The sequence below is a fragment of the Jatropha curcas genome, chromosome 11 (genome assembly GCF_041381405.1).
Source record: "Jatropha curcas cultivar XTBG-Jc1 chromosome 11, XTBG_Jcur_1.0, whole genome shotgun sequence".
Lineage (NCBI taxonomy): Eukaryota > Viridiplantae > Streptophyta > Magnoliopsida > Malpighiales > Euphorbiaceae > Jatropha > Jatropha curcas.
In genome coordinates this window covers 13,784,200-13,852,474 of record NC_143161.1, presented here as the reverse complement: position 1 = coordinate 13,852,474, position 68,275 = coordinate 13,784,200, and the positions used below count along the sequence as shown (strand labels likewise).

The 68,275-nt window shown below is 34.3% G+C and overlaps 2 protein-coding genes across 2 annotated transcripts; one reads left to right on the top strand and one right to left on the bottom strand.

Annotated features, from left to right (window-relative positions):
* Positions 1-10,358: 10,358 nt before the first annotated feature.
* On the top strand, positions 10,359-28,699 carry PKP3 (plastidial pyruvate kinase 3). The gene is made up of 12 exons (XM_012215161.4): positions 10,359-10,815; positions 11,371-11,646; positions 12,600-12,765; positions 22,505-22,639; positions 22,738-22,848; positions 22,949-23,037; positions 23,182-23,244; positions 25,479-25,654; positions 27,147-27,243; positions 27,480-27,628; positions 28,185-28,293; positions 28,383-28,699. The coding sequence occupies exons 1-12, from the start codon at positions 10,591-10,593 to the stop codon at positions 28,494-28,496; spliced, it is 1,710 nt and encodes a 569-aa protein (XP_012070551.1). The 5' UTR covers positions 10,359-10,590; the 3' UTR covers positions 28,497-28,699.
* Positions 28,700-30,076: 1,377 nt separating this feature from the next.
* NRT1.5 (nitrate transporter 1.5) lies at positions 30,077-35,365 on the bottom strand. Its single transcript, XM_012215160.4, has 5 exons — positions 35,206-35,365; positions 34,894-35,008; positions 32,281-32,498; positions 31,620-32,182; positions 30,077-31,356 (listed from the first exon to the last, which is right to left on the bottom strand). The coding sequence occupies exons 1-5, from the start codon at positions 35,233-35,235 to the stop codon at positions 30,483-30,485; spliced, it is 1,800 nt and encodes a 599-aa protein (XP_012070550.1). The 5' UTR covers positions 35,236-35,365; the 3' UTR covers positions 30,077-30,482.
* Positions 35,366-68,275: the final 32,910 nt, after the last annotated feature.

The following is a 68,275-nucleotide window of genomic DNA, read 5'->3' as shown; positions in this document are numbered from 1 at the left end:
ATCAATAGCTATGGTGATCGCCTTTATTTCAAACAATTCGGCTTAAGTCCAATTAATCAATAATTGTGGCTAAAAGGCCTTGATTAAACACGTTTTCTTGGCAATAAATTGCCTACATTGCAATTCAATTGATCTCTTTTGGTAAACAAATTGCTTATAAGTGAGATTAATCTTTTTTAGCGACAAATCGCTTAAAACAAAGTCTTGGCAAAAGCCTTTAATTAATCAATCTTTTGGCTAAAAGCCTTAAAACCAACCAATTTTGGCGACAATCGCCCAATCAAACACTTTTGGCAAACTAATTGTCTAAATCAACTCATTTTGGCTAAAAGCCTTAAGATCAATCAATTTTGGCGACAATCGCCTAAATCACATCAACTTTTGGCAAACAATTGCCTAAATCAATCTTTTTGGCTAAAAGCCTTAAATCAACATTTGTGGCAACAAATGCCTAAATCAAATCAATCAATTTTTGGCAAAATGCCTAAACAAAATGCACAAAGCATACACACACTCATGCATTAAGCATACCCCTTCAAAGCCCTTTTAAAAAGGCCTATCGAACTACGTTGACTTTGATCTTCCATTCAAACGGAAGTACGTAGGCACGTTTGGGATTTAACCCCGAGCGGCAAGTCGAAATCACTTAAACATTCCATTTGGTCCAATTACCTTGCAAAGCATTCATTTTTTTGTTTTTGGTTAGTTCATCAGCATGACATGGTCTCGGGATCCACCTCGGGTTCGTAGACCATGCCTTAAACATTAGGATAATTAATCTAGTAATTAGGTTAATTAAAATTGGAGTCACTTAGGATTTTTTCCTAGTTTACCCTAAAATAATTAAACAAGGTGGCGACTCACACATTCACGTGCATTTCTGCCCTTAGTCATATGCATCATATGCCTGTGTTTTCGGGGGAGGGGTTCACAGTTTGGTGACTCTGCTGGGGAATTATGTAATCATTTTGCATAAAGTGGACTACAATTGTTGTGTAAACTAACCTGCCCTTCTTAGGGTGTTATTTTACTATGCTTTGTATTGCAGGGTACCCCAACAAAGATTAAGTATTCTTTCTTTAAGAATGCTTAATAAAAAAGAATTTGGACGTAATTGAAATTTACTTTAAATCATTCAAATTTGTTTATTTATTTGCACGATTGAGAATCTTTTTCTCCATTGCATAAAAAATGAATTTCAAATGAATTTCTTCTCTTCTGTTCAAACTTCTGAGTCTGGATAGCAAGTAGCGCTGATCGGCAGGTCTCTTTGATTATGTCTACGGACAGCCAAAGCGTCCTCCCTGTTACCGCAAACCATCCCTAATCCTTTTGGGGGTGGCCCATGAGTATGCGTACTGTTGGACTCAAGCGAAGCTCTTTGTTTCACATGTGGTTAGGTATATCCTTACTCATGGTTCAAGGGTCCCTTAATAAGCCAATTCTCTATTTGTGTCATAGCCTATAGAACCTATCCTTTAGGGCTGTATGCACCCAATGATGCTGAATCATTCCATTAAAAATGAATTATATTGTGATGTTGTGCGCATTCACGCATTCATCCCATACTTCACAAAAAAAAGGGGTCTGGAAAATGATAAAAAAGAGAATCTTAAAAAAAAAACATTCCATTTCAAAGCTGGAAAATCACATTTTGGTCCTTGAGACCTGAAAAACTACATTTTGGTCCCTTAGACATGGAAAATTACATTTTGGTCCTTAGGCCAAAAAATTCACATTTTGGCCCCTAAGGCCAAAAAAAAAAATTTTTTTAAGAACTTAGGGCCTTTCGAAAAGTCGAGGCGTCCAGCCCTAAGCACTCTACCTTACATATCACATCCCATTGGGTCCTATCCTAGGTGTCCTAGCATACCAACATTACCCTACCACACAGGGTCAAACCGTCCCATCTCACAGGGTCAAGTCATTCTTCCCTATACCAACACTACCCTACATTGTTTGGTCATACCACCCCACATCACAAGGGTCAAGTCCAAATACCTTACCCATACACTACCCTGCCCCACACTCTCACATACCCTATGAAAACACCTTATATAGGATAGTCTAATCGTTTTGACTATGTCCTTTCACAGGTACCCGCTGTTCGAGTGCCTATCCAAGTTCCAGTCACACCTACAGTGCTATCACCAGCTTCACCAACCTCACCAGCTACACCAGCTTCACCTACAACTCCAACAACCCCACCTGCACCAATGGCATCACTTACTGACATCCAAAACCTCATTGAACAACTGGAGGCCAGAATGAATGAGGCATTGGCTGCCCAAAGGACTGCCCTAATAGCTGAACTAGGTGGTGGTAATGGAAATGGGGCTTCCGCTGGGGGAAGTGGTCCTGCTACCTCCAATCAAGGTCCTGCTGCTGAACCGACAAACCCTGCCCTTAACCTGGACGACATGCCCTCCAAAACTGCTTCTGAGCTGGAAGCTCAGAAAATGAGAGAGAAACTAGAACTCCTAGAAAGGTCTATTACTGCCCTCAAGACACACAAGGAAGTGGTGGACATGGACTCCTTGTCCTTGTTTCCCGAAGCAAGACTGCCCACAAAGTTCAAAATGCCTAACATGGACAAGTTTGACGGAACCACTTGTCCCAAAACGCACCTGAAAATGTATGTGGGTGCCCTCAACCCGTTTGGCCTGAACAGCGAGCTCCTTGCTCAGTTGTTTCAGCAATCTTTGACTGGTGCTGCATTAAGATGGTTTGTAAGCTTGGATCGTTCCAAAATGAAGAATTGGGAGGACATATGCAATGCTTTCAACACGCAGTACCATTATAATATCGAAGTGGATGTTACCCGGAGGGAGCTGGAAACCATTAAACAAAAGAACAATGAGCCCTTCTCCTCGTTCCTTTCGAGGTGGAGAGCCAAAGCTGCTCAAATGATCAACCGACCCTCTGACCAAGAACAAGTTGACATAATAATCAAGAATTTACTGCCTGTCTACCAGTCACAGCTTCAAACACAGTACTTGCCTACGTTCCAATCGCTCATTGCAACTACAACTAAGGTGGAAGACTTAATCCAGTTGGGTCAACTCAAAGAAGACTCATACAAGAAGCGGAATCATGCTGGGTCCAGTGAGACAAATGAAATAGCCAGTATAATCCCCACGAATCCTTTACGTGTTGGGAATTTGGGAAACAATCAGCCAAGGAGGCAATATACTGATCTCGGCATGCCAATCCTTTTAGTGTTCCGAGAAGCAGTGAAAGCAAATTTACTGAAGCCCTTAGAGGCAAGGCCATTACCAAACCCCCTGCCCCGGAATTTCAAAGCCAATGAATACTGTGAGTACCATCAAGGACATGGGCATAAGACCGAATCATGCTGGACTTTGAAAAACTGTCTACAAGACCTGGTTGACAATGGGTCCATCATCCCCAAGAGCAAGCTGAACATCAACCAATCCCTTGCCTAACCATGGGATTAATGCAAAAAAAAATTACTGAACAAGAATCGTTCGATCCTTTCAAACTTTTCTTAGAAATGAATGAAGTTTGTGTCTGAGAAGGTTGAGATCAAACCTCCAAAAGAACAAAGGAATTGTTCAAGACCAACAACAACCTATCTGATCGATTTTAGCATCGAGAAGAACAAAGTCACTACAGTCAATCCAATCCTATTCCATCACAGTCCACCTAGAGTCTATCTTTTAGGGTCTAGTTTTTTTTCTTTTCATTTTCATTTCCATTCAAGTTTTCATTCAATTCAAATTTATAAATCTAAAGTGTCTTTTGTACACAAATTTTGTCTTATCAATAAAAAGGGATCAGTTTACGTTCCAATCATGTTTATACTCTTTCCCTATCCTTTCCTGTGAAAGCAAAAAAAAAATCGAAAAAAAATAATAAAAAATTAAAAAAAAATGATGATAAAAAAAAAAAGATAATAAAAATTGGCAAAAAAAAATGCATTCATTTGCTCTGCATCAATCAAAGTTGGGGGCATCCTAAGAAGCACCATCAAAGGGGAAGTTTTGAAGGGTAATCATCGAAAGGATCCAGCAAAGGGTACGCAAGACTTCAAACAGTACCGAGGTAAAGCCGATTGAAGGGGTTAGGGCTAGAATGATTTCTCTGAAAACCCAGGAATGTAAGATGCTCCGACAGAGAGGTGTCTGAATTTTGAGCTTAAAAGCGACAGAATAAAGAAGTTATGTTTGGAATTGGGTTGGGTCTGCACGAAGTCGCAATGCTATCCATACACTACTCAAGTCATCTCAGAATCAAGTTGCCTTGAAATTCTTTATGGAGAGGCTGCTTCTAAGCAAGCAAAAGGAAAAACGGGACAAAAGGAACCCCTGGTCAAAAGGAAGCAAACAAGCAAAAGAAAAAAAATGGGTCAAAAAGGAACTTCTGCACAAAAGAAAGAAATCAAGGACAAAGCTACAGGAAATCAAGTTGTCAAAAACGGGTCAACTGTAAGCTCTCCGTTAAATTCAAGCCCATCAAGGGTAGATGACAAATCATTTCAGCCATAAGGACAAAGACCAAGCGGCTGCTCACATTTTGAAAAAGCAAGTTAAAAGAAGCAGTCATTTCCACAAATTGGATGACAACAAACACCTTGAAAATCAAGCGCCAGGCATGGCACAAGTACAAGTGTCCTTATAAACAAGGATCATTTCTCAAAACAAGGAAAAGGAAGAGTCTCCTCAAAATTCCTTATGGAGAGGAGAACCATTGAGGAAATAAGTTTCAAATTCGGAGGAAGATAAAGTTCAAGAAAAGGGATCAAATTAACCTCAAGAATTCAAACATGGCGAAGCCACAAACTCAAAGCATAAAAGCTTCTTCAACACTCAAGCCACCCAAGTTACCACCACAATGTGGGTATTCAAAACTCTTTGTGATGAATACAAGTCATATTTCAGTCAACCAGTGGTAAAACCACTACAACAACAAAGTCAGATTCGCCTAGGGTCATCACTATCATACGAGCTCGAGTCAATAAGTTGATTCAACATCATCAAAGTCAGGAATGAATCCCGTAAAGACATCAAGTCGGGAAGGAATCCCGCAAAGACATCAAGCCGGGAAGGAATCCCGCGAAGAAATCAAGTCAGAAATGAATTCTGCATCAACATCAAGTCGGGAAGGAATCCCGCAAAGACATCCAGTCGGGAAGGAATCCCGCAAAGACATCAAGTCGGGAAGAAATCCCGCGAAGAAATCAAGTCAGAAATGAATTCTGTATTAATATCAAGTCGGGAAGGAATCTCGAAGAAATCAAATTGGAAATGAATTCCACAATCAGCATTAAGTCGGAATTGAATTTTGCCCCAACAGCAAGTCGGAAGTAAATTCAGCACCAAGACGGAAAGGAATTTCGCACTAACATCAAGTCGGAGATGAATTCCGCACCAGTCGAGCACGAAGTTCGCATCACGGAAGGAACTACGAAAGACCTGATTCTCCCCATCCCCCGAAGAGTTCTTGGAGATACGTAGGCAGCCGCAAAGGCGCGGTCACAAACATAAGTTTGCATCATAAATAGCATTTTCTCTTTGCCAATATAAAAAATTAAAAAAAATAAAAAAAAGAGAAGAAAAGAAAAATAAAAGCTGGAGTTGAAAACTTGAAAGGAAGGCTTCAGGCAAGAATTGAGCTCGCTAGGCTGAAAACCCGAAACGGCGGTCTAGGCAAAAGTTAGGGCAAAGAGCCTGCTAGAGTCGAAAACCCGAAACGGCGGCTACTGGGCAAAAGTTAAGGCAAAAAAAAAAAAAATCCCTTTCAAAGGTCTCCTTGGGAGTATATAAATCATTTTTTCCAGGAATCACTGAGTTCCTTCAAGTCAAAATTCGCTACAAGAAAAATTTGAGTCTCTAAATCAAGTCTCCAATGAGTCTCTAAAATCAAGTCTCCATCACCAGTGGTCATTCCACAACGAGTCACAAAAATGAAGTCATTTTCAAAAGTTCGTTTTGAAAGCGTCACTCTTTGAGTCATTCCTCGAAAAAAAGGAGAGAGAGGAAAATGTCAATTTAATCCTTGGGGTTTCCAAAACAACCCTAAAAAATGTCAAACACAATCGTTGAGAGGTAATTCTTTAATACCTCGTCTCCACTCAGACCATCGTTTCTTCAATCCTTTCAGACGAGCGATGTCATCCACATTGTCCGTTTCCTCGAGTCATATAAGTGGCTTTGTTCTCTTTGATTCCTCAATCGATTGGACAAGTGCAACACCAATGTTTTGAAGTATTCCATGGTCAGCACCATTCTAGGGGCAAGAAGTGATAAGAACCTTCACCATTCTCCCATCACAGAAGTAATCACGGAATTTTTAGTCTTTCATTAAGAAGAAATTCTATTTCAGCTAATAAGGGCATCAATTCTCTCAAGCAGGGGGCAAAATCCTCCAAGTCGGATTCAGGGGCAAGTGTTAGAAAAAAAAAACATACACAACCCAGGGTGAAACCCAACCATCGCCAATCTCTTTTACACAAACCCAGGGTAGAACCTGGTTAATGGTTAACCTTTTTTTACATAAAACCTAGGGTGAAACCCTAACCAATAACCAACCATTTTTCATCCAAAACCAAGCCATTTGATCATTTCGACTTTAGGTGGACCCTTGGTTCTCAAAGAAAAAAAACAAAAATAAAACAAATCTCTTTTCAAGCCCTCATTAAGAGGCAAAATATCTTTTCAAATCCTCTAAGAGGCAAAATCTCTTTTCAAGCCCTCATTAAGAGGCAAAACATCTTTTCAAGTCCTCTAAGAGGCAAAATCTCTTTTCAAACCCTCATTAAGAGGCAAAACATCTTTCGAAGTCCTCTAAGAGGCAAAATCTCTTTTCAAGCCCTCATTAAGGGGAAAACATCTTTTTCAAGTCCTCTAAGAGGCAAAATTTCTTTTTAAGTCCTCAAAGAGACAAAAACATCTTTAAGTTGCAAACATAAATCCATGCATTTGATCATTTCATTTCAAAGAAAAAAACCAACGGCGGGGTTTCCTCCTCTGCCCATCCTCAAAATTTGCTCCTTCAGACAGCCACTGGCTCTCATAAATCATTTTTATGATAGCCAGTGGGGGGCAACTGTGAATACTCAAATTTTAAGGCTCAAAAAGCCAGTTTTTCCTGACTGCAAACACTTCGGCCGGACTGGAGGTCATTTTGGAAATTTACCTGAAGTATGCCAATATGGTACTTAAAACGTCCGGGACGTCGTGGGGATCGCGGAACTGGTCCCGGAATATTTTTTAGAGGTCCGAAACTCCCGAAAAAGCCTCCGGAACGTAAAACTAGAAAGTTCGCCGCTGGCGACAGCGGCTGCGGCCGCCCTCACCGGCGGTGGCAGCCGCCTTCGCCGGCGACGGCGGCAGCAGCCGCCCTCACCGGCGGCAGAGGCCGCCGGTGGCGGCCGCCCTCCTCGGCGGCAGCTGCCGCCCTCACAGCGGCAACTACCGCCCTCCAACCCTATTTTTGCCTATAAAATAGGCCCCGGGTCCTCAGTTTTTACTCACTCAGTCTGTGTTGACAGACGCTCCTTCTCCCCTACGCTCCTTGCGATTCTTTACTACTTTTCTGCATTTTAATTTAGCTTTATTGCTTTCTTGCTTTGTTAATTGGTCACTAAAGTTGAATTAATTAATATTCCCTTAACGAGGAGCTTAACCTGGAGGTAAGAAGTGGCCGACGACTGACTCAGGTACATAAACTAAACCCTGCTCATTTAAATTTAGCACTTCATGCATGCTTCTCTTCTACTCCTAATTCTACAACTGCATAAATGCATTCACGTCATCATTAGGCAAATAAACTGCCTCAATTAAATAATTTTAGGCTAGATGCCCGGTTAATTAATAATCGTGGTATTAAAGCCTAAATCCGACAATATTGGCTAAAGCCTAGTTAATCAATAGCTATGGTGATCGCCTTTATTTCAAACAATTCGGCTTAAGTCCAATTAATCAATAATTGTGGCTAAAAGGCCTTGATTAAACACGTTTTCTTGGCAATAAATTGCCTACATTGCAATTCAATTGATCTCTTTTGATAAACAAATTGCTTATAAGTGAGATTAATCTTTTTTAGCGACAAATCGCTTAAAACAAAGTCTTGGCAAAAGCCTTTAATTAATCAATCTTTTGGCTAAAAGCCTTAAAACCAACCAATTTTGGCGACAATCGCCCAATCAAACACTTTTGGCAAACTAATTGCCTAAATCAACTCATTTTGGCTAAAAGCCTTAAGATCAATCAATTTTGGCGACAATCGCCTAAATCACATCAACTTTTGGCAAACAATTGCCTAAATCAATCTTTTTGGCTAAAAGCCTTAAATCAACATTTGTGGCAACAAATGCCTAAATCAAATCAATCAATTTTTGGCAAAATGCCTAAACAAAATACACAAAGCATACACACACTCATGCATTAAGCATACCCCTTCAAAGCCCTTTTAAAAAGGCCTATCGAACTACGTTGACTTTGATCTTCCATTCAAACGGAAGTACGTAGGCACGTTTGGGATTTAACCCCGAGCGGCAAGTCGAAATCACTTAAATATTCCATTTGGTCCAATTACCTTGCAAAGCATTCATTTTTTTTTTGGTTATTTCATCAGCATGACATGGTCTCGGGATCCACCTCGGGTTCGTAGACCATGCCTTAAACATTGGGATAATTAATCTAGTAATTAGGTTAATTAAAATTGGAGTCACTTAGGGTTTTTTCCTAGTTTACCCTAAAATAATTAAACAAGGTGGCGACTCACACATTCACGTGCATTTCTGGCCTTAGTCATATGCATCATATGCCTGTGTTTTCGGGGGAGGGGTTCACACTAGTCATTAAGACAAATAGTTGTTGATCAATTAGATTCTTTTGTTTCATTAAGAAAAAATAGTTGCAATCCAGAGAACTAGTAAATTCCATCGTCACATTAAATCCATCATTATGAAAGAGAGAAACCATATGCATGGAATATTATGAGTTGAATTATATTTTGAAAATAATGAAATTTCAATTATTTAATTTATTCCAAAAGCACGTTACAAATATATAGATTTTTTTTTTTTTGAAAAAAGAAATTAAACGAAAGTGTAAGCTTGTGTTCCACCTTATATTTATTTTCATTTAAATTTTATTTATTTACGGTAAATTTAAAATAAAATTTACCATCAAAATAAAAGTAAAAATATTACACTACAAACTTTTAGAATTGAAAATATCGTGTTTATTACTTTTAAATTTATAAATTTAGTAAGAGAATTTTTATTCTTTTTCTTTCTAAAAATTGGCCCATTTAGTTAGTTCATACCAAATAATAGTTGATAACAGTTGCTGATAGTTGATAACCGATAAAAGTTAGTCGATAAATTTTAGTATTTAGTAAAATTTTATTGGCGGTTACTGTGATGATAAAATGATTATTAAAGTATAATTGTTTATATATATATATATATATATATATATATATATATATATATTATGTTGTATAATAATAATAATAATATGCATGGTGAATTTATTATTTTAATGTGTTATTAAATAAAAATATTAACTAAAGTTTTTAAAATTATACTGAATAGAAAACTTATTTATAGGGGTTAAAATTCAAATATAATATAGATATAAATCAACTAAAAAACTTCAAAATATAGGTGAAAGATATTTCTATCAGTTATTAACTTCTTATTAAAATCCTTAACAAATATCAATAACTTAATTATTGGAAATAAATCACCAATAAGTTGAACCAAATGCCTTGAAGAATTTTTATTCGTCATTTTTAATTTTAAGGTAATTTAAGTAATAAGAGTTAATATTTATCCTTATTTCTACTTATATAATCATTTTGTTATTTATTGTGTCAATATTGAATTTTATTTAAGTAAAGCAAGAACTCAATAGCTATATTAATTTTACAATAAACTAAATTTAAATAAAAAATAAATATAATATAAATTTGAGAACTCAAAAAATGCATTTATCATTTTCAATCTTAAATATAATTATTATGTAAAATCATTATATTAATTCATAAAAATTAAATAGATACTTATTATATAAGTTGAGAATTTGAAAAGATATACTTATTAATTATACAATCTAAATCCAATAATTATTATGTAATTATATCAAATTATAAAATTATTGAAAATAAATTATGATAAATTTATAAAATTATCAGAATTTAAGAATTCCTTTTTAAGTAAGTAAAAAAGAAACTTCCAATTCATTACTGTAAAAAAAAAATCTTTCAATTAAAAAATAAAAAAAGAGAAAATAGAGATCCACAATAATCAGAAAGTGCACGAAACCCGCGAGTGCGGGAGTAGACCTTCTTTTACTTCCATCACAAAAAGAAAACTCAATCAACCTTAAGCAGCGCAGGCGCAGCCAACTGTCCCAACATACAAACAAAAAACTCTCCTCTCTTCTTCTTTATTGTCTGGCTCTGCAACAATAAAAACCAAAACCAAAACCAAATTCTCAATAGCAACGCATCGGTCTTCTCTTTCTTTCTCTGTCTCTCTGTCAATCTCTGGACAACTTCTCTACAACTTCTCTCTGTATAACCAAAACAGAAGAACCAGAGCTTGAGCTTCTGAAAATGGCGGCTATTAACCATATTTCTGCTAGAACGTGTGCAAAGGATCATAATCTCTTTTTATCATCGTCGAAAAATTTTAGTGATGTTTCGCTTTTTGAATCGACAGTTTATAGAAGGAGATGTTTCTATCAGAAGCGAGACTTTGCTGTTAGATCGATGTCGGTTACTGAGCAGAATCCTCAGCATGGGAAACTCACATCTGCTAATGGAGTTTTAACTGCTGATGTGAGTTTACTTTCTTTTCATGTTCTTTTACTCTATGCTGTTTGTTTCCGGAGAAATATTGAGAAAAGGAAAAGAAACAGAATGGATGAATATTTCCATTTTTGAAGCATTAAGGAGGACTTAGATCTTAAATAGCTGATAATATATATTTCTTCTTGGATTTTCTTCTTTTACTCTTGTTATTGATTGGTTTTTTTGCTTTTATCTCTAATTGTGTTCTTTAGAACTATAAAATCCTAATGAGCAATCCAGGATGACTATTGCTCAAAACATGACAGTGATATTTGTGTTTTGATTAAGTGTGGAATTTGTAATTTTCTTTCTCGTTTTGAGTGAGGAAAAGGCATTCTTTATCAGAATACTTCTAATTGTAAAGCCATATAAAACAAATTGATGAGATTCTATAACTCTTATTCAGAGAATAGCTTAGAATTGTTTTGAATTTGATATTTCTGGCACAAATTTTATCCGTTTTTCCTCTTTCAAATGTTTAAAGAGTTTTTTTCTCTTTTCTCTTTTACAAGTTTGTGACCTGGATACATTTCATTCTTGTAGGACAATCTGAATTTTTCTGTTCTGACTAGTAGCCAGATATTGGGAAGGGAAAAAATAACTTCAAATTCTCTAAGAAAAACAAAAATAGTTTGTACAATTGGTCCTTCCACAAATTCACGTGAAATGATATGGAAATTAGCAGAAGCTGGAATGAATGTGGCTCGTCTAAATATGTCGCATGGAGACCATGCATCACACCAGAAGACCATTGATCTAGTTAAAGAATTCAATGCTCAATCTGATGACAAGGTTATTTCTATAATGCTGGATACCAAGGTATATTTCTTTCTGATAAGTTTTAATTAGTTCAAATATCTAGTTGATGATGGCTGTGTAGAAAGGTTTAAACTTGCCCACTTTTTGAAGTCAGTTAAAACAGCGACAAGGTTTATAAATTCTCTGTTTTGACCATCAGAATATGAACTAATTCTAAAAACTTTTAATTGTTACTGACAAATGCACAGACCCTTAAGTTTCTACTCCAACCCAACCCCCCGGCCCGTCCGTCCCCCCCCCCCCCCCCCCCCCCCTCCAAAAAAAAAAAAAAAAAAAAAGAAAGAAAGAAAAATAGAGTTTTGTTTGAGGTTAATTGTGGAAGTTGATAAGCTGCTGGTTTCACTATTACTATTCACCATGTTGCATGGGAAGCTGCTATTTCTATGTTTTGAAAACGTCTGGAAACTCCTCATAAACATTCGAGGCCATTTCCCATAAATTGGGTAATAACTAGAGGAAGCGCGGAATACAAATCCACAAAATATCTATATTTTATGATTGTGGAACTCATAAATGATTTTTTTTTTTCTTTTGGATATGATTGATGTTGATTGGATGCTGACTTATCATTGGATATCTTTGATAGTTTATAATGATTTATCTTTTATATTTATAAATATGTCCCTATGTCTTTTGTTTACGCGTTTTCCCTGCATTTCCGTTTCATATATTTTTTAAAATATCATTTCCCCGTGTCTATTTCTGTGCTTCTGTGCAACATAGCTTTCACATTTATCACATGTCAATCTGTATTGAAATGCTGCCAATGGAAATGCAATTTTCTCCCTCCAACCTGCCCAACAAGTGCAGGATGCATGCCAAACAAGCTATGTATCATAATGAAATTACTTAAATCTAGTTGCTGTCTATCTTTCTAATTTTCTTGTGAAACGAAATATATTTAGACCACTTTTCAAGTGTTAAGGTCTTTTAGATTCTTTTAACAATTGCAGGGTCCTGAGGTTAGAAGTGGGGATGTACCTCAACCGATTACACTAAAAGAGGGACAAGAATTTAATTTCACAATCAAAAGAGGTGTCAACACAAAAGACACGGTCAGTGTCAATTATGATGACTTTGTGAATGATGTTGAGGTTGGAGACATACTATTAGTGGATGGTAAGTACAAATCTTTCGTATTGACCTTGGGATGTTGGTGGGTGAGTTGCATTGTGTCTGCACTTCAGTAATGTTTGTGATTTTCCAATTCACATTGAGGGATTCATGGAGAGATGTGTTGTGTACAAGAGCTTTGGTGGAATATGTTTTATAACTTCATACTTAAAACTTTTATTTCATATTTATTAGCCCTATTGATCCAAAGTATTAGGGGAATAGGCTGCTTGGCATGATGAAAAATGATACCAGACCGAATCTAGATTTGTAGTTCTATAGATTTTTAACTTCAGTAAACCGATTACACCTCAGGCACGCCTTTAATAACTATGCATGGGTATGATTCTTGTGAACTGTTGTGAGTGAAATATTGGTATTAATTGACTTTATCACCCACATTATCCTCTTTCAGAAACTACCCTATTATGAATTGTGTCAAGGTTATGACTTTGCATACTTGAGGGCAGGCGATTATAATACTCTTGTTTCTCATTGAGAACTTTGAAGGTGTTAAGGACTAGTTGTAAATAGAGTTCTGTTAGGAGTTAGATTCCTAATAGGTTTATAGTATCTTGTATATGTATATATATGTGACCCTATTGATGAAAAACTACATAATAATATTTTTCCCACATTGAATTACATGGTATCAGAGCCTTTGGCTTGTTAGAATTTATTTTTCTCGTTTGCATTGAAGATTCCGGTGATCTCTCATTGCTGTCAGTCTTGTTGACCACTTTGGGGTCACTGTTTTGTCTCCTCGCCTACCCCCGTGTTTCCTCAAAATCCGGTCACTAGATTCGCTGTGCGTGGGCCTCCCGCGCTGATCTATTTTCTGTTACAGCACCATGTGTTGGCACGTGGCGGCGCGTCCGACGATCGGAATTTGTTCTCTGACTTCGACTCCAGGTCAACTGTTTACTTAGGTGGTTGTTTTTCTGATCCGGCGAAGTTTTGGTAGGGGCATTCCCAGTTTTGTCAAAATTACTTTCGCATTTCAGGTTACTACTATTCTTTTTTGCCCCTATTTGTATTAAAAGGTCAGATTTAAGTTGGGTTCATACTATTCTTTTGGTATCTCTGTTTCTGAGTTGCTGGTAGGGTGTTTAGTTTTTATTAATAATGGGTACTGAACCTAAAGATACTAAAGCTATTATTACTGAATTGATCCTAGCAATGAATAAAATCACAGAACATAAACTGAAAGGAACTAATTATTTAGATTGGAGTAAGACAATTAGAATTTATTTGAGGAGCGTTGAAAAAGATGATCATCTAATTGATGATCCACCAATTGGTGACACTAGGCAAAGTTGGCTAAGGGAAGATGCTAAGTTATTTCTATTGATTCGAGATTCTATTAACAGTGAAGTGGTTGGGTTAATTAATCATTGTGAGTTTGTTAAAGAATTAATGGAATATCTTGAATTTTTGTACTCGAGAAAAGGTAATCTGTCTCGTATGTATGAGGTTTGCAAAGGATTTTGTCGGCCCAACAAGCAAGATAAGCCCCTTACAGCTTATTTCATGGAATTGAAGAAGATTTACAAGGAATTTAATGTTTTATTGCCTTTTAGCCCCGATGTTAAGGTTCAACAGATTCAGCGAGAACAAATGGCTGTGATGAGTTTTCTTGTAGGTCTTGCTCTGGTTTTTGAAACTACCAAATCACAGGTTCTTTCAGGTAGTGATGTTACCTCTCTTCAGGAGACTTTCGCTAGATTACTGCGTACTGTAGGCTCTCATACCCTTTCCCCTTATGAAAATAGTGCCCTCGTGAGTCGTAATCAGGTAGCTAGGCAGCCAGGAAATAGAGGAAGAGGAGGAAATAATCGTATTAATGGAGCAATTAATTGGGAGGCGAGCATTATTATCTACCATTTTTGCCATGAACCTGGTCACACTAAACGGTATTGCAAGAAATTGATAAATAATCCACTAAGGGCAAGTATGGCCACTCAAGATTCTGCAGTTGCTTCTTCTGACAACACTGTAACAATTTCTGTTGCGGAGTATGTTGAGCTCTCTAGATACCGTTCTTCTTAGTCTGCTGATTCCTCAATTGCTGCTGTTGCCAATTCTGGTACTCCTAATACATGTTTTATGTCTCTCTCATCAGAGTGGGTCATTGATTCTGGTTGCACAAATCACATGACAGGTAACCCTAGTCTCTTATCCTCATTAAAGAGCCTGAACAATTTAATTGTCATGTTACTCTAGCTGATGGGTTCACATATTCTGTCAAGTGTATTGGCACTGCCAATCGCATCCCATCTCTTCCATTGTTTCTGTTTTTGGTTTGCCTCGTTTTTCGTTTAATCTATTGTCTGTTAGCAAAATTACTTGTATATTTATCCTACCTATTGTGTGTTTTAGGATCTTTTGATGAAGCGAATTATTGGTAGAGGACGTCAGTCTGGTGGCCTTTATCTTCTGGATGAACAAGTTTCGTTATCTCTGGCTTGTGCTCGTGCTCTATCTTCTTTTGAGGTTCATTATCGTTTGGGCCATCCTTTATTGTCTATTTTAAAGAAGTTGTGTTCGCAGTTTCAGTCTTTATCAATTTTAGAATGTGAATCTTGTCGATGTGCCAAAAATCATCGTTTACCTTTAGTTCCTCGAGTCAATACACGGGTTTCATCCCCTTTTGAGTTAGTTCATTCTGATGTTTGGGGTCAATGTCCTATTATTTCTAAAACTGACTTTATGTATTTTGTTACTTTTGTGGATGATTATTCTCATGTTATTTGGTTATTTTTAATGAAAACTTGTTCTGAGATATTCTCTATTTTCTAATCCTTTTGTGCTGAGATTAAAACTCAATTTAATACCTCTGTTCGCATATTGCAAAGTAATAATACTAAAGAATATCTATCTAGTTCCTTCCAATCTTATAGGTCACAGAATAGTATTCTCTATCAAACATCTTGTGTTGATACTCCTAAAATGGGGTTGCAGAAAGAAAAAATCAACATCTTCTTGAGGTTGCTAGGGCACTTCTATTCCAAATGAAGGTTCCTCAACATTTTTGGGCTAATGCTATTTCTACTGCATGTTTTTTTGATTAATCGCATGCCTTCTTCTGTGCTTAATGGTGAAATTTCTTATAGTGTCTTGTTTCCTTCTAAGCTTCTATTCCCCATTGAACCTCATATTTTTGGTTATACTTGTTTTGTTCGTGATGTTCGTCCACAGTTTCCAAATTAGATCCAAAGTCCCTTCGTTGCATTTTCCTTGGGTATTCTCGGCATCAAAAGTAATATCATTGTTTCTCTCTCAATCTTGACCGTTGTCTTGTTTCTGTGGATGTCACATTTTTTGAAAGTACTCTATTTTTTCCTCCTATATATAAGAGTGGGGGAGGATGATGAACTTTTAGTCTACTCTATCCAGCAAATTCCTAACTCTCCTGCTCCTGCTCCTATTTCTGAACTTGCACTTGCTCTTGCTACAACATCTGCTGCTCCTATTCCTGCTCCTGCATCAGCATCTGCTTGCCCTTATCAGCATCTGCTTGCCCTTGTTTTGAACAGGTTTATTCCTGGAGACCAGGAACTCTTGACTCACTTCCCCCACCTACTGCTTCAACAAAAGATTTGATTCCCTCTACTCAACCTGAGCGTGTGCCATCCCTCCTCAGTTAGACCTTAACCTTCCCATTACTCTTTGAAAAGGTAAACGCAAGTGTATCTATCCTATTTCTTCTTTTGTCAGTTATGATCATCTTTCTTCTTTATCTCGTTGTTTTGTAAGTAACCTAGACTCTGTTTCTACCCTTAAAAGTATTGTTCAAGCTTTGTCCCATCTGGTTGGTGTGCAGCAATGAAAGAGGAGATGGTTGCCTTAGATACTAATGGTACTTGGGATCTTGTGCCTCTCCCGGTAGGTAAGAAAGCTATTGGTTGTAAGTGGGTTTTCTTCGTTGAAGTGAATCCTGATGGGTCTGTTGCTCATCTCAAGGCTCGTTAGTTGCTAAGGGCTATTTTCAGATTTATAGCCTTGATTACTTTGATACTTTTTCTCCTGTAGCCAAATTGTCTTCTATTCGTTTGTTTATTTCTTTAGCAGCTACTTTTGACTGGCCTTTACATCAGCTGAATGTTAAGAATGCCTTTCTTCATGGGGATCTTCAGGACGAAGTTTACATGGAGCAACCACCAGGCTTTGTTGCTCAGGGGGAGTCGAGTAAAGTGTGTAAACTTCGCAAATCTCTTTATGGCCTAAAACAGTGTCCTTGAGCTTGGTTTGGTAGATTTTGCAATGTGGTACACCAATTTGGCATGCAGAAGAGTACTTCTGATCATTCTATATTTTTCAGAAATATTAAGACTGGTTTGATTCTACTTGTACTTTATGTTGATGCCATTGTTATTATAGGGAGTGATTCAGCCGGCACTACATCACTCAAGTCATTTCTCCAGACTCAGTTCCAAACAAAAGACTTAGGATCATTGAAGTATTTTTTGGGTATTGAAGTATCTAGGTGTAAGAGAGGCATCTTCTTATCTCAAAGGAAGTATGTCCTTGACTTACTGAACGAAATTGAAAAGTTGGGTGCCAAGCCATGCAATGCTCAAATGACTCCTAATTTGCAACTTTCAATTGATGGTGAGCTATTTGATAATTCTGAGATGTATAGAAGATTGGTGGGCAAACTGAATTATTTTACGATAACACTTCCGGATATTGCTTACTCTATGAGCGCCTTAAGCCAGTTTATGTCTTCTCCTACTGTTATCCACTATGAAGCTTTAGGACAAATTTTGTGCTACTTCAAAGGTAATCCAGGTCATGGCCTCCTTTACAGTAATTATGGGCATTTGGCATTGAGTGTTTTCAGATGCGGATTGGGTAGGTTCAAAGGTTGGTAGAAGATCAACTTCAGGATAGTGTCTTTGTGGGTGGAAACTTGATATCGTGGAGAAGCAAGAAACAAAATGTAGTCTCACGATCGAGTGTTGAATCAGAAGATCGAGCTACGACACAATCTACTTGTGAATTAATTTGGATTCATAAATTGTTAGAGGAAATTGGCTTCAAGTTGTCCTTGCCTGCAAAGTTATGGTTTGATAATTGTTAAGAATTAGTTGTAAATAGAGTTCTATTTGGAGTTAGATTCCTAATTAGTTTATAATTTGTATTCCTAAATAGCTAGGTAGTATAAGAATTCCTTATATATAGACCTATTCAATCGATTGATGAGATACAAGAAATACAATTGCAATATATTCTCTCAAAATGGTATCAGAGCCTTCCATTCAAAAAAAAAAAATAAAAATAAAAAAATAAAAAGAAATTTCCCGAAACTTCCCTTGCGAGAAGCCATTGCCACCCTAGGAAGCCTTTCTAGGGTTAGTATTTTGTCTCACCACCGACCTCAGGATATTCTCCAGCCGTTGATCAGTGCCTCCCCAGAATCCGATTGCTGGATTCCAAGTGAATGGCCCCCACGCGTCACCTCTTTCTTCCTCCTCTGGTTTATGCGCTGGCGCATGTCCAGTGGTCTTTTTCACTCTAGTTCCTCTCTCCGGCGTTGACTAGAAGAGAGACGTGCAACCCAGTGAGTTGCATCGTTATTCTTGGGCTTATTCAATAGGTTTGTTTGCTGCGATTCTGTTGCAGCTGTGTCGGGCAGTCTTCTGCTACTGTTGTTGCTTTAATTTGCCGTGGAAACCTATCTTTTCCTTTGTTGTGACAATTGTTTTAGGTAATTTTCGGTGATTTTCTAGTGATTGTTTATTGCATTAGGGTTTGGTAATGCACCTTTGCTGCAGTTATGGGTATTCTGCTTTTGAACCTTCTCCTTTGTCGAGAGCAGTGCAACCCCATTGAGTTGCATTGTGTTCTTAGCCTTCAGTGGTTCGCTCCGTTTGCCAGAGTTTCCTTTGCTGCGTTTCTGAATATCTGCGCTACTAGGCTTCCTCTTTGAGGCATTGATTATGGAAGCTGGAAACAGCCTTGTGAGTTGTTTTCTGGTCCAGTGAGATTTGTTTCGACAACCTAAGTGTGTTGTCTCGATTCAGCTACTACTATTTGGTTTGGGATTCTTTATTGCTATAATGAAGTGGGTACAGTTGCTGAGTATGGTATTGTGCTTTGCTGAAAGTAGTAGTTTGTAACAAGTTGAGCATGATTAACATCTATGCTCCAACTTGAGGGGGAGTGTTAAAGATTAGTTGTAAATAGAGTTCTATTAGGAGTTAGATTCCTAATTAGTTTATGATTTGTATTCCTAAATAGCTAGGTAGCATAGGAATTCCTTATATATAGACCTATGTAATTGATTGATGAGATACAAGAAATACAATTACAATATATTCTCTCAACAATAATGAAGCTGCTCTTCACATTGCATTAAATTCGGTATTTCATGAACGAACAAAACACATCAAGATTGATTGTCATTTCATTCGTAAAAAGATACAACACGGTATTATCTCTACATGGCACGTTAAAACAAGTGAACAGTTAGGAGAAAGCTGTTGAAACAATGTATTTGCTAAATTAATGAAAGTTTCAGCAGAAACAAATTTAAAAGATTAAAAAATATGAGAGGAAGAAGATATATTTTACTTCAATGTAATTGAGAATTTATACAAGTTGAAATAACAGATTCTCCTCAAATAATGGAATCCAAATAACACAAAATAATAAACTGAGATTCTAAGGCTGGAAATTAGGAACTCCAGCAGTGTTATTGAAAACTGATAAAACAGAAAAATATTTGATGAAACAGAATGCCAGCACTTCAACACTCCTCCATGGCATTTTGATGACAAACACCAATATTTTTCCTCAGAGCTTCAAATCTTTCTTTTGGTAAGGATTTTGTGAAAATGTCAGATAATTGTTCTTCAGATAAGCAGGTAACAAGTAATACTTCATTAGATTGTTGAACTTCTCTAATAAAATGAAACTTAATCTTGATGTGCTTGGTTCGCCTATGAAAAATAGGATTCTTTGCCGTCGAAACAGCAGAGATATTATCACACATAATTCTGGTTGCTTCAGAATTAAATCTTTTTGTTTCATCTCCAACAAACTTCTTTGATTGAAATGCCCAAACTTTTTGTGCCACAAGCTTCTTTGATTGAAATGCCCAAACTTTTTGTGCCACAAGTCTGATTTACTGAAGGTGGTGCCAGTAAATGCATGCTTATCAGTTTCCTCCCAATTGATAAAGAAACTCCTTTTTTTCATTGTTACAGAGAACATTTTTTCTCCTACAGGATTAAAAACTGTGCACTTCCGCTTTCTAAATTCAAAAGCATAATCTTTTTCCAGCATTTGTCCAATACTCAAGAGATTTTGGCTGATTTTAGGTATATATAAGACATCAGAAATTGTTTTTATACCTGATTGAGTTTGGATAGTATCTGAATCACTGCCTTCAACTTTAATATATTGGCCGTTACCCATCTTCACTTTAGATTTATAAGTTTCATCAAGAGTGCTTAATACAGAATCATCTTTGCACGTATGATGAGTGCACCCACTATCAATAAGCCACAAATCACCTGCACCATCAATAGAAAAACAAGAAGCAACAACAGCTCGCTCTTCATGTACCTCCGGTTCATCGTTGGAAAGACAGAAAGCCATAAAAGCTTGCTCCTCCTGCACATCTACATCATCCGCCACTTGTGCTTGTTGGGTTTGAACATCTTTCTTTGATTTGCAGACTTTGGCAACATGTCCAAGTTGTTTGCATTTGCCACATACTGCATCTGGTCTCCACCAACAGAATTTTTCAAGATGAGTAGTTTTTTTACAATGAGAACAAGGTTGAAATTTTTTCTGTTTGGACCCTTCTTTATTGCCTTTGTTCTTTTGGTTAGAACTCTTCTTGCTTTTTTCAGCATGCTGTTTATGCATAGAAAATGCCCCTTCTATGGTGTTGTCTTGCCTTAGAAGTCTTCGCTGCTCCTGTGCATGAAGAGCACTCATCAATTCAGCCAATGAAATGTTATTAAGATCCTTGGACTCTTCTAGAGAAGAGATTTTTGACTCAAACCTCTCAGGAAGGGTCACAAGTACCTTTTCGACAATTCGACTGTCGGGGAAATCTTCACCAAGTAGCCTAATATTGTTGACAATCAAAGAAATTCTATCAGTATACTTGGCAAGAGTTTCATCTTCTTGCATGGTTAAGGCCTCGAAACTCCTCTTTAAATTCAACACTTGCATTTGTTTTGTTCTATCGCTGCCTTGATATTCTTGTTTCAGTCTATCCCAAGCTTCTTTTGCAGTTTTACAAGCCATAATTCTGTAAAAAATAGCTTCACCAACAGAATTTTGGATAAGTGTTTTCGCCTTCGATCGCTTGGCTTTTTCATCTAAATTGTTCTTGATTTGAGTTAGAGTTGGATCTCTGGGTAAAGGAGGAATTGGTTTGTCTTCAGTAACGATTTCCCAAAGATCAAAGGCTTCCAAATAGCATTGCATCTTTACTGACCAAATTTGGTAGTTTTCACCTGTGAAAATTTCAGGAGGGTTGATAGAAAGGTTACTGGAGGACATATTTTTGTGTGGCTGGTTTTGGTTTTAAAAGGTTGAGAGAAGAGGGATTGAAAGACGGTTTAAAAAATTGGTTTAAAAGGTTTAAATGTTTAAAAGGCAGGTCTCGAAAGACCATGTGGCTCTGATACCACTGTTGAAACAATGTATCTGCTAAATTAATGAAAGTTTCAGCAGAAACAAATTTAAAAGATTAAAAAATATGAGAGGAAGAAGATATATTTTACTTCAATGTAATTGAGAATTTATACAAGTTGAAATAACAGATTCTCCTCAAATAATGGAATCCAAATAACACAAAATAATAAACTGAGATTCTAAGGCTGGAAATTAGGAACTCCAGCAGTGTTATTGAAAACTGATAAAACAGAAAAATATTTGATGAAACAGAATGCCAGCACTTCAACAAAAGCTCTAAATGGTCCTCTTGTTAACTATCTTTGTAACAAGTTGGATCTTTGTAACAAGTTGGACATGATTAACATCTATGTTCCAACTCGAGGGGGAGTGTTAAGGACTAGTTGTAAATAGAGTTCTGTCAGCAATTAGATTCTTATTAAGTTTATAGTATCTTGTACATGTACATATATGTGACCCTATTGAGGAAAACATACTTAATAATATTTTTCCCACATTGAATTACAGTAGGGATGCCTTCCATACAAGAATTTGAGTGGACCGTTGTTAAAAATTGGGAGTTTGAGCTATTCACCATTTTGGTGGGTCCACTTTGTCTATGTTGCTGAGCGGCTAAGTTGCTTTATACTGTTCTATCTAGGAGGTTTGATTTGCATTTGTAGTGGAAAAACAATGGTATCAGATCTTCTGACTTATAGAATGTATTATTCTATGAAAAAGGTGAGTATGTGATTTTGAGGATTACTGACATTTGAACTCTTGCAATTCCGTTAAATTGCTGAATTCAGTAATTGAAGTAGATACACTTGGGATTGATAAAGAAGATTCGGATTATCTATTATTTGTGCAATTTTTTAAGGCTGCTGAGTGGTAAACTTGAATTATTTTTCTAGTTGAGGTAGCTTTTATTGGCAAAATATTGGGCCAACTCATTACCTTATTTTTCCTTTATATTCCTTTTTATTCTTCTATATTCCTTTTTCTGGCTTTTTTTTTTTTTGAATTGCGTTCTATATTTCATTTGATGAAGTCCTTGATTGCCACTTGTTTGCAACACATGAGGAGTTGTTTTCTGTGACTCTGGTAGGTGGAATGATGTCATTAGCTGTGAAGTCAAAGACAAAGGATACAGTTAAATGTGTTGTGGTTGATGGTGGAGAACTAAAATCCAGGCGTCATTTAAATGTGCGTGGAAAGAGTGCAAATCTGCCTTCAATTACAGGTATATTTTGTTCTGATTTTGAATAATAATATTGCTGATGTTAGCTATCTTTTATTCTCTTAATTAGAATGTTCAACTTCATTTGTCGTTTTGGACAGACAAAGACTGGGAAGATATCAAATTTGGGGTCGACAACCAAGTTGATTTCTATGCAGTCTCCTTTGTGAAGGATGCAAAAGTGGTCCATGAGTTGAAAGATTATCTCAAAAGTAGAGTATTTTCTTCATTGTGATATGGTCTTCAAGTCAGTTTTATTTGGTTTCACTTCTTTCTTCTTTATTTAATCAAGCTGCCACAAACCCCATGTAGGCTGCAATGCCGACATTCATGTGACTGTAAAAATTGAAAGTGCGGACTCCATACCGAATCTTTATTCAATAATATCTGCATCTGATGGGGTTAGTTTTAAATGGACTATTACTCTCTGTGTGTGTACGTTTACCCAAATGCTGTTTTTCAAACATATTAGACTTTCAGGAACTTATTATCCATTGTTTTCTATCATCATGTCCTTTTGCATTTTAACTTCATTTTTTTTATAGGCAATGGTTGCTCGTGGAGATCTTGGTGCTGAACTTCCAATTGAGGAAGTCCCTTTGTTGCAGGTAAATTAAAGTGTCTGGGCTTTTACTAAAAGCAAACTTTCAAATGCATGTTAATGTATCTGTCAGATTTCTCCTTGCTTGTTGTTGAAAGGTGGAAAGTAAAAGGTTAAGCTAAGGCTAAACCTCAGGTTCACAACTTAACCAAATATAGAAAAAGTTTATCTTGAAGCACAACAGAGATAGTTACATTGGTACTTGCTAAACAATTTTGATTGATAACGAATTCTTAAAGAGGGTGTATTGGATCAGGATTGTGTTAAATTTTAAAAGAATTGTTGAGTTTGACGAAATTGAAGGATTTCGTAAGATTTCCACATGTTTTACTATAATTCTACATAGAGTTTTATGGGATGGGTGGAATTTTTTTTTTTTTTTATAAAGATTTTGATTGAGTTTGATAAAATTACAATGATTTATATATATCCAAACAAAATTAATTTTAGGACCTAATTGAACAAATTAAAAGGTTTTGGAGCCCAATTGAAAAACTGCAAAACAATGAGGGACCAAAAAGCAAAAAGGAGTCATATTCTCCAAAATCGTTTTTTCTTCATTAAAACCTTATTGTTGTCGAAAGTGAAAGGCCTACAATGGCCGCATTGTCGACGACCATCCTGTGCTCTTAGAACAGTCGCGATGTGGTCGGAAGACCACATGCTTCTCGTCCCTTGACTAGGCGACGACTGTCTTATCGGAAAATCTCAGGTATATATATAATTTAAAATCGAAAACCAGCAATCACCTCTAACTAGGACCTTCGCTGGTTGCCGGAGTTCGCACAAGGAGGTGGCGTTGAGACAGGCTTGATGCACAGCCCACTGCCTGCAGCTCAGAGAGCCTAGTGTTCTGGTCACAACAATGACAGACTGTATTCTTCAGTTCTCGACTATTTCAAAGTTTTTCCAATTTTTTTTACTTGATTAAATCATTATTTAATTGAAATCAACCTATAAAAATTTTAGAAATAAGCAAATTAATTCTAAAAAATTTTCAGTATTATTAATATTAATATTTGTCAAAATATCAAATTCTCAGCATATGAATTAATTCGAAACTAATCCAATAATTAATACATTGTTTTACACTTTAAAGGATAGAGATGGAAGTTGTTCGGGTATTTTAGGGTAACCCCTCTGCTCCGATCATTTTAAAGAGGATTCATTTAAGGAGGAAATGAGTAGTATAAATGGGTTTGAAACGGATGTGGATAGTGAAATTACTAGTAGTGGATATGGTAGTGAAATTACTACCTATAACGGATTGGGGTAAGGTACGAGTATAGATCTTTGGATGCCCACTATCCATTAACCGTTATATTAAACGGGTTTGGTAATGAGTACCCGTGGGTACCCTATCCATTATTAGTAAAAAAATTATTTTTAAATAAGTTTGAATTTTGGATAGTTTAGGATTCGCGGTGTCCTACCTGTTTAAGAAGTACTTTAAACGAGTTTTAGACAAATACAGGTAAAATTTAAACATGTTCGAATACGGGTACTTAAATGAATATTTAAATGGGTTTAGAACAGATACAAGTAGTAAAATTTTAAACTGATACCCACACATGTCGTTTAAAATTCGCGGGTAGCGCCTCGCTTCCATCCCTATTAAGGGGATGTATTGAATTAAGACCGTTAAATTTTAAAAGATTTTTGAAGTGTTTGGGTTGGAGGATGGATTTGTGAATGACTATTTTATTTGTACCTAGCATTCTAAATCCAATGAAATCAATAATTTTATAAAATCCTTCTAAATCAGTAATTTTTTGAATACCATCAAATTTATATGGATTTTTAGAAAGTCATAACTGAATACCATAAGATTTTTATGGATTTTATAAGAGTTTGAATTGACTACCACAAAATTTAAATTGATTCCAAAAAAATCTAAATTGAATACAATTGGAATTTTAAAGTCTTTTAAAATCTAACGGAGTTTTACTCCAATACACCCGCTCCCCCCTTAAGGTCCTAGGATTATTTTTGAAGTCCAGCTAAATTGCATTCTATTTCTAGCAACCCTGTACTTATCTTGCATTCTTAAATCATACTACTTGGTGAGCTAAATCATTGAAGGTGACTACTATATCTTCCCGCATGTGGCCTTATTGAGTCTGATTGATGCACATGCCTTGTTATGTTATGACTCATGTCCAAAGTTTAAATATGGTACTTATATTCAGTTCAAAAACATTGAAATTTATTGTTTAATCAAACTTTGTTGTTTTAAAACAGGAAGAGATCATTAAAAAGTGTCACAGTATGAAGAAACCAGTTATTGTAGCTACAAACATGCTTGAGAGCATGATTAATCATCCTACACCAACAAGGGCTGAAGTTTCAGACATAGCAATTGCAGTACGTGAAGGTGCTGATGCAATCATGCTTTCGGGAGAAACTGCCCATGGAAAGTAAGTGAACTTGGCTCATTTGATGATCAATAAATTTATTCAATGATACTTGAGACGTGTTTTTATATCTTAAACTGTAATAAGCTTAGACCTTAATTGAAACTTGCTTGTAGATGTTAGCTGTGCTGTTCTAATGTGGGTTCTTCTGCCTGTAAAAACAAAACAATAGTGTATGCTGTGGTAGATCCACTATATAAAACGACGGGTCAATTGATCCCTGTAAAAACAAAACAATAGTGGGAGCTGTGGTAGATCCATTATATAAAACGACGGGTCAATTGATCCCTCTGTTTTTTTTTTTTTTTTTTTTTTTTTTTTTTTTTTTTTTTATATACATATATATGTGTCTAAATGAACCCGATTAAATTCATTTTAGTGCTCATTTGACCCCTTTTTATGTGTTGACCCTGTAAAAAAAAAAAAAAAGGATCTGCTGCTAAGAGGGAGTATTACTTATTTTTGCTGGGCCAAAATAATGAAAGATAAAATAAAAAGATCATTGAAAATTACCCTTTTTTGGCCAAGATACCTCGCTTATATACTCACGAACCTTGTAATTGAACATTGAGGTCAAATATCAAGAATTTTAGGGTCAAAATAAGTTGCTTAAGGTTGTGAAAGAAAGAAAAGTGGGAGGACAGTGTGTAGCATGACCTCAATAGAAGGTAGAACGAGTGAAAAAACTACTTTCAATGGTATGAATACTGGTATGTGCTTGTGACATTCCTTGTGATTGCTGTTATTGGGTTGTTGGCAGAATTCAATGACATTCCAATTTCGAAATGATATTTACATTTTGTAACATGCATCATGTCATCAGCATTATTTGAAACCCTAGCTAATGCTTAAGCTCTTGGGTGGGACTATGCATATTGTGCCTTTAACAACTATTGGCCCTGCCGAACTTCTGTGGTCGCATGCAACCTGGCTTATTTACCATAGCCAGAAACCACCACAGGCCTTGATCCCATTGAAAATGATGAATGCATGGTCTTTTTTGTATACTAAAATAGGAAGTTAAAAGAGATTTTTTTTTTTTTTTTTTCATTAAAAACTATCCTGAAAAGTAATTTGCAAGAAAAATATATTGTATTTTTATCTGACCAATATTTTGGAAAATGTTCCTTTTGTGCATGGATATGTAATTCTTATTGATGTGAATTTAAATTTTTGGCTCTCTCTATTGCATGGTTGATAGTTAATTCAGGTGCTCAGATAAATACTTGTAGCTGTTTTATTTTATTTTGAAGCCTCATTATGTTAGTTCTAACTTAATTATACCATGATTCTTTTTATTTTAGTTATGTTTAGCTGTTGGTATGCTCTAGTAAATTATCACGAAGAATGTAGAGCTGAGTAAGATCTCTTCTTCAATTGTGAGAAAAAGAAATTTGGTTGTCCAGATACAACAACTTTTTATTATTCCTACTTCTGTGTGATTTATTTGACACATCGTTAATTTATAATTTGGCCAATAAAATGATGGCTAAAGGTATCCACTGAAAGCTGTTAAAGTCATGCACTCAGTGGCGTTGAGGACAGAGTCCAGCTTGCCAGTTAACACAACGCCTCCTGCTAGTGCTTATAAGGTAGTTATGATTAGACTGAAACATATCTATTTTTATTTTATTCTAAATTTTCAAATTATTGTTGTTTAACCATATAGGTTTGAATCTTATATCAATGTGAATTAAGTTTGTGATCCTGAGCTCAATGAGAATTGAAACAAGGAAATTTAGCCCCTGTTGCAATTTTCTAACTGACCCTTTTCTTTCCATGTGCTGATCTTTTATAGTCTGATTACCTGGAGGACTTTCTTTTGCAGGGTCATATGGGTGAAATGTTTGCTTTCCATTCCACAATCATGGCCAACACTCTTAATACACCCATCATCGTCTTCACAAGAACTGGATCCATGGCTATACTTCTAAGTCATTATCAACCGGCATCAACTATATTTGCATTCACAAATGAGTGAGTTTCTAAAGCAGTAGGCAATAAGTATCTTCATTTTCTTCCAAATTACTTCTAGACTTTTTACTTACCAAAGGACTTTATTTTGGTGAAAATGTGTTCAAAACTTTATCGAGGTTGGCAAGTGTGAGGTGACTGCATGTGCATATCCGCCGATGATTTAAAGAAAAATTTTAAATGCAATTGGTAGATTTAGCAAATTGTCACAGCCAAATTTCAGCTGTGTGATTTTGCACATTCTTTTCTTGTTGCAGTAACATTGCATCCTACCAGGTAGGGTGTGTCTGTCCATGAAAGGACAAATGCTTAGATGCCAAGCATTTCTTGATTTGTTCAAATGCCATGTCCGTGCTATTTACTTGTCATTGATTACCATTTCTATGTCCCATCAGAAATGACACATCTGCATGGAAACTTGCCTTTATATTTGCTATATACTCTGCATGTTTGAATTCCTTTTGTGACTGTATACTTACTGCAGACTGTAGCCATTTAAATCTAGAGATTGCCTTAATTCTTCGTTCTCAAACTTCTCATGGCACATTTTTATTGTCAGAGAGAGGATTAAGCAGAGACTGTCGCTTTATCGGGGTGTCATGCCAATATATATGCAGTTCTCAAGTGATGCAGAGGAGACCTTTTCCCAAGCACTTGCATTATTAGTGGTCAGTTACTTTTATTTGCAGTATGTTTTCCTGATCAGCATTTTATGAAGCTAAATTAATTTTAAAACTTTTCCATGCCCATGCTATAGAACAAGGGTCTGTTGATAGAAGGGCAGTATGTTACTCTCGTCCAGAGTGGAGCACAACCAATCTGGCGTCGAGAATCTACTCATCACATTCAAGTACGCAGGGTCCAAAGCTGATATTGTACCAGCAAAGTTTTTCACTAGACACAGGTTATTCTGGAGTAGTTTATATTTGTACGAACTGTCATTTTATTTTTGTCTAATAACTAGCAATTTTGTGATTTGTTAATCCTTGTATGAATTTGAAAAAATTGTGATAAAGTTTGAAAACCATGTAAGAAATTATTTGTTTAGAAAATATTTTTATGGGAATTATTCTACGGGTAACAAGTCAAATACTTGAAGACACATCATTAAAATTTGCAATGATTTCTTGTTCATTAAGTGAGATTGTAGGTTTTTCTCTTTTTCACTGTTAATGCAAATCTTGTTCATCTTATCCTGTATCGGAATAGCATGGATCATTTTTTTGTATGGATTTGGTTCTTGAATGCAAACAATCTCGCTTTCAGTTTCTTCCATTGTCATTCTACTTCCTCATGCCATTTAATGATGCTACTAGTAAATGAACCGTGGCATTCAGTTTCTGCGTGCGACTTTATTTATTGTTGTTCTGTTGTATTGATACGTTGCTCTGCTGATCAGTAATTTTTGCCTTTATGATCATTCTTGTTCTTTCTTTTGATCTGTTGCTCTGCTGATCAGTAATTTTTGTTTTTAACGTTTACTTGATTCAGCTTCTGACTTAACTCGATCTCCTATGTGATGTTCCTCACTACCTAACAATTTTGCTTACCCACACACGAAACGATTTCTTGAATCGGTTGTGCTCTTATATATTAGATGTCTCTTAGTACCGCCTATTATGTTGACTTTTCATGTTGAGTATTTATTTTTAGATTTGATTGAAATTTAATGTGTGGATAATTATTTTTCAGTTCATGAGGAGACCAATGTGAGTTTTGTTTCTTTCACCACTCTCACCATGATAGTGAAAACTAGGGGTGTGTAAAATTACCGATTGAACCAAATTGATCCATTTCATTTGGTTTGAATTGAATTTGTTGTTCGGTTTTAGTCTGTTGCATAGAAAATTCATCGGTTGGGCTAGAAAATTCATCGGTTGGGCTTAAAACTGAATTGAAATAGTTGAAATAGCAAATACCAATAAAATACACTGAACCAATTGGTTTGGTCCAGATGCAAATTTAGGTTCGGTCTATATGAAAAAAGTTCGGTTTGTATTTATGGCCTGGTTTCAGTTCAGTTTGAATCGAACTGACCTCCCATCAGTTTAGTGAAACCTTCTAGCACCCCCACCTTCAAAGGGTTATGAGAAGGCCTCAAGTATATAATAGTTGTCATATGAGAGGATGGTTTGCGTGCGGGTAAAGTTGCTTTGCTTGTGACAGATTATGAATTCGAGTCATAGAAACGCAGACTATGGACTCGACTCATGAAAATATTGAAAATTATACAAAAGAGATATATTCCATGCATGACTGGTTCGCAGTCTATTTCATTCTGAACAGAATATCATAAGTGCAGCTTATAGACAGAAGAACCAAATGCTGTTGAACATTTTTTGATATTACAATTCAGGAAATTTATTAAGTTTAGAATTTGCACTTCTTATGAGAAAGGTTCTTGATATGCTTCATAGGTATGACAGTGAAAATGAAAGCTAACAAAAGTAATTTGAAGGAAAGGAGGCATTTTCTATTATAATCCAACAGAGCAGCTCTCATATACAGTAACTTAGTGCGCATTCTACAAAGAGAACTTGCTCTATGTTTTTCCTTTTTTTACATAAATTTGATTACAAGCACCGGTCAATTCTATCGCTTGTAAAACCCAGCAAATTAGTATGGGTGACATTAAACCAAAAGTCAATCCACCTATTTGAAAAACCCATTTCTACCCAGTCCTAACTCTAAAAGCAGAATCAACTGGAGAATTAGGTCTTATAGGAGAGATTTGAGCAATAGGTTTCTTGCACTCCTATAGGACCCAATTCTTTTTAGAACAGAAAACTCACTGCGAAATGCATATGCCTCCATCTTATTTATTTAGCTTTGTACTGTAGGTGTTAATTTCTGATAATCAGACTTCGAAGTCATCTTCTTCCTTATTGTTAGCCACATCTCTCCCTTGGAACTTGATAGATTTATACCACTTTGCACATGCAATATACACAAACAAGTCTACACTTGTTAAAGCAGCTAAGAGGAAGTAAAACCTATCTAGATGACCCTTGTTCAGATTTCCAGGGATCCATCCATGCATGTTTCCCTCTGTCGAAATCTTCATCACCATAGTCACCAACAAACTACTTACATAGTTCCCTAACGAGATCGATGTCATGCACAGTGCACTTCCGAAGCTTTTTAATCCATCTGGTGCTTGTGCATTGAAAAACTCCAGTTGACCAACATACATGAAAACTTCAGACGCTCCGATAAGTGCATATTGAGGAACTTGCCAGAATACGCTTAAGGAGCTTGAACCTTCACAATGTCTGCAGTCTTTTCTTGCATATTTTAGTCTATAGCACTCCACAATCCCAGCTGAAACCATTGCCATTATTGCTATTACTAGCCCTATACCCATCCTTTGAAGCTCAGTTAGTCCTTTTGATTTGGAGTTCCTAATTCTGCCCACAAGCGGATCAAGAACTCGCCGGTAAAGGAAAATGAAGAGTGCAACACTGAGAATGTCAAAGCTAGACATGCTAGCAGCAGGGATTCTGAAGTTTGAGATAGTAGTTTTCATTGCTGCACCTTGTTCTACAAATAAAGAGGCCATTTGTGTAAAGACAACGGAGTAGAGTATGGTGCAGAGCCAAATTGGGAGTAATCTTAATATACATTTAACTTCTTCTACTTGTGTAATTGGGCAGAGCCGCCATGGGTTGCGGCAATCCTGATTCTGATCGTCCATATCTCTTGAGGAGATGAAAGCTGCTCTATCCAAGAACCTGAAAATATATTGCCCAACATTAGTCAGAGTTGTTGAGGCTGAAACTGTTGCTTATTTTCTAAAGCAGTTCCTTAACAGTACAGTGTTTTGAAAAAAGCAGTTCAGAGAGTTTTTTAATGAGGAACATAATTAGAATTTTATGTTAATAACAAATTTTAGTGACCTCTAATCGACATGTTTGATAAACTGAGTTTCTTAACAAAAGATAGATGAACTGGCGATGACTATTTCATGAGTCAGATAATGCTTTCAATTACTTACTTGAATCCATGAGTGTGAAGTATCTTTCTGCTAGAATTAACAGAGCCATCTTTGTCATCCAAGTCATACAAGTCCTCTGAATCTTGTGGCATCTCAACCTTCCATTTCTTCGTCGCAGCGATGATAACTTGACAGAATCTGGATAGAGGATTACCACTAGGCTTGAAGTGTCTGTACCAAGCAGTTCCTCCAAGAAACAAGACCAATGCAGCAAAGGCAGAACCTGTAGACACCCAAAACCCTAATGCCCACATCCCTCCATCTTCGAAATACCCTAATACAGTGTTGGAGAAGAGAGAACCCAAATTCAAAGCCAAGTAAAAGTAGCTAAAAAACGCAACTTTTGAATGCCCTTCCTTAGGATCCTGTTCATCAAATTGATCAGCCCCAAACGTAGCGATATTAGGTTGATACCCTCCATTTCCGAGGGCAATTAGATATATAGAGAGATAAAAGAACCCGATTTCCATACTTGAATGAGACCCACATGGAGTCATTCCATCACCACATCCTTTTGGTCTTATAAGGAAAAGATACGATGAAAGTGATAGTAACATCAGACCCTGTTATTTTTAATAACACAAAAAAGAAAGCAAATTAGACCTTCATAAAATTTCACTTGCAAGAAAGTTTGATGCTCAGTTAAGTAAAAAAAACTTACAATGACAAAAATGACTTGAAAGATGGCACAGGTCTTGTATCTTCCCCAGTAGGAGTCGCTGAGAAAAGCGCCGACGAGGGAGAAGATGTAGACAGTTCCTGTCCATTTGCTAACACTGTTAGCAGCATCAGCATTGTTTTGTTGCAATACTCTTGTCAAGAACAGCACCAAATTGACGCCTACGCCGAAGAATGCAAGGGTTGCTAGGCCTTGGTTCACTGATTCATCCATAAAACATAACAAGTAAAAAACTATTTCCATTTGTGTAGAAATGCAGACCACCAAAACCCAGTTAGGGTATCCAATTAGGTTTTAACAATTTTCATATAAAATACAATAACTGTTTTTTGCAACAGCTTTTTAAGTTTAAGCAACGCTAAATTGCCATTTTAAAAATTAAAGTAGCGTTTTATAAGCTATAGAATATTTAGCTTTTAGAGTTTTATGAAAAAGTACTCAAACATTTAACAGCTAAATGCTATTAAAACAACTAATAACTATCAAAACAATTAATTTTGCAAACAAACCCAATGTTAAGTAGCTTTCAAGAACCATAATGAGCATAAGTTGATACATAGATCAGAAATTGTCCAAAGAGCACCACGCAAGCTAGCAACAATGTCTAAAACGTACAATTAGCAATACTTTTTCATGTTCCGTATCACCTATATTTATATGCATCTTTCAATCTTCATGTGCTTTAGAGATGCAAATTTAGAAATCTGACGAGTACCCTAGAAATTGACATCGATATACACTCGCAATAAGATGAACATTATTACTATTTTCCTAGAAAATTACTTCTCTGTTGCCTATTATTGTTTGTTTTTTATGTCATAGGCCACATATTAGTGGCCTTCCTAAGCTCGCCTTTTAACTTACTTTTGTTTATTCCATTAGAATAATAATATATGAAAGAGCTGTCACCCTTTCATACTTCACAGGGCAGAAGATGTTTACAGCTATTATAAGGACGAATTAATAACTCTTTTTTTTTTAAATTTTAACCGTTCGATGTTCAAAGTTCATTGGTTGACTACTCTAAAATCTAAACACAGGCCCAAAAAAGAGGCAAAACACTCTTTTTCAAGTGTTTAAAAGAACTCCATACATAGAACTCGAGACTTTTGGTTAAGGGAGAAAAGATCCATGTCGTCCCATCTCACTCTTCGGGAGTTAAGAACCAATTTTTCTGGAGATTTTATAAGATGAAAAAAAGAAAAAGAAAATATGTATCTAACAATGGAGCAAATCCAATTAATGAGTCATTTATTTTGATATGGGAGTATTAACATCTAAAGGAAACATCATTAACCGAAAGTTGATCTATATTGGAAATTGTGATTGGACATTTACACCTACATCTATTATAAGCAAACTACTCATGTGCTTATAAGTACGTTCCATGCATTTATTTTATTTGGTACCATTATCAATTTTAGAATTCTTTATCCTCTTTACCTTTCCAACCTTAGCTATTTTCGTCCTTTCCTTTCTTTTTCACTTAAATAGAATTCAATCATTTAATTTATTGCGTGTACCTTATTATTATACCACCAAATTACGATTCTTGTTTTCATTTCTTGTTAATAAAATTAATAAATCTAATTAAAAATAATGATGCAATTTGCTCACTGAATATAATTATACCAAAAATTGAGTATTTAATTTGATTTTTGAACATATATACTAGAATAAGTGCATTTTTGCAGGAATTCTATACTTAGGGCTCGGACTTCAAATCTCCAATTAAGGGAAAATGAATCTTCCATCCCACCTCGGGATGACGATCAAATTAAATTGATCTTTAGTGTATTAAAAGTATTTTTATTTATTAATTATTTTAAATAAAAAAGTATTTTAATAAATATTATGGTTACTTTATTAAAGGATTTTCAGACGTTGGTTGGAGAAATCAAGGGAGATAGGAACGTGGCAAAGGTATACGTCTTGCACAAAAACGGAGAGATTACGTGTCAGGTACGTCTTGCTCTTAATGCATGCTTTCTTCACCTTCTCGCTCTCTCTCTTTCTCGGTCTCTCGTGTCGTCTAAATAGTAAAATGATAGTGGCCATCCAACTCAACTCAACTATTCTAAAAGCTAAGCCTCAATAGCGCTGCCTAATAACCCACCCTGCAACTACAATTCAACACTTGTTCCTTCCTTCTCTATTCTTTTTCCTTTCCCCTTTCTTTCTTTTCTTTTTTCAACGCAATTTTTGATCTCTAGATCATCTTCTCTGTAGAGAAGACCATCGTCTTATCACCATCCCAAAAACTTTAAAAAGAAACTCAGATTATCATAACCAAAATCTCTGCTTATACATACAGGAAATTTCCAACTTGCAATTATGGATAAATAACTGTAGAGATGTAAGCATGTACAGTAATTTTTATAGTGCGTTTGGACAAAGCAATAAACATATATATCCACAGTACCATGACTATGAGAGTTTTAATTATTAGATTCTGGACCCATATCTCTCTATCTTCTGGCTAAGAAAAAATAAGCATATTCACTATTATTATTATTATTATTATATCAGAAAGAAAAAGAATTGGTAAATAATAATATAATCTGTTTAATTAATTCAGATTTTGAGGGAGCTTACAGAGGATGATAATTCCTGCAACCCACTTTCCAGATTTCTGTTTAATAGCTGGACGACCATGAAAATCTGTTGTCCCATCAAGAGTACATTCTTCTCGATCCTTTTTAAACTTACCCTGCATGCATGTATTAGATCGTGTATATAACAAATAAAAATAATATTAATGTGTTCATAAATTGTTTAAGACAAAAAATGAAATTGTAAAAGGAACGATGAAGAAATGACCTTGGTGATATTAAAGAAATGAAGGAAAAGGAAAGGAAAGTTATATGATAATAAATTAAAGTTAACATATAGGAGATTCTCACTGACCTCCTTATTGCACATCTCCAAACAAGCCATTGATGATGATGTCAGAGGAGAAGTGTGTACTTATAATGCAGAAAGTTGGAGGAGAAGTAAAGAGGGAAGGTTTTTGGTTACTGTGGTGGTGGTGATGAGAGACTCAAAGCGAAGGAAGTTTGGACTGAAGAGAACAAGACGGAGGATTGGTATAAATAGGGAGTGAGAAGGATGGATGAACGGTTGAGATTTATTATTGGAAAATAAGGGTGACCCACATGCTCCAAATCATCCAAAATTATTATATATTGTTTATGCAATAAGATGCAATTTGTTTGGACTTGGACAAAGTAAGTGTCTTTTTCTTCTTTTTTTTTTTTTTTTTTTTTTCAAACACTTTCTTTTTCTTTTTCTTTTTCTTTTTCTTTCAAATATTTCCTTTTTTCTTTTTCTTTTTTTTTTTAATTTCCATTCTAATAATAATAATAATATTATTATTATTATTAACTACAAAACTAATCGAGTCCGAACCGAGTTCGACCTTAGCTCAATCACTGTATATTTAAACTTGAGGTTGATTCAAATTTTAGATATAATTGAGTTTGTATGTAGATCAGTTAATCTCAAATTTGTGCGATGGTTGTTCATGGTTTACAGTAGAAGAAACAGAAAAAAAAGAAAAAACAAAATATTTTGATTTATTTATGAACTTAAGTTTGGGTTGGAGGTTTTTTACAAGTTGATTTACTATTATCAAGTCAACTGGCAAACCTCTTTCAAACAATTGTTGAAATCCGCTTGTTTAGAAAATGAACTTGATAAAAAAAATTATAATCAATTGATTAAACTTATCAAACAAATTCAGAAGAATTTTTTTCAAATTAATCTCGAACATCTTAGCTCATTCATAGTGACTAAAAGAGTAATTAATTCATATAAAATTAAATAATTGATAAATTATAAAAAAAAAAAAAATTGTTGAAATTCATGGTTTTAGAAGAATTGATCATAGATGGAAATGCTAGGCTAAAATTTGTTTTGAAACTTAAAAGGGTCCCTCTGGCCCAGTTTGTATGTACAATATCTCTCAATTGGGTTGTAAGACATTGACAGATTTGAGATACTAATAACCTTGAACAGTCTGTTAGGATTGAGAGTTGTATAGTGGGAAGAGACTCTTGTTTTTGACAACTAGTCTTCAGATCATCACACATTATACCAAATCATTAATTCCAATTCAACTACCAAAATTGACTACAAAACACAATTGCTTTCTATATATACTCAACTTAGAGGTAAAGGTTTTTGATTAGTAGTTAGTAATTATTCCAAATCATTTTTTTATAATTTAAAAGGCTAATTAATTAACAGTTCTGTATAATTAGAAATTTATATTCTGTAAATAGCTTCATAATATTATTTCCAAGTATCTGTTCGGCAAAATTAGCTGTTTTGGTAGCTGTTAACTGTTTTAGTAACATTTAACTATTTGAATAGTTTTTTATAAAATGCTAAAAACTAAATATTACAATGATTAACCTTTTTATAAAATGGTACCTTAATCTCTAAAGTTAGTTCAAATGTTGACTGAACACTATAAAAAAATTAGAGTTTAGTATTATAACTATTTAAAAAGCTACTGTCGAATACAACCTAAGAATAAAGAATACAATTATCTTCGAGGAATAATGAATTTTGTTATAGATTTGATTTGCATAAAAATCTTTACCTTTGGTACTCTATTATTATTAAGGATATGATTCCATTTACATTGCCATATGTACAATGTTTTGTTATGTTTTTTCTCTATAATTTTATACATATATATTTTAAATTTATGGAAATTTTATAACAGGAATAACAGTATCGACTGTACAGGAAGAATAGTACTGGATGGTTTCAGTTTTAAAACATAGTTGGCAGAATATTTTTGATTATTAAATTGAAATAATTGGGCGCATGTGTTGGTGCATTTTCTTCCCTTAGTGGCGACATATATTGGCATATACCCATTTATATTCTCTTAATAAATGTTGAATAATTTCTAAATAATACATTTCTTTAAGGACTTTATACCTCAACTTGCTATAAGAGATTCTAACATGCTAATTACAACCTTCTTCTTCTTCTTCTTTTTTTCTTTTTAAATAAAAAAAATTATTTTCTAACTAATTATCAGTATATTTCTACTTTCTACAGATGTCAAAGTCAAGTTTTAGATTTCTTACACATTCTATGAATGAGTAATATGCCTATTGGATTATAAGCATAAGCATCTATTTTTCGTCTTATAAGTAGTAAGAAACGTTTCTTTTTCTTTTTTTGAACGAACATTGTGATTTATGGACGAGGATTTTATTGCAATCTTAGAATAATAGTTAGGCATATACCACAAAGAATAGGTTACAAATAATCTTGTCAAGAAATGCAATGCTGCTTAGGTTTTGATGTGTTAATGGATATTAGGTATGCAAATACTCTTATTAAGGAATTATGATCCGGGCTGTGCATGGTTCTCAGGACTTCGAGCCGAATCAAACAACTATATGCAAATAAATTGGAATAGAAAATTAAAGTACTGAAATTTCGGTTGGATTCTAGTTCTTCTTAGGATCTAAACCGGAACAGGAATCATAAAAAAAAATTGCAATTTCATGCTTAAACCATTTTAAAAAATTTGCAATTTGAGATTAATTTAGCTTGTCAGAACGTGGGTTAAGTTAAAATGGGGCCAGTTTCTGCCACCTCATCAATCTATGTGGGCAGGTCAGCACTCTCTTTAGCAACACAGACCAGCACAAAAAATTTACAAAGGAAAAGACCAAAAAGGACATAGAAGCACATATAAAATCCCTATAGCCTTTCTCTCTCGCTATCAAAGTATTGATTGATTAATTAACCTACCCTCCAAAATGTCATTTGTGTGAAAAGTTAATTAGTATGTGAAACTACAAACTAGATTGACATTTTTATGGGCAATAATTTTCCACTTCTTGAAAGAGATGATTGCGTGATTCTTTTGAATTCATCTTTTATTTACCACTCATATATATCTCGTAATAGCAATTTATGACGAAGAAAGATTGTTTTGAATATCAATTAATATGTATTTTACCACTCATATATAGTTATTTTTGGTGTGAAAGGAAACAGATTAAGTGTTATTCGCAGCTAAACTGTTAAATCATTCGATACGTATTGCTGACACTGATATCAAGCAATACAAGATAGAAAAAGAATTTAATTATTTTATTTTGAAAAACATAACCTTCTAGGTAATAGTAGATGAAAAGGTAAAACTCAATACTGACGTAAACTTTGCTAAAAAATTGAATTGATGTGTTTTTTTTTATGCACCTCTCAATTATGTTGCTTGATAAGTAAAATAAAGCTGTAAGGTTGGCTCTAAAAGAAAGAGAATATTTTCATTTACAGTGCCTCAAGTAGAAGCTAATGCCTTTAAGAAGAACTCAAAATTAGGATGATTAATAGTGATGGACAAGACCACTGAGATCCTTCAAGACGTCATTTTGGTAGTGACTACCATCATATCTATTTTATCTTATGAAAATAATAAAATTTTCTCCATTTATTTAAAATATTTGCTCCAATTTTCTAAAGGAGTATATTTTATTCGGTTTTAACCATCTGATATTTGAAATTTAATAGTTTGATTAATCCAGATTTAAGCGGGATTAATTTATAAAAAAGAAGAAAATACTACATTTATGACTTAAACTCAAGACCTTTGATAAAAAAAAAGGGATTCATGCCACCATCCCATATCACTCTGCGTGCGGAGCACGGAATGTATTTTACATTTTAAGTTTTAACAATAATAATAATAAATAAATAAAAAAGAAAGCCAACCATTCAATTGCATTTGGTCTGATTCCATTGCCAGATTTCTGATTTGAGAGTGTCCAAGACTGATTCCAAAACCTATTCCATGTTTTCTTGCCCATCAAATCAAATGGACAACCTAAAAAAAATAAAAAGACAAAGGGATACAGTAACTTGAGAGGTTGACAACTGTCTCACACTGGATTACTACAAAGGATCTCCAAACAGTATGGGAGACCTTATTGCTCGCTAATCTTGTTGGCAGTTGGCACAAAGATTCAATTCGAAGGATGATTTAAAAAAAAAAAAAAAAAAAAAAAAAAAAAAAAAAATCTTTTGAATTATTTTATTTTAATTTCTAAGGAATATATATATTTATCATTAGGAATTTTGAATATCTCCACCATACATACATGCATTTGTACCTTTTTTTTTTATATATAATTTCTAATTTTGTATTTCCCATACTTTGTTTAGCTAGGGTTTTTCATTCCTCAAAGAATGAAAATATATTCTTGCCCTAATCTATCTTTGATCTCCATTTTGTTTCTTTGTCAAAAATAAAATTCTTAGCTCTAGTCTCTTTCTGTCTAACAAAAGGAATAATTAATTAAGTGCAACTATAAAAAGAAAAAAAAAATAACAGTTAAAGAATTTCGAATTTTCCTCTATTATTACTAAAAACCTGCTTTATTATTTTCCTTGGCTCTTATTCTCATCTTTGGCATTTAATTTTAATCACAAAAATCCACACTCTCTTATGTCAATTCAATTTGATTTGTGCTCTAAAATAATTAAGAATAATTGAATTTTATTTATTGGCAAGCCATCCATTTAGTTGTATAATCTATTTTACTAATTGATTAAATAGTTTAGGGTTAAAGGTTAAGGTTAAAATATTTTAAAGGTTAAATTATTTTACTAATTGATTGAATTTAGGGTTAGATATTCATTTCTTTATGAAGTATTTTCTCAAATTTTTTTTTGTAAAAAATATTTATTATTTTTCAAAAAAAAAAAAAAAAAAAAAAAAATCTTAAGAGGTACGTAGCAGTTTTCTTCTAGCTTATATTGTTCAAGCCGAATATGCATGAACTGATATCAACCTATAGTGGGATGTTTTCCTTTTCTTTAAAGAAAAATAAAAGAGGTATTTCATTAATTAAGAAAATAGTACAAATCAACTACTTACATAAAAAGTAATCTAATAGAGAATTTAAACAGCGTGAGTTTATAGAGCACATAACTTTGGTTGAAGATCCGTCATTCCTCTAACTTAATTTTGTAGATATGACATTCTTTCAAATTTTGCATACGCCTTTAATTAGTAAAATGAATCTATTGAAACCCCCAACTTATAAAATTATATATATCAAAAAGAAAATTTTAAAGTACTAAATATGTAGATTAATACAAGAAATACATTTTTAAATTTTATATTGCATTTAATTTTTAACGCAAATGATCATCAAAATTATCGTAATTTAATAAAATGCTATATCATGTTTTCTAAAAAAGTAAGTTTGATTTTTTAGAGTTGAAATGTTTAATAGAAGAGCCATAGTAACATCATTGGCTATATAACAAGGAATTACTCTCCGGTCAGCTTATTAAATTAATAAAGACTTTTATAGTTAAAATGATTCAAATTCGATACCTCCGACTTTCTATTAATTAAACCATAAATGTTTGACAAATGCAACTAAACTTGTTTTTCACATTCCATATTGAAAATGTTTTCCTTAATTTCTATTAATGGTTCAACTAGTCATAATTTAGTTGAAAAAAAGGGTTTTAAAGTAAGGAATACAGGTGTTAAGCATGATCTATCACACTTATGCAAGCACACGCAAAGTCGTCCTCCATAAGAAGAGAAAAACGACAATCTTTGTTTCTTTATTTGGCCTTCCAAATCAAACTTAAAAACCAACAAGAATGCTATGGAAAAGGCAAGCTATTTGGTAGGTGAAACATAGCAATCATCAATTTTAATCTATCACTCACATTTATTATTAATTAAGTTGATTACAATCACCTAATTTAGGTAAGTTGAGTGATTGTGAAACGCAATAGCTCGTATTCTGACTTGTAGAATCACTTATCTGCCATATGAGACATTAAAAGTGGAACTTCTTTTATTTTTTTATTCATTTTATGCTTAATTATAAAATATGCCTTCCAGTTTACCTCAATTTACAATTTAGCTATTAGTATTCCTACAAATGAGGTCAAAATTTCTTTTTTATTGTCATAAAAATAAATTATAAATGAGTGGAATTCGAGTCTGGAACTCAAATATATGATTAATAGCCAAAATTTAAACAAGCCATTGGTTTCCTAATATTTAGGCTATAAGTTTTCTCTTGCAAATTTTATTTTTAGGTAGGTAGAAATTGAACTTTATCCGGTCGTGATTATTAGGGGAATTTTTCCTTTGTAAAATGGATAGATCTACAATGGCCGAAATAGGGGGCACTTACCTCTATTGATTTTTTACAGTTTAGTTTATGATTTTTTTTATATTTTAGTGATATAATTATATCAATTTATAATTTCTCCACATAATTTTTATCTTTTATCCCCATGGAATTATTATTTTTATATATTGATTTCACTAATTAAATTTGTTGAATTATTACTTTTATGAAAAAAATCCTTAAAGAAAAGGAGCAAAGGAAGAATTCATCCAAAAGGACGTACTACCGTGATCTTTGAGCATTGCCTCACTGAGCTTGAGGAATGTAATTTTGATCTTGAGGCAATAAACTACAGTCAAGCTAGTACTAGAGGATAAATATGAATGTCCCATTTTGGCAAAGCCCTAGCCAAAGAAACAGCCCACTGAGGGAACTCAAATCTTGAAGGAACACTTCTTTGACCTCACTAAGACTAACTTAATATTTGATTGAATTCTCAAAGATGGTCAAGTCAAGCTAATGACCAGACATATACTCCCACCGCCCGAGGAGAGGACAAGAAAGGAATATCGTAAGTGGCATAATTCCTAGTCGATTTCACTAACAACTGTGTCTATTTCAGGAGCACGATCTAGAAGGCCATTAATGACAGCTCCCTATTCATTGCCCAAGGTGGCTATCAACATAATTTCAGCCACCCCTGTAGGTTCTGGAGTGATGCAAAATAAGCCATTAGATCGACCTACTTTGCATATAGAAGTCAACAACCAATCAATGGTTGAAAGGAAGAAGCCCACAATTTCCTCCCTTGAAACAACACAAAGGAAGGCCAAATGAGCCTAGAGAAGTTGAAGGAAAAGGTGCACACTAGGATATGGGAGCATGGACCTATCGAACAAGAGTACCTAGTACACCCCACTTGCTAGATAGAGTTCTTGTCAACTGTCAAGAGTGAGGTGCATGTACTAGGTCAAATTTCAAGATGTTTCAGCCACTGAATCCTCCAGACCACAAACGGCACAAATATGAGCCACAAGGTGAAGTGTGTTTGACCAATTAAAAGAACCTAGGTTAGTCATGTTGGCTCAAGGGTCAAAATGTTTATCTCAGATTTTGATGATTATTACAAAATAAACAAATTTAAATTATATTATTTGTGCTAATTTTATTTTATGCAGAATTTCTTTGGAAAGAAATTATACAAGGCAAGTCCTACATTGAGAGTGAAGATTTCGAAGATCCTAATCATCTAGGCTTTTAGGAAACTTTGTAGGATAGAGAGAAATGTTATATATGAGCACAAAAATCGTTTTCTCTCTCAAAAATATTTTTTTTCGGAAAAATTAGTTTTCTTCAAAATAATTTATTTTCGAAAATATTCCTTTAAATCGAAAAGATTTATTTTTCCTAAAAACTAAAGAGATTTTCTTCTCTAATGTTTTTGGTAATAAAATCATTTACTCTTTCGGAAATATATTTTGAAAGATCTAAGGTGTTTCAAAGTTATTCGCTTACCTTAAAATGAAAGTGAAATCTCTTTCGGTTTTGGTAAGTGCATCTTTTCACAAATAAATTCTTTCCAAAATAAATGCCGTCGAAAATCTTTTCTAAAGGAAAGTGAAAATCGGGTTTTATTCTCTTACCAAAAAGGATGAAATAATTTTTGGTAACAAAGATTCTCACATCTTCTAAAATAAGGAAAGAAGATATTCTGTTTTCAATCTCTTTCCAAAAGTGACAGCTTCCTTGTTTCCTATATATAAAGGAACACTCACGCCTTAAACATTTGGTGAAGTAAGAGTAATTGTTTTAAGAGCACTCTCTCTCATTGAACGAATCTTTTTCTCTCAAAACTTACTCTACCCCCATTTTCTTTTCATCTCTATACCTTAACGTTTTCATATTTAAAGAAGAAAAGAATTTTTACAGTTACATTTTGAAAAACAGTTCTGTGTTCTAATCGACCTTCTAATCTGATAAAACTGTTTTTCCTGTGCTTATATAGGCGTTTCTTTCTGTCTATTTAGAATCTGTATTCTACAGTAGACAGGCTCTTTATTTTGTTAAACTTTTGAGTGTAATAGCTTAGGTTAGAAGCTATTGAGATAGAGGTTATCAAGCGACCTTCTCCATGTGTGGGATAACAATGTCTTGAATTGAGTTTTCTGTACTCTACCAAAAACAGAAAGGGTTGAGGTTAACTAGAACCTTTGGAAAATCTAGTGGGACAAAAGGGTAGATATAGGTTGTTGATCTATTTGCCTTGTACTGTTGGTTTGTCTCTTACCCTTTAAAAGAGATAACTTAGTGGAGGATCTCAAGATGCGTCTTGGGGAGTGGATGTAGGCGAGTTAGTGCCGAACCACTATAACTCTCGGTGTTGATCTCTTTATTTCTGAAGTTTGGTTGATACTGTCTCTTTCACACTCTTGTTTAATTTTTAGAAACGCTGAAATTGTTAATATTCAGATGTTCTAAAATGACAATAAGTTTCATCTATTCTAAACGTTAGAACTCTGGTATTCTAATATAGTGAATATACAATGTTCTAACTGTTGTTCTATTTCCAGTATAATTCACTGTTTGGGTTTCTATTTTGTTTTCTAAACTTTATGAGGATGTTCTAATCCTGATAACTCTTCATCATAAAGTTACTTTATCATTTGATTAAGACTCTGTGAAGAAGTTCTAATAACTATCTTTCACATAGTGTTATATGGTCTTGCAAACTTTATGAGGAAGTTCTGAGTTCAATAACTTTCCTTCATAAAGAAGCTCTGATATTGTACAAGTCAGTGTGAAGCTGTTCTAATCAATAGCTGCACTTTGCACAGACTTTCTATATCTAAAATTAGAACATTGTGAGGAGATTCTAATCCATATTCTACTCTCACAAAGTTCTGTGTGTTTTTCCGCTGCACTTAGAATTCTAATTCTTGTTTAGAATTTCTAAAATTTATTTCAGTTTTTAGAAAACCCAATTCACCCCCCCTCTTGGGTTGTGCCATACACATTCGGGACCCACAAGTCAAGAATTGTTTAGCTTATCCTTAGAAGGTTCACCCTGGAAAGACCCAACAAACATCCGAGTTAAGTATAACTCAAAAGAGGTAGCTATGACTGTAGAAATTGTAGTTACAAGATGAACTAGCTGCTTTGGATGCAAAGGCAAAATCTAGAAAAGTGGAGTTGAAAGATAAGTCAGCTCAAGGTAAAAATCATCCAGCTGTCCAAAAAATAAAGGAAAGGCTTCAGGAAAAACATGAAGAGTCTCTACGGGTGGCCGATGACAAGATACGCATAAGAGAACAAAGGCTGCAAACCTTGGCAAAACAGTTGTATAAACGGTTGATAACCCTAAAAACATCAACATAGTATATATATTGACAAAAGAAAAGTATGGACTCCCAAGCCAAACATAATCGAGGCTGCCAGCTCAAGACGAAGAACAGTCGAAATCTCAATAGGAAGCATGAAAATCACTATTAATATGGTTTACATGCTCTTAGGAGAGATTCGACCAAAGGTGGGTCAGAAGCCAACCCTTGATGGATAAATCATTTAGATCCCTCATCTAATGTTGAGGTAACAACTGCTGTTATATTGAAAGCTCCTACAAAGGCCATATATATGAAACCATGTCTAGCCATTATATGTGAAAGGGTATGTCAATGGGATGCCAGTCTCTCGTATACTCATTGACGAGGGCACATGTGTCAATATACTGTCTCTGAGGGTATTCAAGAAGCTTAGTATCCTAGGACAAATTGGATCGGACATACGTCTCACTCACTAACTTTGCAGGGGGAAAGACATTGGTTAAGGGATTCCTAACGGTCAAATTCCACATCGATCGAGAAGAGAAGGTGGAGCAAGATTGGATTCACTTTGTATTCATTTGGAGCGGAGACTTGATTGTGAAGATTGTACATGCCAATCCAAAGCCTTTTGAGTCAAAGGTGTATTGGGTAGAGGCCATTATGTATGAGGCTACATTCACCATAATCTAGTTAGAGAATGGCCTAAATGGTCGATTCAAGAGAAAGGAACAATAATTACAAGGATAGATGAAACTAGGGTCCTCCATTCATAAATAGGCTGAACTAATTATGTTAGGCTTCAAGGACAACCATCCATTACTACTGCTTATAAATCAGATGACCGCTGAAGATATTGTGGTCCTGCTTGGGGCCAGTATAGAACTGGTCAAATGTATCCAAAAAGAAGATAGCCGTGATTTTGACCATGGAATGTATAGTTCAAGGCAACAAGATCCCCTTTAAAAGATCAAATTGGGCATTATCGAGAAACCGCAATTGATATACATTAGTGCTAACCTTGAACCTTTATTTAAAAGAAAGTTGATAGCATCCTAACCAAGTATAAAGCTTATTTTGCTTGGGCATACAATCAGATGCCGGCGTTAGAAAAATCTTTGGTGGAGCACAAGCTGCTTATTCAATCAGGGTTCAAACCTCACAAGCAGCCATTGTAGAGAATGATAGAGGAATAGAGGACTTGGTGTGTGAAGAGGTAAACAAGTTGCTATCAGTTAGATTCATCCAACCAGCACAATATACGAACTGACTATTGAATATCACCCCAGTTTTCAAGAAGAATGGAAAGATAGGTATGTGGATATGTGGATTTTCAAAACCTCAATACGGCAATGCCAAAAAATGAGAATTCCATGCCAATTTTCTTGACGGCTTTTCTAGTTACAATCAGATAATGATACCCAAAGAGGATGTAAGTACAATAGCATTTCAATGTCCTAGATTGGTTGTGCATACGAGTGATTGGTAATGCTATTTGTCTAAAAAACTCAAGTGCTATTTATCAACAAGCAATGTATAAAATCTTCCATTATATGCTGGAAAATACACGGAGGTCTACATCGATGATATCATAATCAAATTCAACGTATATGACAAATAGTTGGAATATATAAAGATTTCGTTTAATCGCATAAGGCTACACGACCTGAAAGTGAACCCACTTAATTGTGCTTTTAGGGTTTTGGTTGGTAGCTTTCTTTGCTTTTTGGTACACCAGCAGGGGGTGAAGGTAGATCTGCACAAGGCCAATGCTATCATCAATTCTCCTAAACTAAAAACCAAGAAGAATCTCCAACGGTTGCTTAGCCAGATCAATTTCCTAAGAAAATTCATAGCAAATACAACTAAACAATTAAGACCGTAGGACCAATTGTTAAGGATAAAAAACGAGTGAGAATTTTTTAAGACAATTGAACATAACAGGTATTCGACGAGATAAAGAATTACTTGACTAAGCCTCCAGTCATGTGTCCACCTCAGCCAAGAGAGCGCTGATTTTGTACATAGCAGCGGGACAGGAAACTATAAGAAGTATGCTGGTATGTTTGCTCAAAAGCAAAATGGATATGAAGAAGCAATATATTACCTATTCAGGGGACTATTATTGGCCGAAACTAGATACACGACCATTGAGAAGTTGCACTCATGTTTATACTACTCTATAATAAAGTTATGCTACTATATGGTGCCTGTAAATATTAATGTTACATAAAAATAGACGCTTTAAAGTACATCTTAATTAGACCATTTTTGAAAAACATAATAGAAAAAAGGGCCATGGCCTTATCAGAATTTACTCTCAATCATGTTCTAAAAAATTATATAAATGGACAAACTTTGACCGATTTTCTAGCAAATCACTCGACGATCAACATTCATTCGAGTTAAATCAACTGCATAATCAACAAGCCATGGAAATTGTGGTTTGATGGCGCAAAGACCAAAGGTTTAGTCGGTACTGGGATTATCCTAATATCACCTATAGGGGTGATGATAAGGAATGCCATTTACTCTAAGATTCTCATGCACCAATAACTAGGCTGAATATGAGGCATTAATAATTGGACTAGAAGTGTTAGCAAAGGTGGGAGCATGGAAAGTATACGTTCGAGGAGATTCATTGATGCTGATTAAACAACTAGAAGGAGAGTACAATTATGAATCTAAGTCCCTTCTATCATATTTAAACATGGCAAGCATCTCCTAGGAGAGTTCCATTGCTACTCAGTGGAACTCATTAAACAGTCCTCTAATTCGGCAACTAAAGAGCTAGCCCAACATGCTTCTAGATATTTATTAGAGTTTTGTGGAATTTCCGTTGAGTATGGACCAGACTCGATATTAATCTCGAAGGAAAATCTAGACTTTCAAGGCTAGGACTAGTGTTTTGTTCTTCATTTTAGTAAGGACTGGAGACAAACGATCATAAGCTACCTATAGAACTTTGGCCGATGCTAATGAGAAAATTAGGAGATCGCCTACCATTATTGGCAAAGGGACGAACATTTATATAAAAGGCACTTTGACGGTGGATTATTGTTATGCGTTGTCCTAAAAACATAATGTTAATAATGATTGAAGTACATGAAGGGGTAGCAGGAGGACACCAGTCAAGAAAAATGATGACAAAATTATTGGTCAAATATGTATTTTGGTGGCAAAAAATGGAAGAGAATTTCCATAGATATGCCAAGGGATGTGATTCATGCCAAAGGCACATAACAAATCAAAATGCTCTAGCCATAGAATTGCGATCGATCGTCAAACCTTAGCCATTTAGAGGATTTAATAGACGTCATTAGGAAAATCTATCCTCATCATCAAAGCAACACTCATTCATATTAGTGGCCACTAATTACTTCAACAAATGGGTAGAAGCAATCCTACTAAAGGCCTTAAACTAATAAGCAGTCATTAAGTCCTTTAAAGAAAAAATTTTTCATAGGCACGAACTGACAAAAACTATTACAACCGATCAAGGAAGGATCTTCATAGGTGGAGAAATACAGGAATTAACTAAGGAATAAAATGTATGCATGATTTCATTAACTCCATATTATGCACAAGCCTATAAACATGCCAAATCGATTAACAAGTTAATCAAATAATTAATATAGAAAACGGTCGACTAAATCGCTAGGCCTTGGCATGACTTATTATTAGAATCCTTATGGGTAATTCAGACTATAATTAGATCAAGGATCTCGTCATGAGCACCAATCTACAATTAAAATCCTATTCTAGGAATGATTAATCCCTATACTAAAGTGAGCTATCTTCAGACCTTCAACGACTATGGTCTTATTAGTCACCAAGAAGCCCTCGGTCTCCTCGGAGAATTGGTTGTTGAGCTAAGTATTACCCAAACCCAACATAGAGAATGAATAGAGATATATATATTTTAGGTTTGGAAAGAGAGATTTTAATAAACCAAGTTCTGACCGGCCGAAAAATTCACTAGGATGGACAATTTTATACAAGTCCCAAAATTAAGAACAAGAAACTATCCAACTAATGGACCCTTCTAAGCTAGAAGGTGTGGAAGGAGGAGGTGTGTTAGATCGAAGATTCTAAGATAACCTTTCTTTCACATAAAGTGGTCAAAATATTAAAGGTTTAACTGACTGAAAAATAAGAATCGGATCAACGTGGATCACTTGATCAAATGAAGAAGAGATTATTTGGACAGTTTTGAGTTTGAAGATTCTTGGGGTAAGTAAAGTTGCTTGAAAGGCTTAATCAGTTGGCTTTTTGTAACATTATGAATGGTTGAAAGAGGAAAGGAAAAGGAAAGATGATGATGAAAGAGTATAGAGGCCCTTTTTCCTTTTATAACCTGTCCAATGAAGATGAGGGGTTGAAAAAGCAAAGGTCAAGAGCATTAATGACAAAAACACATGATGACTCTTCATTTATCCAAAAGCCTACAGTCAAACGGAGACCGAATCCTCAGGCGCAATGCACAGCAACCGCAGTAAAAGGCCGACTCCTAAAATGCACACGGGTCCTCGAATGACTATTCAATAAAGACCCATGCATAAAGGGCATTGTTGACACCGACCCATTAGTAACCCTAAGTATGCAGGTCGAGGTCAACAGCCTAGAGAAGAAAAGAAGAAGAAAATATATCTTAGGTGGTTATTTGGGCTTGAGACCTAATTATGTAAATATTGTACACATATAGAGTACTTTAGACTTTGTATAGACCGACATTACTGTACATTTTCTAGAATATTTCTTGTTTGGCGTGTACTCCTAGAATTTCTATAAATAAGGAGTAATTTCACTGTAAATGACACGTGAATCGACATAAATAAATCAACTTGTCTTGTGCATTCAAATTACCTTGTATCCCCTTTTCTTTTATCAAACCCCCTAATTTCTTATATTTCTCTCATATCTCTCTTATATTTACTTTTCCACTCCTAAGCTTTTCTTATTCTTATCCCCTTCTTTCAGACCAAATAACCGCTGACCCTATTGTCCTCTTATCCTAAAGCACTTTTGATAGATGCAGGCCCAATGGATCTACAACCTTTTTTTTTTAGTGAACATGATTACAAAGGACTTCTTGAATTTTTTAAAAATTAGCTAAATACATATATTCACCCCTGAATTTTATAACTTTAATTGTATGATATATTAAAATTTACGGAACACTTATTATATCTCTTAACTTGCAAAGTTCACACATTATGCCACTCTCCATACTAGTAACAATAATTTTAGAGTTTTTATCTTTTATGTACAAAATATTAATGTTATGTATTTTTAGTATAACTTTTAAAATAATGATTTTCACATTTTTCAATCATAAAAAAAAATATTTAGTCAATTTAGTAAGATGGAGTAAAATATTTTTTTAATAGATTGTAAGAACATTTTTAAGATCCAGACCCAATATTGGTGTTAGTTGGGTTCGGAGACAAGCCAATATAGGCATTCAGCTGTGGAATAGTGTTAATGCAAGAGCAAGAATTATAATTAGACAAAATTATCCTCTCTCGTGTCATATCTTTGTTTTATATCTAAACAATGACTGGACGAGTTCACCCACGTAAGCATGGCCATATTACGGTTCCTAGAATCGGAACCGGTCGAAACCGGAACCGAAGCTGGAACCGGTGGGAACCAAAACCGGTCCGAACTGGAACCGAAATCGAAAGTATACAGTTCGGTTCCAGTTCTAATATATTGGGAACCGCAAACCGACGATTCCAAAAACCGATCAGAACAGGATGGAACCACCAATTTTTCGGTCGATTAGAACCGTCGGTTCGAAACGGCGGTTCTAGCCGTTACAAACTGTCAGCAGCCCTTTTTTTTTATTTTATTGTGAAATCTCTTAATTACCCCTCCCAACAACTATTAACGGCTACATAACTGCTAGTTTCAAGGGTATTTGTGGAAAAATGATTTTTTAGATTTATTATAAATACCTCATTCCATTCTATTTACAATTTTCTCACACAAAAATCTTTACTCTCTCTAGACACTACTACACTCTACTCTATATTATTCTTCTCTACTCTACAATATCTCTAATTTTCATTCACAATTTATTGTGAATTAATTTATTCAAATTCCAATCTCTAATTATTCTCTCTAATTTTTTTATTCAATTTTCCAAATTATATATTATTTTCATATAATGGCAAGTGGTGTTAAATTATTTAATAATCTGTATGTGGCCCATGTGATTAATGGGCTGGTTCTAATTAAGGTGGCCCAAGATGATGGTTATTGGGCTTAATAGATAAGAGCCAGTTAGGGTTTTAATACCCTTCCTCTACCTTATAAAAGTAAAAGGAATCGACAACACAGAAAAGAAAACAAAATAGAGAGTGTGACGGCTGCCTCAAACACATACGGTGATAGCTTGTTTGAGAGAGCTCATAAAAGAAACTCCCGTAACTGTTGATTATTCTCTGACCATTGAGAGAAAACTTAGAGAAAGAAACATAGATCTGCTGTTACGGTAAGAATGGAATTGCAGCAACGAGGTAACCATAACATAGATCTGCTGTTATGGATCAAGGTACGCTTCCGATTACTGTCTATTTCTATCAAACAAATTCTATGAACAATAGATCTAGGCTATATTAAAGATTATTCAACATGTGGTATCAGAGCCTATACCTGTTCTAGATTTGTTTGATAGTGTTTTGTTTGGCTTAATTAATGAAAATTAATTTCGTATTGTGAAGTTGATTTTTCTGGTATAAGCGAAGCCAAAAATTATAGAAATTGAAAACTGTTTGTTTTCTTTATGCTCTATAAATTATTATGCTGTTATTTATAGAGAATGGTTGACATATTATTGGGTTATGTCGTTAAAGTTTTGAGATCTTAATTCAATCTCATAAAAGTTTTGCATATATCAATGTTTAATGAATGGAAAACTTGTTAGTCACCAAAGTGGCCTTGTTTGGATTATTTTAGACATTGATTATGCAATTTTCAATTGTTCATATTTGTGTGATGTCGTCAAATGACATGAAAGTTAAAACTGAACAATTGAGATCATTGATTATAATTTGTTAGGTTACCCAAAGGTAGACCATTAATTATAATCAATGGCACTAAAGAGACTTATCATTGTACTAATTAATATGAATGTATATCCAAAGATAACATTCATATTGTATGGAGCATTATTGAATAGTTGAATGGAATAAAAAAAAAAAGGTAACTGGATTCCAGAAAGGAGCACGGGCGTGCTATGGACTTCTAGAGAGAAGCACGGGGCGTGCTGTAATGTAGCACGGGCGTGCTTCTCTCTGATTTGCATAAAGGCTCGCAAGTTGCTCCACAATGAAAGTCTATTAAAGTATTTTTCTTCTTGGCATCATTATTGATTAAAGCTATGCATTTAAATATTACCCAAAGGTGAATCTAGATGCATAATTAAAGTTGTTATCTATTTGAATCCATTTTATGTTTACTCAAAGCATTAACGTATGAGTATATGTGTAATGTTGCAGCTTCCTTTAACATGTTTGCTATGGGCACTGGGTTGATTAAGTTCAATGGATTGAACTATGCTCATTGGTCCGAACAAATCCATTATCAGTTAGGAGTTCTGGACTTGGATCTGGCATTAGTTTCTGAAAAGCCAGCAGCCATTATAGAGACCAGCACTGAAGCTGACAAGTCTCATTATGAGGCTTGGGACCAATCTAGCAGGCTAAGCTTGAACTTAAAGAGGATGACAATGGCTGAAAATGTTAAGCCATCAATGCCCAGAACAGACAATGCAAGAGAGTACATGCTGAAAATTAAGAAATACTCCCAATTGGACATAGCTGACAAGTCCATCGTAGGATCCTTGATGAGTGAGCTGACGACCAAGAAGTTTGATTGGTCACAATCCATTCATGATCATGTGAGTGAAATCAATGGGAATGGATGTGAGTGAATCCTTTTTAGTTCAATTTATTATTAACTCACTTCCTCTTGAGTTTGGTCAGTTCTAAGTGAATTACAACACCCTTAAGGAAAAATGGAACATTCAGGAAATCAAGGCCATGTTGATACAAGAGGAAGGGATATTAAAGAAATTGAAGGAACACTCCGTCAATCTCACATTTCATAATGGAGCTAGCAGCAGTAACAACAAATCAGGGAAGAAAGGCAAGAAAAGGGACAGTGCCCCAATGAAGGTTAATGAGGGCCAAATCCGTAAGGAATTGAAGTGCCACTTCTGTAGGAAGAATGGTCACTTCAAGAAGGATTGTCCTAAAAGGAAGATTTGGTTTGAAAAGAAAGGTATACTTTATGTTTCAGTATGTTTTGAATCAAATCTTATTAAAGTGCCTAATAATACCTGGTGGTTAGATTCTGGTGCAACTACTCATGTGTCTCATATTATACAGGGATTTCTTTCGATCCAACCCATAAACGAAACTGAAAAGTTCCTATTCATGGGAAATAGAATGAAGCACGAATAGAAGGAATTGGGACTTATAGATTGATCCTGGACACTAGTTGTTATCTAGATCTTGAAAAGTGTCTCTATGTTCCTGAATGTGCTAGAAATCTAGTTTTTGTAGGGAGGTTGGATAATGTTGGTTTCAGTTTTAGATTTGTAATGGTGTTTTTTCATTATACAAACTTAAGTACGATTATGTTTCTGGTACTTCGATTGATGGTTTGTATCGTTTTAATCTTGATGTTGAATTTATTGAATCCCTGTTTAATGTTGAACACAATATAGGTAATAAACGTAGTGCACATAATGAATGTTCTGCTTTCTTGTGGCATCAAAGGTTAGGTCACATATCCAAAGAAAGGATTTTGAGGTTAGTGAAAGGTGAAATCTTACCTCAATTGGACTTCACTGACTAGGATGTGTGTATAGATTGCATCAAACGTAAGCAAACTAAGCACACATTAAAGAATCCAGCCACAAGAAGCAGTAAATTGCTTGAACTTATACACACTGATATATGTGGCCCTTTTGATGTTCCCTCTTGGGGTGGTAAAAAATATTTTATTACCTTATCGATGATTTCTCACGGTACAGTTATGTATATTTACTGCATGAAAAGAATTAATCAGTGGATATCCTTGAGATATTCATTAATGAGGTAGAAACGTAGTTAAATAGAAAAGCTAAAGTGGTGAGATCTGATAGAGGTGGTGAATATTATGGTAAATTTTATGAAAATGGACAATGTCCAGGTCCATTTGCAAAGTTTTTTGAAAGTCATAGCATTTATGAGCAATACACAATGCTAGACACACCTCAACAGAATGGTGTAGCTGAAAGACAGAATCGTACTCTTATGAAAATGGTTAGGAGTATGCTAAATAATTGTACTGTACCTTTATCATTATGGATGCATGCATTAAAGACAGCTGCATATTTACTTAATAGGGTTCCTAGTAAGGCAGTTCCTAAGACCACTTATAAACTGTGGACGGGAAGGAAACCTAGTCTGAGGCATCTTCATGTTTGGGGTTGCCCAGTGGAAGTAAGGATATATAATCCACATGAAAAGAAGCTTGATGCTAGAACGGTTAGTCGATTTTTCATAGGATATCCTGAAAAGTCAAAAGGGTATATATTTTATTGTCCAAACCATAATACGAGAATTGTTGAGTCTGGTAATGCTCGGTCTATTGAAAATGGCCAAATTAATGGGAGCAGTGAACCATGTAAGGTGAATGTGCAAGAGATTCAGATTGAAAATCCAACTCAGATGGATTTTCCTAATGTCTCTTCTTTGGTTGTTGTTCCACTTGTTGTATCACGGTTTAACAACATGGTTGAACAATAAAACAATATTCCGAACCCACAAAATGACCATATAAATGATGAACCAGCAAATAATGAACAATTCATGAATGATCAAGTGGTTTCACAAGAAATAGCATTACGGAGGTCACAAAGGCAAAGAAGGCAAGCTATTTCCAGTGATTATGTGGTTAACTCACTTGAGCATTGATAAGGATCCAGTCTCTTTCCAGAAAGCCATGGAATGTGATAATTCTAAAAAGTGGTTTAATGCCATGAAGGAAGAAATGCAATCAATGAGTGATAATCAAGTCTGGGATTTAGTCGAGTTGCCTGAGGGGTCAAAACAAGTTGGTTGTAAATGGGTTTTTAAGACCAAACGGGACTCTAAGGGCAACATTGAAAGATATAAGGCCAGACTTGTTGCTAAAAGTTACACTCAGAAGGATGGCATTGATTATAAAGAGACCTATTCTCCAGTTTCCAAAAAGGACTCTTTAAGAATTATTTTGCCTTTGGTGGCTCATTATGATCCAGAGCTTCACCAAATGGTTGTAAAAACAACCTTTCTTAATGGTGACTTAGAGGAGGAAGTATATATGGACCAACCAGAGGGGTTTGTGGTCACAAGAAAGGAAAACTTGGTGTGTAAGTTAAAGAAGTCAATATATGGACTGAAGCAAGCTTCTCGTCAATGGTATCTTAAGTTCAATAGTACCATACTTAATATGGTTTTATAGAAAACACTGTTGATCAGTGTATTTATATGAAGGTCAGTGGGAGCAAGCTTATTATGTTAGTCCTATATGTTGATGACATTCTTCTTGCTGTGAATGATGTCGGGTTGTTGCATGATGTAAAGGGTTTTCTCTCTAAGAACTTGGAAATGAAAGATATGGGAGAGGCATCCTTTGTAATTGGAATAGAAATATTCCGTGATAGATCACACGGACTGTTAGGATTGTCTCAAAGGGCTTACATTGATAAGGTATTAGAGAGATTCAGAATGGAAAAATGCTCCGCAGGAATAGTTCCAATTCAGAAAGGAGATAGGTTCAGCGAAATGCAATATCCTAAAAATGATTTGGAACGTAAAGAGATGGAGTCTATTTCATATGCATCAGTGGTTGGGAGCTTAATGTATGTTCAGACATGTACTTGACCGGATATTAGTTTCGCTGTAGGAATGTTAGGGCGATATCAAAGTAATCCCGGGATGGACCATTGGAAAGCTGCAAAGGAAGTACTGAGGTATTTACAAGGCACTAAGGATCATATACTCACTTATAGAAAGTCCAGCCATCTAGAAGTGGTGGGATACTCGGATTCAGACTATGCCGGTTGTGTAGATTCGAGAAAGTATACATTTGGCTACTTGTTTCTTCTAGCTGGAGGAGCAGTATCATGAAAAAGTAGAAAGCAGTCTGTCGTTGCTACTTCCACTATAGAGGCTGAATTTGTGGCATGCTTTGAGGCCACTGTTCATGCATTGTGGTTGCGGAACTTTGTCTCAAGTCTAGGCATTGTCGACAGTATAGCTAGACCGTTGAGAATTTACTATCATAATTTCGCAGTTGTCTTCTTCTCTAAGAATGATAGGTACTCTAAGGGTGCAAAGCACATGGATTTAAAGTACCTATCTGTGAAAGAAGAAGTGCAAAAACACAAAGTGTGGGAAACTTCTCAAGAGGTCACCCATCCTGAGATTTCTGTTAAGCGAGCACGTTTAACCCTGGAGTTCTTCCAACTCTCCAGCCACTCCACGAAAAGGCGCCTCTAACACCAGACTACCCTAGCTAGCCTGCCATCCTAGAAGCTAGCCAGGAGCTTCGCTCTACCCGCCCTCTTAGGATCGCTTTGCCAGGTCGGGATGTCACAGGCCCACCAGCTTCCGCGTGGTTTGTCCTCGAACCATACATCTACTGGAGGGGGTCCAGCTCTGATACCAACTGTCACGTCCGACTCTAATCACCAGAGGAATTGTCCGCTTTGGATCAAGCCAAATCACCCATACAAGATGGCAATACCTGCACGGTTTTGTCCCGCAGGTGAAATGTGAAACTTCCCAGGAGGTCACCCATCATGAGATTTCTGTTAAGCGAGCACGCTTAACCCTAAAGTTCTTCCAACTCTCCAGCCACTCCACCAAAAGGCGCTTCTAATGATTAGTTTCCCCCTTTTTGATATATGATTCGATTCATTCCTGTGTCCCGCATTCTACTACCCTAGCTAGCCTGCCATTCTAGAAGCTAGCCAGGAGCTTCGCTCTACCCGCCCTCTTAGGATCGCTTTGCCGGGTCGGGATGTCACAATAGCGGATCCGCTAACTAAAGGCTTACCGCCCAAAATCTTCACTAGCCATGTTGATAGGATGGGCATTATAAATAAGTCCTTGTTAGCATGATGTTTAAACTTGTATATATATATATATATATATATACATATGGTTGTTTTGATCATATTATTGTGACACTTGGGAATTCAATTAAAGATGTGTTTTGCTTATTTATATGTTGTCCACATTATAGTTGTATACAATAATGGTTTAAGTGAGGTAACAATAACATTTGATTGTGACAATGTATTGTTTGTTGAATAGTTTCTCCATTAAAGTTTTATGAATTGAAGTGGTCTGTGATATATGGAAGAAATCATGTCGCTTATTGACTTGTGACCGCCATAATATGATCATCTTAGTTCAAATTAAGGTAAACATTATAGACTTAAGAAATGCACATGGGCCAAGTGGGAGATTGTTAGATTATCTAATAATCTGTATGTGGCCCATGTGATTAAAGGGCTGGTTCTAATTAAGGTGGCCCAAGATGATGGTTATTGGGCTTAATGGATGAGAGCCAGTTAGGATTTTAACACCCTTCCCCTACCTTATAAAAGTAAAAGGAATCGACAGCTTAGGTAAACACAGAAAAGAAAACAAAATAGAGAGTGTGACGACTGCCTCAAACACATACGATGATAGCTTGTTTGAGAGAGCTCATAAAAGAAACTCCCGTAGCTATTAATTATTCTCTGACCATTGAGAGAAAACATACGGATAAAAGGCCAAAGGAAGAAACATAGATCTGCTGTTACGGTGAGAATCGAATTGCCGCAACGAGGTAACCCATAACATAGATCTGCTGTTATGGATTAAGTACGCTTCCGATTATTGTCTATTTCTATCAAACAAATTCTATGAACAATAGATCTAGGCTATATTAAAGATTATTCAACAAGTGGAGGAAACTCAAATTCTGCTAAGGGCAAGGGAAAGATTGGAGAAACAGAATATTCATCTATCCCTACAAACGATATCTTCGATTTCACTCCCAACCGATTTAATTTTGAGGGATATGCAAATGAAAATATGGAAATTCTAACTCAAGAATCTGAATTTAATAATGAGTAATTACAACAAGAGGAAGAGGAAGAGTAAGAGCAAGGTACACAACTTCCTTGAAAAGCAAGACAAAGTTTCGACATATTCGCCATTCATTTCACAAAAAAATTCAAAGGTGACAAAATGTTTGATGTAGTTTGCAATTATTGTGGAAAATCTTATAAATTTAAACAATCGGGCGGCTATAGATCATTTTGGAAGTATTTGGAGACAAAACATCCAATAAAAATAGGAGTTTATCGGTCTCAAACAAAAATTTTCAGGTACGCATCTTCTAATATTTCTTTATTTCAATATTCTGAAAAAAAAAACAAAAAGAAGAATTAGCAAAAATGATTTCTATGGAACATTTATCTTTTAGTTTTGGTGAAAAAGTAGGTTTTAATCAATATTGTCAAAAAGCTTTAAATCCTTCTGCTAAAAGAGTGCCAAGAAATACTGTAAAACGAATTATTATTTCTTTATATTAAAAAGGAAAAAAAGAGTTAGAGCTTTCATTTTCTGAAATGAAAATTCGTGTTTCAATTTGTTGTGATATTTGGAGTGATCATTGGCAAATGCATTCTTATATGAGCCTTACATGTTATTGGATTGATAATGATTGAAAAATTCAAAAAAGAATTATTGCATTTCGTGCTTTTGATGATAAACATACTGCAAATAATATTTATAGAATAATTGTTTCAATTTTAGATGAATATAAGTTAACAAAAAAAATTTTTTCAATTTCATTTGATAATGCTTCTGATAACACTAAATCAATTATTGAACTTAAAAATATTTGTGAACCAAATATTGGTGGAAAATTTTTTCATATAAGATGTGCTTGCCATGTTTTAAATTTATGTGTACAAGATGGTTTAAAAATTCTTGAATCTTATATTTCTCCAATTAGAAAAGCTATTTCATATTTATGGAGACATCCCCTAGTGATGAAAAGTTGGACTAAATTTTGTATGGAAAATAATAAAAGACCAAAACATTTTCCAAGGGATGTCCCAACTCGTTGGAATTCAACATATAAATTATTAAACGAGTCTTTTTCGTATAAAAAATTATTGTGCATTTTTGTTACTAATAATATTGAAGAAATTAATTTATATCCACAAAATTGGGATATTTGTGCAAAAATTTTAGATATTTTAAAAATTTTTAATGATGCTACCTATAAATTTAGTGGGGTTTATTATCCCATATCTCATTTATTTTTACCTATGTGTATTAATATTGTTAGTGCACTCCAAGAATTTGAAAATGATTTTATATTAAAAGATTGTATTTTTTTAATGAAAAAAATGGTTATCTTATTTTAAAAATATACCACCCCTTTATCTTGTTGCTATTGTATTTGATTCAAGATGTAAAATTGAAGTTTTATGTGAATATTTGGCTATTTATTATGAATTATTAAATCTTGATATAGAAGATAGTGTTAATATAAATATAATATTGCATGAAATTAGACAAAATATTATAGAATTATATAGTGAATTTGTTCAATTTTCTAGTTCATCTACTTCTAATTCCTCTCAATTCAACATTCAACAATTTTCAACTGAAAGGGTAAGTAGTGTTGGTGTTGCTAAACGCGTTTTACTACAAAGACAAAAAAGACCGAGGGAACCAGGTTTTTTTTTTGAATTTGATAATTATCTAACCATTTCTTTTGAGTTTGGTGATGATTATGCAGATAATAATTTTTCAATTTTAGATTGGTGGAGTCGTCACGCCAATACATTTTCAATACTTTATTTCATTGCAAAACAAGTTTTAGCAGCTTCGGTCTCCACTGTTGCGATTGAACAAGCTTTTAGTCAAGGAGGAAACATTCTTGATGAAACACGATCTCGTATGACACCCGATTCACTAGAAGACAATCATGCGTGGATGATTGGAGCAAGGCCGAACTAAGAGCACAAGAAAATTTAAAAGAAAATGAAGATTTATTTGATCTTTACGATGGATCCTCAACGGAAACATCAACCGGTAGTGGAAATAGCGAATAAAGTAAAAGGGGTGAAATTAGTACAAGGTAAGTAAGAACTATGTAGGCTTTGATTCTTCTAAACCCCAAGAGGATACGTAGGGAACTTAATTTAAAAAAAAATTAAGTTCAAGCCTTTTTTTTTTTTTTAAATTATGTTCCAACTTTTTTAAACAAAAAATAAATTTAATTAAGACTTTTTTTTAAAAAAAATAATTAAGTTCAAGTCTTTTCAAAAAAACTAAATTTAATTGAAGCATTTTTTAATTTTAAGTGTATTTTTTTTTAGAAATAATTTTCACAAATTTTTAAATTTTAAAAACCGGTCTTCAAAATTTAAAATTTAAAATTATGCGATTCACTGAAAAATCGATCGAAGAACCAACCAGAACCGTCCGTTTTGGAACCGTTAAGGAACTGGAATCGGAACCGAAACCGTTCGGTTCCAAACCGGAATCGAAACCAGAAATGTTCGATTCGATTCCGATTTCAAAATTTTTAGAACTGGAACTGACGGTTTTAAAACCGTGGCCATGCCTACAACCACGTGACTCACCTTCACCATCCCAAGAGTTCAAAACTATTAACCGAATCCCAAAACACCAGGTCCATAGAGTTAGACTACCAGAAAATGCCAAAAGTTATAAAAAGCTCTCTCGCTAAAAGCCTTGCCCGAGCAGTTCTTCTTGTTGAAATCTTGAGATCGGCTCTCAGTGATTCAAACACAATAAAATTAGTTTATCAACAATTCCATTGGCAATTTGGTAGTACACAATTTTAATCTATCTCATTTTCTGTGAATCCAAAGACGAGTAAATTATATTTCATTATGTGATCAAATCAAATAAACTAAAAAAAAAAAAAAAGGTCTAAAGGGTTTTCTCATTTTCAGAAACTTACACTAACTCTATTTCTCCATCATCCTTTATAAATGTTTATGGGAACTTTCCAAATACTTTGGCCCTATCATGTCCGTCAGATTTGAAACCAACAAATCTGCCAAAATGGCTAAAAAAAGAGAGTAACCAAACAAAAGACGAGGGTAATTTTATCCAAACAAATATTTTTACTCTGGCTTTAACAATTGAATCAATAGAATAGGTGGATTTACTCGAAATTCTATTATTTATTTTACTTACGTGGATATAATATTTAGTGTAAAATTCCTTTATTTTCGACGTCCAACAAGTGGTGTGTGTTTTGTATATATAAAAAGAAGGTTTTATCGTATCTTACCAATTGCTTATTATTAATTTTGGTGACAATTTAATTATCAAAGTCTTTATGGACAAAGTCAGATTCCACTGAATATTAATATTACAATAATAAAAACATCACCATCCTGACCGAAAACTTGTTGGAATATCGTTTGGATTGAATTGATGGGAGAGGGAGACAATTTATGACCCACTTTAATCCGTGTTTACATGCACACTCCAATTATTTGATTGGTCGTGCCTTCTGTGCTGCTGCCCCAACTAAAGGTATCATCCTTTCTTTCTACCTCCATACTTTCGTCCCCTTTACCCTTATATTTTTTTTTTATTTATTTATGGGAAAAATAATTTTATTCACATAGATCAAATAAGATGTATACACTCAATAAATCTAATAATATAATATACAATAGTCTAGAAATGTCTTTGATTATTTTACATTACGTTTTTTTACGCTTACCAAACGTATAATCAAAAGCTGCTTAGCAATAATTTGTTAAATAATTTTTAGCATTTTGACTAGTTATTTTATAGAGTGTTCGGTAACATAGCGTTTGATTTAATTTTTAAAGGTTAATGTAATGGTTTACACAATGTTAGCCCATGTAATATTTAATTTTTGATATTTTATGGAAAACCATTTAAACAGTTACTAGATACAGCTAAATGCTACTAAAAAAATTAACAATTATATCAAAATAGTTAATTTTTCCGAATAAACCCTAAGTGTATTTTTATTGAAAAGAAAAAGGAACAAAACAACAATCAACAACCATAATTTTTATAAAGTTGGATGTATATATAAATATAGTTTAGTATAGACAAATATTTTTTTATATTTATATTTAGAAAATAAATAAACAAAAGTCTTGTTTTTGGCCTAATTAATATTGCCTTATCAAAATCTTATGATTTATTAGTTACATTTGTGGGCAATCGAATCCCACCAGCTTTGTGCTCTCTCTCATCATTTGGTATTGGAAGATGACATCAGAGAATCACATCATCCTTATTTATATATAATATAATATAATATAATGTATGTAACTGTTAAGAGTTGCCCGATCTTGCTTGCCAACAGCCAACTAGGTTTTCTCTGGCCACGATTATTTACTTACGCTACTGAGTGTATAGATACCTGTTAAATCTTATCATAAAAATCAGAATAAATGAATATATAAGAGCCACTTCGGTAAGAGAAAAAAATAAAATAATAACATAGAGTAATAATTTTTTAAATAACAATTTACTGTTCTAATTGAGTGTCATTTTTATTTTGTTTTTTATACATTTGTAAATACTTTTATTAACTGTATAAAGCCAAAATGACTCAGATTCTTTAAGTAACAAGTTGAGAGTTCCATTCTTGCAAATAGAGAAAATCTCTATTTGAAGTAGGGATAGAAATGAGGCGTGCATTTGTCTATTATAGCGGATACAAGAGTGTTATACCCGTATTCTATCCGTATCCGTAGTGAAATATCCGTAGTGAATAGTAATTTCACTATCTGTATCTGTCTTAAACTCATTTATAATCACCTGTATCCTCATTGAACGGATCAGATTAGAGCAGGTATCCTAAAATATCCGTCTCACTTCTATTCATAGCTCGAGTGGTTTCCACTTATGAGCTTAATATGGGGTGAGCAAACTTAGCAGAGTTTTGTGCCTATTGGTTTTTACTACATATGGATTTGCAGTTGGAATGTTTTAAAATACAAGAAAATAAGTGCATTTCGGCATATAATTAGGGTTCTGACTGAAATATTGCTCAGTTCCGATATACCATCTTTTCTGTTAGAGCAGATATTTTCATTTTGTTTTTCAAATTTATAGATTATTAAAAATATTCTTTTATAATTATCGTTAAATATTATATATTATATTGATATAAATTGTATATTCTTAAATGTATCAGTCGTTATACGCTAAACCCATCCTGTTGCCTTTCTTTGAGTGCATACATGCTTATGGATTCTTTGGTAGGGACAACATAGTTGAGAAACAAGAAATGAATATATGTGGTGTGTAAAATAAGTTAAATGAGAAAATAAAATGGGATTATTTATATCATGTAATGTAAAAATTAATGATACTTGCTTATATCGCATGTTTTAATCACTTATTAAATGACAACTATATATAAACTCATCCTAGAAAAAATTTATATTAATATATGTTTTTAGGATAATCAATCACTGCATTTATTATTATAAGTTTAATTGAAATTGAAATTTTTGTCCAACTGATAGAGAGCGCTCTTATATTCGACTGCATTCAAAGTTAATGAATTGATCTTAAAATCGAATAATTAGCGAAGTTTATGTATCTTAACTCAAAAATTTTTCTTTATATTAGTTTTTTTCAATTTGATGTACTTCAATCGGGATTTTTTTAACTTGACATTTTTTTGCTAGTTCGGATATATTGAAAAGTCTATTGGTTTGATTTTAACCGTTAAAGTTTGTTAAGTTTTTTTCTAAAAGAAAAAACATTAGTAATTAACAAACAATTTTAAGGAAGAGCTAGAGAATCAAGTTTTTTCCAAGTGTGTTTTTATTAAAAGAGAAGATTATTAAGAGATTAATTAGATGCACTAAAACCTGCGCATGCGTAATATTGCATCAGCAAATATATCTATAATTGGGTACAGCAAAAACCACAAAAGTAAACATCATGAACATAAAATGTTGTCTGTTTTTATTAAATATTAAAAAAAATGGTATATAGTTCATAATGGAAGACACAGGCCTTTCTTTCCCCACTCACATAAAACCATTTGCCTTTCTTGACCTATCCTTTCAGTTAGGTCATCCCACAAATGACTATCACCTTTTGTCTGTATTCATGTTTACATTTTTTTTTCTTTTTTTTTTTTATTATATATAATGAAAGTTTTGTTAAAGGAATAGTTAGGAACCTTAACCTAATTTCCTTTATTAATTAATATGCTATCCTCCAACAACTCGAGATTATCCCATTACCGTTTGTCTAGACTTGATATATAATTCATCTACATATCAAATCAATGAAAATTGAGATTTTTTAAAATTATTTTCGCTTTTTTCTTTTTTTTTTTCCACTGAATGGTAAAAATATTTTCTTTTTTAATAAAAAAATTATTCTTTATAGATTTAATCCATAAGTGGACCATAGACTGAATCTAGATAAGTCAATTCGATATTTTTTTTTTCATTATATTTAAAGTCTCATACTTCTTTCGTTCTTCTCCTCCTTTTTTCTTAAATTTGCTTTTTCAGAAAAAGTTAATTTTTTTATCTTTATCTTTGTTTTTTTTATCTAAAATTATTTTATACGTGTTTTATTTGTTATCTACATCTCATCTAACTGTAGACGTGTTTAATTATATATACACCACCTATACGCTCTTATTATGTACCACTAATACTCTGATTAAGTGATATTTAATGTTTTGAACCAATTCGTTGAGTGAATGTTAATTAATATTATACATAAATTTTTTATTATAATTTTTTTTAGGTAAACCACCAGTATCTCGACTCTATTATCAGAGACCGCTTATTTCAGCTCGGAGTTTTAGTTACAGTTAAGACTCTTCTTCTCTCTGCATATGTGTTTAGAGAAAATCAAACCTGACAGTACTTCCCACATATTCAGCCTACGTTGCCAATCTTTTCTTGTAGTTAAAAAAGTTTGTTTTTTTAAGCAAACTATACTTTTAGAAAAGTAATATATATCCATATGTTTGCAAAAATTTTTAAGATAATGAGACTTCAATTATCATATAGTTAGTAGCTATCAATGACAGAATGCATCAGTTATCATAACTAATCCAAACAACTCTCAAGTTATACCAAATGAAGAAATGTACAAAACTTCATTTATATATTATCTTATTTTCTTGTTTCAAGAAATCAAAAATTTTAATTAATAATATTTTATATTTGAATCATTTGATTAGATATGTGGAAACCACGTCTATTTTTTATTTTAACTTTCAAAATCACCATAGTCGTCAAGACAACAAGAAAAAACAGAAAACAAGAAAAAGTTGGGTCACGATTTGACCATACACGATTACTAATTCATTTCACGCCAACTCATAGTCCTTGATCGACTCGTACGGTTGTTAAGGGTGCCCAAAATTAAAGTTGCTTGATGCCACCTTATTTGTACATATATGTAGCGCTTTAAAATTTTAAGTCTTAAAATGATGTTATTTTAGTAGGTCATGAATGATATCGCCCGAGAGAGAAATGACATTTTATTGGACTCAAGAAGTATATTAATCATAATTAATATATATAGAGTTAATTAAACATTATACAACTTGTCTTGATTAATTTAATGTAAGATATGAATTTTTCATAATTAATTATTTAATTGGTATAACGTCATAGGGGTATTTTACTAATTTTACATGTGTAGAGATTTGGTTTATTTCATGACATGTGTCAATTATGGAGTTTTACTGGATGTAGCTAGAGTTAGTGTATTTAATTCTAGCTATTAGGTGAGAAAGAGACAATAAACGTGACTTGAAAACAAGATGTAGACATCCGATAGACTTGATTCTTGGACCAGTAATCTGAATTTAAGAAAAGTAAGCCAACAAGCCATTTTTATATTTTTGGATTTTCAGGATTTCACATTGAAACAAGGTTCGAAAAACATCACGAGGCTCACAACGCGTCTCGGTGCACTGTCTTGTTTTGTGTGCCTCTGGACCAATTTCATAAAAACTGAGTCTAGCTAATTTTTGAGGCTCACCAGTGGCCCGTGCCACCTAAGCCCCTAAATTAGGGCCTTACTTATCAACATTATATATAGGACTCTATTTCAAAGGATTAGGGGTTAGAGATCTTTTAGCGAAGAAACTCTATCATTTTCAATTCTTGCTTAAGGATTAGAGATAAAAAAAAAAGTTTTTTATCTTCTAAATCATCAAGCAATTAAGGTTTTATCACTTATTGAATCTCGGATTTATCAATCTAGCTTCAAGGATATTGGGTGTTCTTCATCATTTTCTCCTAAAAAAGTTCTTTATTTTGGTGGTCTAAACCACTTTTCTGAGGTTTCATTGTGAGTGAAACCTGTGATCAACCAATGGGTATTTGTCTGTGCAAAAGTGGTGCATGCCACTTCTATTCAGCCAAACATTCATTAAACTTTGTTCTGTTAAACTCAGCACGCCACAAGAGCAATGAACAAGCCATTACGTGTGGCGCACGTGGTTTCTATACGGAAGTTTGAATTTCTAATTTTTAATGCTTAAATTCAATCTTAAAAGTTTTTTTTTTTTAGGTTTAATACCAAGCCTAAAGGCTTAAATGGTGTTCTGGAACCCAAAAGAACTTAATAATCCATAATAAACATGGATTTGGGTAGTGACAATCATATTTATATATCTTCTATGATGAAAATCAAATTCTTGAACCCTATTCTTTTTCTTCTTTAATTTTAATGTACTTTACTTTTCTATCATTTACTTTTAATGCAATTTATATTTTTGCATTTACTTTTATTATTATGCACTTTCCTTTGATTTCATTTATGCTTTATTTAATCTCTAATCTTTATATAATTTATGCTTTATTTATGTTCATGCTAATCTATTTATGTTTATGCTTTATTATTTCCATCTTTATTTTTGTGCATCTGTGATTTGATTACATGATTATTTCCATTCTTTTCATTTGTGATTATTATTGATTTGCTTTCATTCATTAGATTGTATTCAATACTATTATTTGGAGCTTTGTAAATATATCAAACTGAGCTCTATATTTGCTTAATGTAATAATTAAGGGATGGGTAATTATTTAGGGGGTTATGGTTAGAATGTAACTAGGAAACCATAGTTTGTAAATTATTTTCTCCTCCCCTTTTATGTATGATTTTGGTTTTTCTGTTTTGATTTTTTTATTGATTGATTATAATGCTTATGAATTTCATCCTTTCTCAAAAATGCATTAGAACATTTTTAGCATCTCAGTTAGAGTCAAGTCTGTTACTTTTTGAAGTGAATAATCGAACAAACAACAGAAGCTGATCCAATGATCGGCCAATTTGGGTGCCAAATACCTTCCCGAGGTCATAGCCAACTTCTTTACCAAAACTTCGAGGTAATCGATTCAATATTTTTCGTAAAAGAGGGTGGCAACTCCCAAAAATACCCTTACTAATGTAAGAGTGATTTTTCTAATAAGAAAGCCCTTGATTTACAAAACAAATTTTTTAAAAATAAGGTTGCCTTTCTGAAGGTGGAATGAGCTTAATAAAAAGAAAAACTATCTTTGTAAATTAAAATAAATCAAAGCTCATTCAACGTCCCGATGACGCATCTTCACTGGGAAGATGTTTTTAATGCTTTCAATAACTAAAATCATTACAATATCGAGATTGATATTTCTTGTAGGGAACTAAAGACTTACCAAGCAGGCTTTGAAAGAGCCCTTCCTCGCATTCATTACAAGGAGGAGGGTAAAGGTTGCTTAAATTGTAAACATACCAAATGAGCAAGAACAAATCGATATGGTGATCAAGAACCTGCTACCGTTTTATCAAAGTCACCTACAAACTCAATATCTACCCAGCTTTATGCACTAATTTCCACAACCATAAAATTTGAGGACTTAATCCAATCTAGCTAGGTTAAGCATGAGTTAACTAGTGCAAGGTTCCCCAGGTGGACACAGTTTACTTCACACTTTACCGGACGGAAAGGCAGAGAAGTTTCCCATATCACCACTCAGGCCCCATCCCGGATGGATAAAGGATGGACCAACAGAAGGTTTGAGATTACTGATTTTAGGGTTCCATTCACCTTGATATACAAGAAAGCACTAGAAGACAAGTTGATCCAGCCTCTGGAATTGATGAACCTGTCTCGGACTAAAGCATATAATAAATCAGAGTATTGTGGTTGTCATCAATCTTTAGGGTATCACACTGAAGCATGCTGGAGTATGAAATGAAATATCCAAGACCTAGTGGATCAAAAGGTTATCCTAACACTAAAAAGGATACTTAACATCATATGCAACCATTTGCCTAACAACCACATTAACTCCATTATTGTATCTGGGCAAAAATAAACTATTGTTCCCTCATCAAGAAGGTGGACTCTTAAATGTGTTCTGGACTTGAATGACTTATTGAAAGAGATGAATGTCATAAC

Excerpts from the sequence above, each read along its gene's own strand:
- NRT1.5 (XM_012215160.4), bottom strand. The coding sequence starts at position 35,235 with ATGGCTTGTTTGGAGATGTGCAATAAGGAG. Across the intron at positions 35,009-35,205 it reads TGGAGATGTGCAATAAGGAG|GGTAAGTTTAAAAAGGATCG; the intron begins GTCAGTGAGAAT and ends ACATGCATGCAG. Across the intron at positions 31,357-31,619 it reads CTTCACACTCATGGATTCAA|GTTCTTGGATAGAGCAGCTT; the intron begins GTAAGTAATTGA and ends ATATATTTTCAG.
- PKP3 (XM_012215161.4), top strand. The coding sequence starts at position 10,591 with ATGGCGGCTATTAACCATATTTCTGCTAGAACGTGTGCAAAGGATCAT. Across the intron at positions 12,766-22,504 it reads AGACATACTATTAGTGGATG|GTGGAATGATGTCATTAGCT; the intron begins GTAAGTACAAAT and ends TGACTCTGGTAG. Across the intron at positions 27,244-27,479 it reads CTCCTGCTAGTGCTTATAAG|GGTCATATGGGTGAAATGTT; the intron begins GTAGTTATGATT and ends TTTCTTTTGCAG.